Source organism: Uloborus diversus, chromosome 9, assembly GCF_026930045.1.
Source record: "Uloborus diversus isolate 005 chromosome 9, Udiv.v.3.1, whole genome shotgun sequence".
Taxonomy (NCBI): domain Eukaryota; kingdom Metazoa; phylum Arthropoda; class Arachnida; order Araneae; family Uloboridae; genus Uloborus; species Uloborus diversus.
In genome coordinates this window covers 22728378-22800466 of record NC_072739.1, presented here as the reverse complement: position 1 = coordinate 22800466, position 72089 = coordinate 22728378, and the positions used below count along the sequence as shown (strand labels likewise).

Genomic DNA, 72089 nt, shown 5'->3' with positions numbered 1-72089 from the left:
GTAACTGGTTCTGAAAAGACTTAAAAGCAAATTATTTTTAGCACGAGTCAATGAGAAAAAACAGGTGTTTGACTTTCTGCACAAAACAAAGTCTTTGAGACTGAAATGGAAAAAAATGTAAACTTTTTTTTTCTTCCATTTCCTACTATACAAAAGTCACCCTCAAAACTTCTACACTTTAACATAATTGTCAGTGTCCGCTTTAGAGAGATTTTACTGAATACGTTCTGATGATTTGTTTCGCTTTATTTCTCAGTTACAGCCCTACCTGTTTCTTTACAAATGTCTTATTTTACGCCTTGCGTCCCATGATCTCTCCGAGAGATCATGGGACGTCACTGTGACCTTTCACAAATTTCCTTTTCAGCAAATATTGTCTGACGGTTCGGCAAAATTATCATCTTTCGTCGAAATTTGGAGTTCCATTCGAGGATTTTTAAGGATTTTCGCCCTCCAAAAATCTTGAGTTCGGGGAGCGCATCAAGTACAGGATCGTTTCACGGAAAAACAGCCATCTTGATCCGCACGTGACACATCTCATAAATTTCCTTAAAAATAATAATTTAAAAGGGTAATGAACAAAATTTGTGCCTAGAAATCCCAAACTTACGTGGAGTTTCATAAGCGAATATATATATATATATATATATATATATATATATATATATATATATATATATATATATATATATATATATATATATATATATATACAGTAAAACCTGTAAAGTTGACCATCCTTGTAAGTTGACCACCTGCATATGTTGACCACTTTTGTCGGGAACAGAATTAGTCCTATCTTATATAATAAAGGCAAACCTCTGTAACCTGACCACCTCTCTATCTTGACCACCTGTCTATCTTGTACTGTAAAAAAACCTATGTTAGTTGACCATTTGGTTAATTTTTTAAACTTAATTAAACAAATTATTATTATTATTATTATAGTTTTCCAAGGATAATTTTAAGGCTTTGATGCCAGACCAGCATTTTACCAACTAAATAAAACAGCAGCATAAAGCTTATGCTGTTTATTCTCTAAACTTGGTTTTCTTTTGATGTTCTATTTGAGGTAGCCTTTTGTACTCTCTGTTCAATGAAAACAGGTGTCAGTAGAAGAGTACAAAGCCTTTTCTTCCAGTTGCAATATTTTGTGGCAGCACTGGAATTGTGCTAAAAAGTAAACTTGCTTATTTCTGGTGCAAGGGATTAAGAGATAGGACATTTTCATTTTCAGCTACCTTTATGAACTAGGAGAGTCCAGGTTGTTGCTCTTTGAGTTATAAGTTTTACTTAAAATGGCTTCAAAAAGAAAGTTAGTTGAATTTGAGATTAATATAAAGTATGAAATATTGAAATTAATTAAAAAGGGCGAAAGCCAGAAAATATTAGCTGACACATATCGTCACCTCGGAGCAACAGTAAGACATCTAATTCCAGTTATGACACTAAGATAGCCTACTGTTGCTCTGAGGCGACGATGTGGAATTTCTAAAACTAGTGTCTAAAATATTAAAAAACAAGGGGAAAAAAAACAAAAATATTTGAATAACATTTTTAATTATTGTTTCAAAGTAATATTAAGCAATAAAAGTGAGTTAAACAGAAAGAGTAAGTGTTAATTAGTCATAAAATGAAAACACGATGCAAGAAATAACAAAAAACAAAAAAAAAATCATTAGCACCCTTTATAAGTTGACCACCTGTGTAAGCTGACCAGTTGACCACCACAGTACTGCACCGCAAGTGGTCAACTTACACAGGTTTCACTGTGTGTATATATATTAGGGCTCGACCGATATCATTTTTTGGCCGATGAGCCGATGCCGATTGTTGGCCGATTGTTCAAGGATGGCCGATGGCCGATGGCCGATAGTTTTCCTCCAAATGGCCGATTGCCGATGGCCGATGGCCGATGCCGTTGGCCGATGGCAAAAAAAAAAAAAAAAAAACAGAAATAAATTTATAAAATTATTAGGGATTTAAAGGATTATTGATTCATTTCACTTTACTTCCTTTCTACAAATAAGGAATTGTAATCACAAAAAAAAAAAAAAAAATCAGATTTTGACCTAGATTTCTATTTTACGATCACCCAATTTAAACTTCACAAGATTTTTCAACACATCTGTACATGCATATGTACCTAAGAACATATAGATGACCGAAATATCCATTTTGAATGTCTCCTCAGTTAATTATAGCAAATTCTCTTGTGACCTCTTCATGCGCGTAAACTTGCGTCACTCAAAAACGTTATGAAATAGTAAGTTGAAAACTCATACGTAAGTAGTATGAGCTAAAAGTTCGAGGGCAAGTTGTATAAAACCTTACCCTGAATAGTTCACATTACCGAAGCACATCTATCTACAAAATAGTCACCTTGAACGATTATCCACTTCTGCCAACGTTCGTATAGCTTTTAACACACACACACACACACGCACGCACGCACGTTAATTTTTTTATTTCTTTTTTGCGCAAATATATATATATATAAAAAAAAAACTCCTGAAAGACAGTTTTCGCAACCTCCTGAAAGGCCTCTTGCGCTGCTGCTTTAACTTCATCGTCAGGAAGAAGGCGACTTTCATGTTGAGGATGCACGGTTCGATTGGTCAATACTCTAATATGACAAACAAATAACGTAACGTTTCATCGGACTTAGCTCCGTGTGACTTTTACCTGTTCCCAGCAAAAAAAAAAAACATTTCCATGGACGCCGCTTTCTTCCGTCAGGAGAAGATAAAGCTGCATCATAGAAGGATCACCGAAAAATGGCTTCCAGGAGTATTTCCAAAAGCTATATGAACACTGGCAGAAGTACATAGTCCCTCAAGGTAACCGTTTGAAGGTGGATTTGCTTCGGTAATGTGAACTATTCTGAGTAAGGTTTTATACAGCTTGTCCCCGAACTTTTGGATCGTACTACGTACATCTTTATAGGGTGTAGCTATGCTTCTCCTTTTTTGACTGCTGTATGATGAAAGAAAAAGAACAACAGCGGGGAAAAAAAAAGAAAGAAAGAAAGAAAATAAAGGAAGAAAAACAAAGAGATTGTTTAGTAACCAATTGATTTGTTTTTGTTTTTTTAATTGAACATTTACTAAGATTTCAGTAATATTGTACTAATGTGAGGATTTAGGTACATTAAACATAGTTAAAAAATATTAAATTTTGTTGATTAATCATTGAAAAAATAAGCGTAAAACTATGAAACCGTCAACAAACTACGCAATTAAAGTGGAAAGATTGCACGTAGACATTTTTTACTCATCATAACTAAAATCATTACTAAATCATAATACTTATTTACATTATACTTATTACATTATACTTATTTAAAATTTATGAATAGAAAAGTTTGCATTTTTCATAAAAGCTATATCAGTGACATAAATTTTGCTGAAAAAAAAAATAGTCATGAAAAGAGCGATGTTTTTGAAACGCAGCTATAATAAACAAACTCAATATTTACACCAAGTTAATAACTGAATACATATACTACTTGATCTGATGTTTGCACACATAATTTTGAACAATTTGATTTTTTAATCTTTTATGAAACTTTACTAAAAAGTTCAAATTAAAATTCTTCAATTTAACAATAATTTTCTGAAATTTGAAAAATTGCATAATAGAAAATCCTTGAAACTTTTCTATAAAAAACGAAAATAACTTATTCATTGATTTTATATAAATACATAAAAATAGTTACTTACAACAAAAAAAAATCGATCGCCATTAATGATGCAAAAAAGATGGCGCATTACGAAATATAGATCAAACAAGTATGAGAAATATGCAAAATGACATTTCTTGACCAAAATAAATAATTGCTAAATATTTAAGAAATGCTTGAAACCTCGAGAGAGGGTTAGGGGGGGGGATACTCTCTGATTTTGGAGAAATTCAAACTTCGGCCACAACCTCTGCCTAAATTTTTTAGTAAAAAACCGCTAAAACCAACGCCTCGGAAGGGTTTCTGAATCTATTTCAGCACTTCCGAAGAAAAAATTAAAAAGTCCTTTCGATTTCCAAATTATGTCACCATTCTAAACGTCTTTAATCAATTTCTTACATTAATGCTCTAAATTCTTTCTAAACAATAGATAAAGTTTGAAAAAAAAAACTCTAATTTTATGAATGGTGTTAGTTTTAAACAACTCAAAAGTAAAACTAGAGTTAAGTTTTAGAAATTGAGGGAGTAGGAGGAGGAGCACGCAAGTGTTCTCGGAAATTCAAAAAATAGTCGTAAAAAGTTCAAAACAATCATAAACATTGAGCGGGAAAACCCTTTCAAAACTTGCACCCGAGTTTGTTTTGACGTGCAGTGGCGGATTTAAAATATAGCAAATGTTGCAATTGTGCGAGAGGTCCCATAACCATAGGGGCACCATAGGAGTTACAAAAATGCGAATGATAAATGTTTTACAACTTGTGATAGAGAAATAGGGCCCCATAATGTATTTCGACAGGCCTCAAACTTGTAACTCCGCCGAAATGATACAGAAAAGACTGCATTACTGTGATTTATATTACAAATTTCGAAAAATTAAAAATTACCGTCGGCTCAACGGGAATCTAAAAAAATGACACAAAAACCGGTTTTGCCATCTCATATTTGTTTCCATAGTCTCCAAATCGGCAATATATCACCAAATGATCGTCAATCTGAGACTCTATGTTAGTTTTGCATTGAAATAAGTAATTAATAGCCACAAAAACTGAGTAAAGAGGCTTTTCAGAATACCCGATCGAAAACAAAAAGGGAAGTGCACAACTGGAACGTACGCACAACCCACATGCGAAAATGTATCCTTCTACAGCTTAGTATTTTTGAGTTATGACTAATGAGAGATACATACGTACATCCAGCTGCAAGAAACAAAGCAATAATTAACTTGTTTGGTACCTGAATGCAGTATTAAAAACTCTTTTAAAGGGGACTAAAATAGAAATTCATACTGAAATTTAAGCAAACAATTTTATATGAAAAAAATAACTCCCTTTACTTTGTATTAAAAATTAAAACATCAAAGGTTCTTTTTTTTCGAAAACATCGGCCGATTCCATCGGCTTTTCGATGTTTTTTAAGGCCGATGGGCCGATGTTTCCTGCAAGTTAGCATCGGCCGCCGATGCCGATGCCGATGGCTAAATTGTTGAACCATCGGCGTCGATGCATCGGTCGAGTCCTAATATATATATATATATATATATACAGTGGCTCCCAAAAGTCTTCGTACACCTACGACTTTCAACGAAATAGGCCCCAAATCATTGGTTAGAATTAATATTTCGGAATAGGTATTTAATTATAAGATCTATGATCAATTTTTAACTAAACTACATGAAAAGTTTTTAAAAAATATTGAAACTTAATTTTTTAAAAATCAAAAATCAAAAAGTGCCGGAAATTTTATCTCACAAAAGTCTTCGTACACTTTATAAAATGTCTATGTATTATTGAATAATCTAACTTTTGATTAAGTTATTAATTAGTAGAATATCATACAGTATTCATAACACCTTTTAAACATCTGGGAATAGATTTCATTCTTTTTCTTTCTTTTTTTTTTGCGTAATTTCTGAATAAGTGTTCTACCACACTTCGAGTCTTACGGTTTCTAGCTCTATTTTCGTTTTAAAGCCCTATTTTCCTAATCTAGCCTCCAGACATCTCTAAATACGTTACATTAAGTTAAAATCTGGAGATTTAGGGGGTATTTTCTAAACTTTAGGACAATTTTCGTGGCACTAGATGCAAATGTTGAAAACCGTGTGCTTCTTATCGTTGTCTTGATAAAAAACAAAGTTGTTTCCAATAACCAAATTTTTGGCTAAGAGTTCAAAATTGGTTTTTAAAATATTTAAAGGAACAGCATGATTCATTATTTCATCAAAAAATTACAAACTACCAAGTCCTGATGCTGATATGCACCCTCACACTAGAGCACCTCCACCGTCCTGATTAGCTGATCCAAATAAATTCTTAAGATTAAGTGCCTAATTTTTTCTTCTACTTACAGTTACACAACAATTTAACCAAAAATGTTGAATTAATTTTTATCTGTAAGTAAGACGTGATTCTAAAACGTTTTTAGCTTATTTATAATTGATTTGACGAAAAGCGTAAGCTTTCTGTTTTTCGCACGACCAAGAAAATTTCTGCGGGAAGAGGTCCCATTTAATCCAGCTAATCAAAGAACTTGGCGAACAATTTTAGGTGAAAATTAAATGTAAAATGTTTCATTTAACTCTGCAGAAACTTTTACAGTACTCAAATATGTATTTTTCATAATTTTTTTAACTTTAAATCTACGATCACGTTTTGTCAACTTTGCCGGTTGACCTTTTCTTACCTTGTTTTCGGTCCGATTCCTTTCTTTAAAGCATTTTATCAAGCACTTTACTATACAAACAAATAAATTAACTACTTTAGAGACATTTCAAACCAATTTACCACTACTGTGGGAAAAAAAATTCAAATTTGAATGGAGTTTGCAGTTTTTTACGAATACCAGCCATTTTGTAGTAATAAGCAATATGTTATGGAATAAATAAACAAAAAAATTAAAGCCAAATGACTTATAAGGGTCAACACAATGCAAAAATACTAATAAAACGGCATATGATAATTTTAATCATGAATTTATTCGAAAATATTTGAGTGTACGATGACTTTTGTGGCGTGTTATTTCTCTGTCTCTTCGTTTTCTGACCCATTTCAAAAAGAAGATTCGTCAATATTTTGAAAAAAAAAAACCAATGGGTTATATTTAGAATGACATAGGAATGATGTGAAAAAATATTGGACTTTATATTCGAATTCAGTTTCGCGTTATTTTGGTTTTACTAAAAAATTTCAAAGTGTACGAACACTTTTGGGAGCCACTGTATATTACAGGGGCGGACTGGCTGACTTTGGCCCAGTCGGCAAAAGAATATTTTGGTCCAGTTCTGTAAATTAGTCGAGCAAAGACTACTAATTCCTATATTTCTTTAAGTTCCTAAATCAAGATTTAAAGTTTTAAAATAGAAAATTGCGAAACGTAAAATGTAGCTAACGCTGACACATTTTTTATGTGCCTTGAAAGGATACTTATGGTTACAAGTCTGAAAAGGCACATCTTTAGGCTTCTATACTGACAACATAGGAAGGATACGAGGAAAGAGATGAAGAGAACCAGGTAAATTCCCCCCGGAAATTTTTTGAAATTGGTTGATCTATATAGGCCTAAGAAAAGAATTGGGACACTGGGTTCTAATTTTCCAATAATCCAAGCGATATTTTCAAAGTTGATGTCTAAAAAGGCAATTTTACAATTTTCGGTAGCGTTAAAGGAAAATGAAAACAAGGGGTTCCCGCACAATTTTGTTTTCTTAATTTTTTTTTTTTTTTTTTTCAACATTGAAATCCATTTTAGTCTACCCTTAGTAAAATTAATGGAACAGCATAGGGTGCTACAAAAACGTTTAGAGTTTGAACTATCAAAAAACGCAAAACTAACTTTGGTCACGTTTGAGAGAATATGAGAGAATACTATAGGGAATCTGGCGACTTTCCTTCGAAATTTTCCGACAGTGAAGTTTTTAAAAACATAATCTCATAATATGTTTGGAAACATTGAAAGGAAAAGAGAAAGGTTTCCTCCAAGATTTTTTAGAAGAGCACCGTGCCCCCCCTCCGCTTTTAAGCTAACCTTCGACCCCTGTCCTTGAAACGTCATTCTTTCGTTTCAATCATCTATCCACAAGAATCTGATTAGAATATATCTGAATGTTTTTTGGCTTACCTTTAAAACTAAACATCAAAAAACTTTTTAATATTTTAAAAATAATTACTATCGAAAACACTTGAACTCTGTATGTACCTAGTATACCAAAAAGTAAAAGAAGCAACTTTTTCATTCAACAAAACTTCTCTATCCTTTTATACCTTTTATCTGAAAGCGCACTGCCCCTTTTTTGGTCTGGAGAAAACACTAGTTCTCTCTGGGCATTTTTTTTGAAACTGAAATCAATTTTTGGCTATAGTGCAAATAAAAGGGTTACGAAGTTCTCCCATGAAAATTTCTATAAGTGAAATTCTAAGCTATCTTTAGTGACTTTAAGAGAATGCCTAAGGTTCGAAGACTTTGTCTGGCAATTTTTCGATATTTAAAGGGGTCCGGGAAACAAAATGTGTCAAATTTTGCTTTTTCTTTTCCAATCATTTAAAAATTTTCACCGTCTTTTCCTGCTTAAAAGGGCGTTTGAATCTTGTTTTTATCTTAATTAGAACGAAAGATATAATATTTTTTGTTGCATTCTTTTAACTAATATTATATTTAACTTTAAAACTTCAAACGCGTTTCTCTCGAAGATGCAATTTTTCACGATTTTTCGCATCCAAACTCTTGTAAGTCAAGAACTGATAAAGATAAAGTAATGAAATTCGGAGCATATCTTTTTCAAACAGTTTACTTTCATTTTTATACGGTAAATTTGAAAAAAAAAAAAAGAACCATCACTTCAAAAAATATGATTTAAAAAAAAATATCTTTGAATTTTTCGAAATTTTTCTTCAAATATTTTCTATTTTTATTGAATTAATATTTTTTAAATTGTCCAATAAAAATTAAAACTTACCTATTTGTGGATAGTTTTTTGAAAAAAAATTGAAAATTGACCAAGAATATTTTGAGTTTTAGCAATTTAAAGCAACCCCATTTTTTTTAGAAAACAATAACTAAATTTAAATATTTTTTAAAAATATTTATGTTATGATTTTGCGAATCAAATTTGATGGTGAATCAGTGCAAAAAATTTCAAAACTCTAAATTGTTTAATACCATTTTTTTTTCTTTTTCAAAATGTGTCCCTGACCATTTTAAACCTGTATTACACAATTTCCTTTTTGGGACTTGATGCAAAAACCAAGAACCAGGTAAGTCCAGACTCACTCATTTTTGGTTAGACCAATAACATTAGTGTCCGATCGAAAGGCTATTATCTTTCCCACATTATTTACTGCGAAGCAAACGTCTAATCTTACATTTGTGACCCGTTGTTGCACCAATCGGAACAACCAATTCTCCGCACGCAAAAATGAATTTTTAAAAAGGGAAAAGTTTGGATATCAAATTCCTCAATTGTAGACTTAATACTATCGTGACTTTAGGACTACAAAGGGACCTCATACCTGAAATACCATAGGGACCCAGGGTTACCAACTGCTCCGCATTTTGCCGAGTTGCTGCTCAAAAAGGGCGAAACTCCGCGGCTCCGCAAAGAAGTTCTGCTCCGCATTTCCCTGCCGAAGTTTTCCAGCTTAAATTTTGCTATTTCATCATAACAAAGATGTAAATATGAGAAATTAAAGATGCTTATACTCAAAGATTGAAATTGTGTATAAAGCTATTTTATTAGTTTAGAAATAATTATTTTTATACTAGTGCTTAGAATAATTATTAAAGCTCTAAAAAAATCAGATAAGTGGTTTTAGGTAATTTTATTGATTTTTATACAAATTTCCGAACTGCTCCGCAAAATTTTAAATTGCTCTTCAAAATCAGCACAGATGCTCCTCAAATTGTTTCTCTAAGGTTGGTAACCCTGGGACCCCTTTAAGTCTAAGTCTGGCCCTGATTACAACTAATGTTGCTCAAATAAATAAATAAATAAATAAAGAGAAAAAAAATCTTACCCCTCCCCCTTGCCTTCCCTGGAACTCAGGTCTAAATCCGCCTATATTCAGGAACTCGCCCTTCTAAGTTGAAATTTTGTCCTGTTTCAGATTCAGTTTATCGTAGTCCAGCCTTGCTTTCCCGATGCGATTCTGAGATGAAAATACTCGTATAGCGGTAATTTACATTAGACTAATGAAATCGATTGCCAACTGACTACATTTAGTTGAATCTGCCGCAACCAGTGAATATCAGGTCAAGGGCATGTACAGAAATTTTTGAGGCCCGTCATAAATGACTTTTACGGGCCCCCCCTCCATTTTGTTTACCACTACGTCCCTACTGTATATTTCACCCCTCATTTAAAAAATCTCGGGCCCCCTTCAGGCTCGGAACCGGGTCAACTGATGTTCCTTCTCCCCCCCCCCCCCCCCAACCTTGTGCATGCCGCTGCTCAAGTATTAAGACCCCAAAGCATGGCCCACACATTTATAGTCGGGCCGGGGCCGCTTTGTCTAGTGGTGCAGGCCAATTGTTGTTAATAGACGTACTAATATAAGATTTTTGAAAGATCTTTTTTCGTCCCGGGTCCTTTTTCAGGCCACATCGGACCCCAATTTCTCTGGCCCCCTCCCGTTTCCACAATGTGGGAGCCATGGACCCTAGAGCTCTAAAAACTAGAGAGAAAGTTGACAAAGAGAGGAAAAAGCATTCGCACCTGTGGACTTCGGCTGTTTACTTTCGCCCCTGGGCTAAGGATGGGAGAAAAATCAACCTGCTTCCAAACACTTTTTTACCCATAGAGTGAACAAATTTCTTTTTTTTTTCCTACTATTACGCTTTAAAAAATGTTAAATCTGAATTAAATGTATTAATTTCAATATAAAATTGCTTAAAGTGGCGCACTCGGCCGTTGGTCCAATCGGGGATCCCCGACTAGCCGACCTGGCCAGTTCGTCCCCCCCCCCATATATATATATATATATATATATATATATATATATATATGTGTGTGTGTGTGTGTGTGTGTGTGTGTGTGTGTGTGTGTGTGTAACTTTTTAAGTGAGGAAGCATTTTTAGGCGGGTCGAAAAATCCACTTTTGTTACGTGATAAAATGTTAGTAAAACTACTCAAGAAGACGTTGCCAAAATTGCAGTGAAAAATTCCGATCAGTTCTGATGCTATAAGCACTTAATGTGACTGTGAACGCGTTTTTCTCGAGCAATTTTTTTTCAACTGGTGGCCATTCTAGCTCAAAGAGTTGCTGAACAATCGTTCTAAAAATTCGTGTGAATGTTCTTTACTCAATGAGGAACCTGCATGGGTCGGGTAATCGCGGAACGTTGATCGATTTGAATAGTCTACTACTTAAAACTCCCAAAAATCAACTCAGTTTTTGAAAAGCTGACCTGATGACAGGGGTGCCCTCTAGAGATGAGACGGGCTCAGCCCGGGCCCAACAGCCCGAGCCCGACCCCGGGCTCGAAGTGGGCTCGATCTCCATACAAATTCAAAGCAAATAAACATTTTCCTACTGTGAGAAAATGGAAGGAACATTTAAATCAGTTCAATCAATGTCAAATTTACTCCCCCCTTTCAAAAAATAATAATTAATTAATTAACGCTTATTATAGTTTTTTTTTTTGCGATTACTATTGCAATATGTCATACAGTAATGCATTTGAAGTGGAGCATTTTAAGAAAATTTAGAAACTTCTGTTAATGAAGAACATTTGACGTAACATTTTTCATTAACAGAGAGATCATGTCAGACTGTAGAAGGATCAGTTTTTGATACAAGAAAGTTTCCTTCGGGCTTGGGCTGGCTCGGATTTTGGTCCGAGACAATATCACTCGGACTCGGACGGGCTCGGTTACAAATTTTCGGGCTCGGGCTCTCAAAAATGAGCCCGAACTCATCTCTAGTGCCCTCCACCCTAAGGGCGAGGGTGCACCCCTATCCCCAAATTTCGCGAAGACCCCCCAAAGTGTAAAATACCCCTCAAAACACCCTCCCCCTAAAAATTTCAATGGCGCAGTCTGCGTCATATCCCCCCCCCCCTAGGTGGGCACCCCTGCTGATGATTTGTCACGTGCGAATGGCTGCTTGTTCGTGGAATGGCTCACCAAGGACGGATCTAGAAAATGTTCAAGGAGAGGGCGATTGACTTACTATTTTATAAATTCCATACCCCCCCCCCTTTTTTTTTTTTTTTTTTTGAACTTCCATTTTTAAAAACTTCCGAAGGAGCGTACTGAAATCTATCCATTAACTTACCGTCATCAAAAGTGCCCTACAATTTGCTTCAACTAAAAACCTTTCCAGGCGAAAGCCCCCGAACTTCACCTAATATAATCTAAGATTGTCTAAAATTGAGTTTGTGAAACTTCAAAGAATTACTTAAACAAAGTTTCAATCCCTATCACCAAAATGTTTAGGTAGGTGCTACAACTGCGTTTAAGACTATAATTTTGAAATATTTTCGAGAGAGAGCCCTCATCTTCGCAAGATTATTAAAGATCGTTTAAAATTGCGATTTTGGAACGTCTGTAGCGGAAATATGCCGAAGGTGAGTTTCTACATCTTGGCTCAGGGAGCCCCTCCCTTGTATTCGACCTTGTGGCTCACATATCCGTTGTATCTCGAAGACATCTTCAGTTCCATCCAATCGATTAAATCAATGAAAGTACAAAAAGCGATTCTAAAACGTATCCCTATGGAACACCACTGACAGCCCCTCTCCACCGTGAATGATGGCCCTTTGTTTCTCCCCATTCATCTAATTACCAATCCATTTCGGCTCTCCTCTGAGTACATTGCATCTGATCCGATTAGAAGTTCATAATGATCTATCAAAAGCTTCTCTGCAACCTACATCTACATCGTTTCCATCACATTAAAGCTTGGGAGTGGTAAACTCATCACAGAAACGCAATAACACTGCACAACATGAAAAACATCCTTTAAACAAAAAATACCGATGACATCTAACTCCACATATTTCGAAAATATTTTTTCCTCTTTATTTGTTTACCATTCCGTCTCGAATCCTCAGGTCAGACCTTAGATCATTAACACAGATCATAGATCATTAGATCATTAACATGATCCTTAGATCATTAACTCGTCACTCAATGGTCTAAGGCAGCGTTTCTTAAATTGTGTTCCGCGGAACCCCAGGGTTCCATGGAGATCACTCAAGGAGATCACTCATATGTTTTTTTTTTCTACACAACTGTCAAACTAGTCACTCAAAAATTAAGTTTGAGTTCAGTGTCTAATGAGTCAATCGTGGATTAAAAGCCATTTTATTGTCAACGTATGACCTTCAATGATGTCAGCTCTATAAAACGACTCTTTTATTGACATGGCAAATGATCCTTCCTTGCACCAGAAATTAAAAATAATACCATCCAGTGAAATTCTGGTGCAATTTTAAAAATGAATGTCCTCAATTGTCACGAAATTTCTTGTTGGCATTTTTACTACTTGCAACGAAATTTATGTTTTCAACTTATCTGTCAACAAAAATTAAATATCACCACAGACATAGCGCTGAACCTGATCTGAGAATGAACTTTTTCCAGACAGCCAGGTTTTAAGGATGTATCTGTCAAAGTAAAAATAGGAACTATATAATTTAAATAAAAACTTTAAAATTTTCTTTGTAATGAGTTGTAGATGGTATTCAGAGAAATTCGAATAAATTTTTAAATTAGTGTTTTAAGTCGAAAAAAAATTTTTTTGAACAAAAAAAGCTTTTATTGAAAATAAAATGTTGCATGCAAACTATACTATTATGGATAACACAGGGGTTCCACGAAGAAAGTGGACATTCAAAAGGGTTCCACTTATCAAACAAATTAAGAAACGCTGGTCCAAGGGTCAGATTGTGGGGGGCAAGCCAGGCGAGGGGTGCAGTGTTCTGCTTCAGTACAGATATTGGGGGATAAGGGGGATCCCGCTGCAGTGAAATATTGTTACAAATTCTGTAAATAGTAATTATTGTAGTAACGTAACCTGTAAATAGTTTCCCGTAATGACTATACAGCCCCTGTACATTCGGCTGAAGTATACGAATCACCTTTTTTTTTTTCATTGATAAAATTTGTGAATGAAATCAGATAACGGTCTACGAATTTCGAGATGGATTTCGAATGTTGTGGAAACTTTTCGATGTTTATAAAAGCGTCCCGCGTAATAAAAAGTTGAGTTTCGATTGAGAATTCGAACTGAGAGCGTATTTGCTCTGTTTATTGCGAGGCATTTCGCTGTGTTGTTTTTCGTATTTGGAAGTAAATACGTGTGTAAGCGTTGAGTTTACGGTGTGGTGTGATATTTGCTTAATTGCTGATGATTAATTTAGCAGTTGTTGACGATCTTTCCTGTACATAGTGTAAATAAATTCTCTGTGTTTTTAATCAAGAACTGTGTCTTCCTTTCAAGAAAGTTGGAAGTCGCATCGGATCCGTTACAATATGTTCCAATTACACTAATAATTCATAAATGAAAGGAATGACCATTTTTGTATCGAAAACCTAAAAAATCCGCTTATTACACTAAATCTACGCCCTATTCAGAGTTTCCCAAACTGTGGTCCGCGGACCCCCGGGGGTCTGCGGTGCTATCCAGCTAAAAAGTTAAATGTAATTAAGATTAAAACGATATTTTAATTCAAAAAGAAAGCACATTTATGAGGAATAAAAAAGTTCTTGCTTAAGTTTATGCAATACGCAGCAAACCCGCCCCCAGTTGGAAACACATACACATTAATTAATTTTGTGTACATGATGAACTTCATACTGTTACAAAGCTATATTAAGCAAAATGCAAACATTGAGGCACATATTCTACCGCCCATAGCCTGGGCTAAGGCCAGAAATACATTAAATATACCGCCAGTTCAGTCAATTCCAGCCGAGGACTGCAGTTTCGTGCTTATTAGCACTCATCAGCCCGGCATAGGAAAGTGACTGAGCTGGAGGTGGAAAACCTCAAAAGGAAGCCATACCAGTTTGTTTGGCCCTCCTGGCTTCCTTATGAGGTTTTCCACCTCCAGCTCAGTCACTTTCCTATGCCGGGCTGATGAGTGCTAATATGCACGGAACTGCAGTCCTCGGTTGGAATTGACTGACCTGGCGGTGTATTTCATTGAGGAATATTTTTACTTATGGGATATTATACTTCAAATGCAACATCTGCTCCAAAATTTTCAAATCCGTTTACGTTCGAAAAAAAAAAATAATAATAAAAATAACAAAAAAAAAAAAATAATTTGCATTTTGACATTTTGAATTCAAATTATGTTTTTCGCAATCACGAGTGTGTGTATGTAGGCGTGTGTGTTTGTGTGTGGGGGTATGTGTGTTTGTGTGTAGGGGGTATGTATTTGTGTGTGGGGGGTATGTGTGTTTGTGTGCAGGAGGTATGTCTATGTGTGTGTGGGGGTATGTATGTGTGTGTGGGGGGGGATGTGTATGTGTGTGTAGGCATATGTGTTTGTGTCTGTGTGCAGGCATGAATGTGTGGGTAGTTGTGTGTATGTGTGTGTATCTTTTTGTGTGTGTGTGTATGTGTAGATGTCTGTATGTATGCTTGTGTGTAGGTGTAGGTGTCTTTATGTATGCGTGTGTGTATGTGTGCGCATGTGTGTGTAGTTGTGTTTGTATGCGCGTGTGTGTAGGACATGGATGCAACCTGGTGACGGCTTTCGCTATAGGAGCAGCATCGTGAGGAGCCGGTCGACGGTGATGGTGCGGCGGGAAAATAAAATGATACGATGCCAAAAACAGTGAAATGAGAAGAATAAGCAATCGTGATTGCTCAAAAAAAAAAATGCTGAAATATATTAAGAATTACTAAAGATGATGTTGATGAAAGGAAGGTGGGGGAAGCAGCGACATGAATAAATGAATTTAATGGAATAAAGCGTAAAAATGTATTAGAAAAATATAGATTTAACTATCAAATCATTTTTTTTGTGCTCGCCGGGGTGGGGGGGATCCGCAACGTTCGTAATTGTTCCAGAGGGGGTCCGCGGAGGTCTGAAGTTTGGGATTCTTTGCCCTATTCGAAGCATCAAAGGATGCATTATTTCTCCTAAATTACCCAACTGACCTTTTGAGGTTTTAACGTCAAATTTCAGCACGGTTGACAACTCTTAGCGAAAAATATGATGTTTTTGTAGTATTTCAAATTGTGGAACATCGAATTGTTTTCGTTCAAAATTTTGAAAGCCATATTTCTCACAGAAGGAAAAATTTGATCCAAAAAAGTTTTTTGTATCTACAATGTCCATGAGGATTGCCCACTTATGGCAGCAGGTATATTACATTTCGCTCCGGGAAAAAAAGTGCAAAACGAGGCACCTATCCGAGCGGTTTAATTAATCAGTCATTCATTTAAATCGAAACTTACAGATGGCAGTATAAATCAAGAACTTAAACAGATCGGAAGTTGTTTGTGCCATCTATGAACCATTTAACTAACTAACTTTTATTTTGGCTTGTATTAATTTCATTACTGTCATATTTTTTGCTGTAAAATTACTGTTTGCGTTGAAATTAATTGATTCTGTTCATGTAATAAATATTAATTGTGAAAAATTTGATAGGCAGAGATAAATATGTTAAAATTAATAGTGATTAATTTAATTGATCTTGCCTTTTTTGCCTGCCAGTTGCAGTTATTGTGTATGGTTCATATAATAAAATAAGTTTCTTAAAAAATGGCTTTCTAAAGGATGTCTCCAAGTTATTATAGGCCGTCTCTTTCGCAAATTGCTAGAAGGGGATGAAATGAAAAACAAACTTGTAACTACAGTGAGCTCTCTCTAACTGAGCACCCACGAATGTGAACATGAATAGGAATTTAAAAAAAAAAAGTTAAATTTATTTGAATTTTGACGTCTTGAATTCAAATTATGTTTTTCGTAATCACGTGTGTGTGTGTGTGTGTGTGTATGTAGGCGTGTGTGTGGGGGGGGTATGCTTGTTTGTGTGGGGAGGGGTATGTGCATGTGTGTTTGTGTGTGTGAGGGGTAGTTGTGTGTTTGTGTGGGGGTATGTGTATGTGTGGGTAGTTGTGTGTTTGTGTGGGGGTATGTGTATGTGTGGGTAGTTGTGTGTATGTGTAGGGGCCTGTATGTATGCGTGTGTGTGTGTATTGTGTATGTATACGTGTGTGTATGTGTGTGTAGGTGTATGTATGTGTGTGTAGGTGTATGTTTAATTGTAGGTAAGTAAGTGACGCAACCTGGAGACGGTTTTCGGTAGAGGACCAGCATCGTGAGGCGGCCGGTCGACGGTGGTGCTGCAGAGGGAGGTGGGGAGAATATAAAATCACAGAAACATCAAAACCGTCAAGTGAGAACAATAATCAATCGTGATTGCTCAAAAAACTAATTTGAATTCTGAAATTTTGAATTCAAATTATGTTTTTCACAACAACGAGTTTCGGCAGGACCCTACTCACTGGAGAGAAACGGCTTCTGTCCCTTCAAGCCTGCCCTTCCACCTGGGCGGTTACGTATGTATAGTTGTGTGTGTGTGTGTGTGTGTGTGTGTGTGCGTGTGTGTGTAGGCGTGTATGTGTAGGCTAGGCTTGTGTGTGTCTGTAGGCGTGAGTGCGTGCATGTGTAGGCCAGGCTTGTGCGTAGATCTGCGTAAATGCCCAAAGGCGTGAATGTATGTGTGTAAAAGCGGGTGTGGGTGTATCACCGTGTATGTGTGTCAGTGTGTGTAAAGGCGCGCGCGTGTGTGTAGGACATGTTCGCTACCGGATTCCGGGGGACAGTTGTCAGGACCAGAGGCCGATGGGCGGTGGTGCTGCAGAGGCCTCTGGTCCAAGCTGAAAAAGGAACCACTACATCAAGGACGGTCAAGTAAAAATAATTAGCAATCGTGATTGCTCAAAAAATAATTTGAATTTTTACATTTTGAATTCAAATTATGTTTTTCGCAATCACGAGTGTGTATATGTAGGCGCGTGTGTTTGTGTGGATATGAGTGTGTAGGCGTGTGTGTTTGAGTCTTTGTACAGGCATGAGTGTGTGGATGTGCATATATGTAGGCGTGTGTGTTTGCATGCGTGTGTGTAGGTGTGTGTTTGCATGCGTGTGTATGTAAGATATAGACGCAACCTGGAGACGGTTTTCGCCAGAGGAATAGTATCGGGAGGGGCCGGGACGGTGGTGGTACAGAGGGAGGCGGGGGGATTATAAAATTAGCGTAACGCCAAGGACAGTCAAGTGAGAACAATAATCAATGTAATTGCTCAAAAAAAAAAAAAAACTTTCGAATTTTCAAAATTAATTTGAATTCTGAAATTTTGAATTCAAATTATGTTTTTCGCAATCACGAGTTGCGACAGGACCCTATTCACTGGTAACTACTACATTCGTTTGTTTCTAGAAACGATTCCTGTCCCTGCTCTTGGGCGGTTACGTATGTATAGTTGTGTATGTGTAGGCTTGTGTGTGTGCGTAGACCAGTGTGTAAAGGCGCGTGTGTATATGTGTGTAAAGGCGTGTGTGTGTGTGTGTATGAGCGTGCGTGTGTTTAAGACATTGACGCCACCGACCAGGAGCGGCGGCTACCGGGAGGAGTCGCGCCTGCAGAGGACGTTGGGGTTGAAAAAATCAAGGACGATCAAATGAAAACAATTAGCAATCATGAGTGCTCAAGAAAAAATAATGTTATATCGAGTTTGAATTCCGACACTTTGAATGCGAATTACGTTTTTCGCAATCACGAGTTTCGGCAGGACCCTACTCATTGGAGGCTATTTTTTTCTAGGAACGGCTCCTGTCCTCCCAAGCCTGTCTCCTCCTGGGCGGTTACGTCTGTGTATGTGTGTAAGGACTTGTGTGCGTGTAGACGTGTCTGTATGTAGGAGTGTTTGTATGCAGGACATGGACGCCACCGCCTGGGAAGAGGGGATTCCGGTGGACAGTGCTTCTACTGGAGGCTAGGACCAGAGAAGCTACTCCGTCCTCCGGTGGACGGCGGTGCTGCAGAGGCCCCTGGTCCATTCTGAAAAAGGAACCGGACATCAAGGACGATCAAATGAAAGCAATAATCAATCGTAATTGCAAAAAAAAATTATTAATTTTAATTTTTGGCTTCTTGAATTCAAATTATGTTTTTCGCAATCACAAGCGTGTGTGTGTATGTATGCGCGTGTGTGTTTGTGTAGTCGCATATGTGTGTGTTTGTGTAGGCGCATATGTGTGGGTGCGTGTGTGTGTGAGTGTATGCATGCATGTGTGTAAGTGTTGTGTATGCAGCGCTGTGCGTGTACGCGCGTGTGCGTGTAGGCGTTCGTGAGTGTGTTTGTAGGCGTTCGTGTGTGTGTGTATGTAGGCGTTCGTGTGTGTGTGTATGTAGGCGTTCGTGTGTGTGTGTATGTAGGCGTTCGTGTGTGTGTATGTAGGCGTTCGTGTGTGTGTGTATGTAGGCATGTGTGTTTGAGTCTGTTTGCAGACATGAGTGTGTATGTGTGTGTAGGAGTGAGTGTATGTGTAGGTGTGTGTATGTATGCGTGTGTGTGTAGGATATGGACGCAACCTGGACACGGTTTTCTCAAGAGGAGCAGCATCGTGAGGCGGCCGGTCGACGGTGATGCTGCAGAGGGTGCTGTCAGGGGAAATAAAATCAGCGTAACGCCAAAAAACAGTCATGTGAGAACAATAAGCAATCGTGATTGCTCAAAAGAAAAAAAAAAACGAAACTGTGAAAAATGTAACGCCTACATGTTGGAAAGTAAGTACTTAGCCAAATTTTTCATCAAACTGGCGAAAGTGGAATGAAAAATACAATTATTCCTCAATTGAAACTACGAATGGATGAAATTAAACTGTAGAGAAATAAATACTTAACGTATGATCGTAATTGAATGACCTAGGTAATATCGAATTGGCCTTCAAATGTGCCTTAAGCGCGTACATCACACATTCTCTGCCAATCTCTGACTTGCCCTTTCATTGCGTCCACTGTTATCCAGGAGTGGACTGGGTCCCCCAAGAGGGCATCAACCCTGACTCTCAAAGGGTGCAAAAAGAAAAAAAAAGGGGGGCACAGGCTTGAGCAGGGACGTAACTAGAGGGGGGCAAACGGAGCTTGTGCCCCGGGCGCCAGATTTTAGGGGCGCTAAACTGACAAAGTAAATGCTCAAATTAATTTTTGTAAAAAAAAAAGAAAAAGAAAGAAATTATTAGAAGTCCAAAAGAAAAAAAAAAAAAAACTCAGTGCGAGCGCAGGCAGAAAGCTTGCATGGTTTAATGTGGATAAAGAGTGGTAAAGATAGACCGAAAGAGAGCGAGGAGGGCGCAGTAAACAGCATGAAAGTATTTTCTTAGAATGACTAGTACTTGTTATAACTTATTTAAATAACCTGCCTCTCGGAGAAGGAATATAGAAACAAAGCTATGGGAAGTACAAAACAGCGGAAATGCTCATATGTCATTTTTCTACAATTAAACGTCATAAAACTGCCAACATGATGACTTCCTCTCATTTACAGTGACGAGAGCTTGTCTACCCCACTGGCCTAAGGGAAAATCGTTACACTGTTCCATTGGTCTAGTTTAGTTTACAATTTTTCTCATTCTTGGTGAAAAATCTCGCACTATAATAATACAGATTCGATTTAAAGTGCGAGAGGCTGCCCATTTTTCTTTAGAAAATACTACGGTATTTAGAGATAAATTCAGCTAAAATGAGAAATTTTAGACTTAGTTTCGACATATTTTTGCCACCTACACAATATTTTAAATATGCTTAAATCATCTATTTCAATTAATGTGTTAGAAATCAACTATTTTTTACACCTCTCTTAATTTTGCTTTGGTACTTTTGATGCATATTTATATTTACAGTAGAAACTCATTTATCTGGCCCCCGTTTATCCAGACCTCCGGCTTATCCGGATCAAATTTGTAGAGTTAAAAAATATATTCACTGAAAAGATAATTCTAAATTATTTGAAGTAAGAACGAAACTAAAAATGTGCCAACTATTCGCTTATTTTGATTAAATACACAACTGCTATATATAAGTCGTGCAATAAATTATAGTCATCTTATAAACAACGTGACGTATTTGGAGTGTCAGTCTGACACCACTGCATCTGAACTATTAATGACCAAGTATTTGCGAGTAACAATTCTATGTAATTTTGCTGAAAAGATTTTTTCGCTGCTAATAAAAGATAAGTCTTATTATTCGAATTATGTAATTACTGCTTATTATCCGTACTATCCGGATTTCTGTTTATTCAAATTGCCTTCGGTTCAAGTTAGTATAGATAAATAAGGTTGTACTGTAAATGGAAATAACCTGAAAAGAAACTCACTATCAAGCACATTAGGTATCTGTTTTTCTAAAAAATGTTTTTCAGATGTATACTACATGCCAGAGGTGGGGAACGTGCGTCCTTAATAAAAAAAAATAGCTCTTATAATAATTAATATTTAACTATACAGATTACGACAATTTAAAATGTGTTGAATATAAAATTTTCAAGATAATGTTAAAATAAGACAGTCTGTTCGATTCGAGCTATTGAAGTTGTCGGATTAAAGTCTATATACTAAGTATTAGCAATATTCAATTAATTTCACGTGAGAAACAAAAACAAATAGCCCACTAAATTTTTCATCGGAGTTGAAATTATTTCACACGTTATTCGGACATATTGCTGAATACTGTTATTTTTCTTACAAATTTCTTCATAGTAGTATAATATAAATACTTAAAAATAAATAATTGAAAAAATTTATGTTTTGTTGTTTTCATTTGAAGTGGTAATTTTAAATTCGCATCTCCATACATTTAAAAAAAAATAACGTCAAAGAAATTGTGAAAAGATGCCTGTGGCGGGCCTGCGTCTAGAAGACCTCAGAGCACCTACAGCATTAAAATTTTGTACAAAATTACTTCGAGCCCCAAGGATTTAAACTTGGGGTTGTTTACTTGAAATTTCTAATTAGTTTTTTTTTTTTTTTTTTGTAGTTTGCACATACCTTAATATTTCATGTTGTTCCAAAAAGACTTTTTCTGCATCGAATAAAGCTTGTAACAATTTTGTCAATAAATTAGAACAGCAGATATAAGGGTTTCTATTTAAGCAAAAAGACCTATGCTCAGTCCGGAGCTAAACAGCAAAATGTATTACAACAGACCACGAACTTAAAAGCAGTTTTTCAAACGTACAAAACTGCCGTTTGGCAATGCTCAGGAGCCCCTCTAGCACCAGCACCTATAGCTGTGCAAGTTGGTTCAAGTTAGTTTGGAACGAGGGAAAATGTTCTTCCAAGCGATTTTTTTTCTTCTTCAAATATCATCTCATTTATGCATATTTCTATCAAATTATTTCTATATTTTCGGGTAGGAGTGGGATTGTGTTCAAAAAATTAGCTCTTCACTTAAACTCTATTTTCTATGGGAAGGAAAGGAGAATTTTCACTTTGTTCGAAACGGAACTCGTAACGTGTTTTTCAATCTGATTCTTTCTGACAGACGATTTAAATCTTCGCGAATCAAATAAGGTTGCGAAGTAATCTTCGGGGGTTGGTATGCGTCAGCGAGCAGAGGGCAGAGCCACCTGATAAAAAAAATAATGCAACAAGTTGTTAATTACTCCTTTGTGGAAATACAAAAAAGTTTTCCTTGAAAAACTTCGTATGTAAAATAATAAATAAAATATTTAATGATTTTTACCCACTATCGGAATTTTAAAAAAAAGGCAATCCAGTGATAAACCTGCATAAAAACTTATAACTACGTAAAAGTCGCATTTATAGGCTTATCAACACATGCGGCCTCCTTATCACTGCCCAATTTAAATTTATGTTTTTAAAATAATTTTTTTTGATATTTATTTTTTATGGGGGGTGGGGGGCGCCGAAGCGAGGTCTTGCCCCTGCTCGAAAAAGACCTAGTTACGTCCCTGGGCTTGAGGGCGCAAATGAAAAAAGAAAGAAAGAAAGAAAAAACCCTTCCGGCGCATATGTTTGAGGACGCAAATATAGCAAAATAAAGCAATTACAAAAGAGGTTCGAGGGCACCAAAAAAAAAAAAAAAAAAAACGAGCTGATGTGTGCATCACATGACTTCCTTTTACTCTAATTTAATGTCATTTTCTCATTATTGGCAGTTTTAATATGATTCAATAGTTTACTCTCTAAATATCACCAACAGTGGGCAAATTAAAACCAGATTTTTAAAAAAAAAAATTTTTTAAATCTCCAATTTTGTCGCCAAGTTGGGGACAAAACTTGGCGACCAAAAGACGGGCGATATATCGCCAAGTGTCCGCCAAATTATAACACCACGTGAGTTTACATCGAAATTAACAATGATTTCCCCCCAAAAAGGGGCAAAAGACCCTTTTGAAGCATACGAATGCAACCAAAAAGGAAGGTGCACAACTAGACGCCACTAGGAGTCTATGTACCAAATTTCAACTTTCTAGGACATTCCGTTCTTGAGTTATGCGACATACATGCACACATACACACATACGCACATACATACGTACATACAGACGTCACGAGAAAACTCGTTGTAATTAACTCGGGGATCGTCAAAATGGATATTTCGGGTGTCTGTACGTTCCTAGGCACATATCCACGTGTGGTCAGGTTGAAAAAAAAAAAACTCAACATTCATTTGGGGGTGAGCGAAATGGAAATTAAGGCCGATTTTTGGGTGAAAATTTTTTCGCGAATACAATACTTCCTTTTTTTGTAAAAGGAAGTAAAAAAAAAAGACGAAAGATCCACTTTTCAATCTTCTTCCTTCAAATGTTGAACGCTCTGTTATTCCATCTATTAATTTCAGTCCGATTGTTTCCAATATTGATGATCGCCTTCTTATAAACTTTAATACGCAAAATATTTAGTCTCTGTGTTTTCTCCTCTTAGGAGCCATAACTTATTTGCTATTAAGATTTCTGCAGAATATGTAAAAGAAATTTAATTTCGTTACAAATAATTCTTTTATGACTTCTTTTGATGTTAACTCTTTATTTACGAACGTTCCCGTCTAGGGTTCATTGTTATACCTTCAAAGAAGACTTTCTGAACTTTATTTCATATTGTAACGGATTCGGTGCGACTTCCACTTTCTTGAAATGAAAACACAGTTCTTGATAAAAACACAGGAAATTTATTTACACTATGTACAGGAAAGATCGTCAACAACTGCTAAATTATTCATCAGCAATTAAGCAATTATCACACAACACCGTAAACTCAACGTTTACACACGTATTTACTTCCAAATACGAAAACAACACAGCGAAATGCCTCGCTATAAACAGAGCTAATACACACTCTCAGTTCGAAACCTCAATCGAAACTAAACTGTTTATCACGTGGGACGCCTTTATAAACATCGAAAGAAATCTCTCAAATATTCCACAACATTCTTTCGGCTTCCCGAAATGCGTAGACCGTTATCAAACTTTATCAATGAAAAGAAAAGGAAATAGGGGGTCGTATACTTTAGCGGAATGAAAAGGGGTTGTATATTCATTACGGGAAACTATTTACAGGTTACGTTACTACAATAATTACTATTTACAGGATTTGTAACAATATGTACGGAAATTGAGGATTTTATTTTCCTTACTCGTACCTGTCTTAAGCAATGTTCTTTTGTTTAATTGGGAAATTTTATACTATTTTTGATAATCTGGCTATGGGAAACCCACTTAGCCCCATGCTTGGTGACATTTACATGCAGTGGTGTTCCCATAGGGTTATATTCCTTACACGCCGTATACAATCGGACCTCGATATAAGGTCACCTCTCGGGACTTCACGAAACTGACCTTATAAGCGGTTTGACCTTATATCCGATTCATATATATTCATTGATAAATAAACATTTAATTCATTAAATCACTTCAAAATTTAATACATTCGAAACTATCAGTTAATTAGGTTATTATAGTTAAATTGATTTGAATCAATTTAAATTTTTGGAATCAATAAGAAATTTTGAAATGATTTTTTAAAACTTTCATTTAGAGTAAAGCTGCATTCAAATATCCCCAAGCAAACAACTGATGTGCAACTTGCCTTACTTAAGATTGTCTTAATACAGGACTTTTTTTTTTCTTTAATTTAAGCACAATGGTTTCTAATTATTTTCTGAAAATTTCTTCAGCTTCTCATGACTAAAAATGAAATTGCACAAAAACGTGAGGAATTGAGGAAAACTAACGCGACTGAACGTAGCAATTAAGAAATTCAAATTGATAATTTGGAGAAAGAAAAATAACTAAATGACAGGATAAATATGTTGTCATAAATAAAAACAACAACTATGATTAAATTTGTAATGCCCAAAACATTCAAGACCGCTAGGGAACAAAAAATCCAGCTTTATGGGTGTTAAAATGATAAATACGAAACTAAAGATTCGATTTGTGACACCACAAATTACCGCCCCGGGTGACACCCGCGGTAGGAATGCCACTGAGGCGCCCATATAGGGGGGCAAGTGCCCCCTTTAGAAATTGGAACTTCCTTGCTCTTAGTACTTTTTTCTTTGGAAAAACGTAAAGACATTTCATCTCCAGACATTTCTGAGTAAGTTATTGAAAATGTCAAACTTTAATAACTCGAATCTGTAGTGAAATCGGTTTCTACGGGGAAAATATCCTGCTAAACCATGGGGAAAATATCTGAGCCTTACCCCCCTTAATATTTTGCATATGGACGCCCACGCCACTGATCGTATATATTATTTAAAATGGTCATAATTAAATCTTTTAATGACTTACCCTAGACCATAGCAATCAGGCCTGATCATTTTTTCATAAGCTTAACTTTTTTAATTTTGGGACCACTATTTCAATTTTCAGAAAAAAAAATTCAAACTTGTTATGCAGTCAGGGTCTGATTACTGATAAATAAGCCAAGTAGGCCGTTGCTTAGGCGCCCCTGCTTTTTAGGGGCACCCAAATGGCTAAAACTATCTTAGACAGTGGTTGAAATTTCAAGATTTGATTACATAAGGGCTACAAAAAAGCATTCGACCTTTAGAGCAGGAATTAAAATGGAGAGAGCAAGTCCAATCATTGGCTCAGCAAAAGCTGACCCAAAGACCCCAAGTCACGTGACTCAACAACGACGAATGGTTGGCACGTTTTGCGGGAAACAAGCGGAAGAAACCTGATTTCTCCCAATGCTTAGCTTTAAAAGCTGTCACGTGACTTGGGGGTCTTGGTTTCATGAATGAAAGTCTTCACTCCCTCCATTTTATCCATTCTCAATGGCTCAGCCCATGGCCCCCTGATATCTTAATCGGACCCTGTGTTCAGTGTAATAACAATGGTTCTTAATGGCGTGGATGGTACCCTATATTTGCATCTAAGCAACATGTTTACATAAGTTTTTTTGAGCAATCACGATTGCTTATTGTTCTCACTTGACTGTTTTGATGTCCTTTGATTTTATTTTCCCACCGCCATCCTCTGCAGCATCACCGTCGACCGCGTCCTCACGATGCTGCTCCTATAGCGAAAGCCGTCTCCAGGTTGCATCCATATCCTACCCACACGCGCATACATACACACACCTACACTTACACTCACATACACATGCACACACAAACACATACACACAACTACCCACACATTCATGCCAGCACACACACACAAACACATATGCCTACACACACACATATACCCCACCCCCCCGCCACACACACATTCATATATACAACTACCCACACATTTATGCCAGCACACAGACACAAACACACATGCCTACACACACACACATACCCCCTACACACAAACACACATACCCCCACACACAAACACAGACGCCTACATACACACACTCGTGATTGCGAAAAACATAATTTGAATTCAATATGTCAAAATTCAAATTAATTTTTCTTTTTTTATAACTTTTTTTTTTCCTTTCAGAAAATGGAACTAACACTACTTCAATTCGTCGCATTTGAAACAACCACTGAAAGAAGGAAGAAGTCACAGCTTGACATATAAATGTCACAAGTTCGAATCATGCCATTTTCATTTCCGAAGCAAGCCACTGGTTTCTTGCAAGACATCAGTACCATAATCTTGCAGCATAGTACCTCACGAACTCACTGGATGTCAAAAGTGCATCTGTTGCCAAAACTTCATCACATTGCAGCGGCAAAAATACTGAAGGTTCGTTTTTAATTCACCACAGTCAAACAATTCTAGTCATTTTACAAAAACTATACTTTACAAAATTTGCTTCTCAAAGTCATATCTGAACATAGTGATCAGCCCAATTTGTGATAAGAACTCCAAGCACTGAGATTCGTAGAGTTTGTATTTTGTGTTTCGTTTTAGAATACCAAAGATATATTTATAAAATATTTATATATTTGTTACAGAACACAAATACTTCTCAATATTACTTTTGAAACATTGTTTTTACAAAGTAGTTTTTTGAAACATAAACTCCATTTATATATTTTTGCTCCTTAGAAATCACAATTATTTCTCAAAAAACATTTTAAAATTATTTACATGAATCTTTATTACAAAACTCCTGTTTAAAGATTTGTTATCAAATTCGTACTGTTGAAATTTATAAAATAATAATCCTAAGGATAAAAAAAACCTTCAAAGAAGAATTTGAATTTCATATCTTTAGATTTTCTTTAAAAATGTTTGTAATATTAAATAGAAGCCCAAATTTCTTAGCGTAGAAAAATCTTTTTAAAAATTTTTCATTTTTACATGCAGAAAAGAATAGTTAACACAATATTATTTTTGAAAGCATAAAGAAGTACCACATTAGAATTTCTAAGAAAAGATTTTTATTTCTAAGTTTATGACGCATAAGAATTTTTTAAAGAGAATTAATAGTAAATTAGAAGAGACATTTTGTCGATTTTTTATATTTATAGTGTTTTGAGTCTAAATTCGATTGCTCCAAAGCAGAAATTTTTTGAGCTACGTTTATTAGCTTGTTTTTCTAAAATATTTTTTTAAAATAATGGAATACAAACAGAAGAAGAAAGAAAAATTCCAGTTTTCCAATTTTTATAAATCACTTTCTATATTCTTTATATTCTTCAGAAACAACAACGATAATTTTTAATAATTATACCGCAAAATTTTATTTCTGTGGTCAACAGTGAAATTACGATAATTCCCTAAATAGAAACGTCGAGAGCTTTTTTTGAGTTTTCATCTTGAAAAAAAAAAAAAAACCTTTCTTGTAAAAACTTATCACGGTTTTTTTTTTTTTTTTGAAAAAGTGCCGGAAAAATATGCAGAAATTAAAAGTTTAAACTGAATTTTATGCTTACGTTGAACGTGTTATATTAGCAATCTTTGACTTTCTGAATAGTAATAAAAAAAAGCAATCTTTTTGTTCTTATTTTATCTCCCCCTCCCTATTCTACCATTTAATCATAATATGAAATGCAAGGTATTTCTTTCTTCAAAAGAAGTAATCTCGATTCATATGCATATTAATCACAAGAAAAAATATTGACAAAAGACACTAATTTCCTATATACCCTTCAATTTTGTTTTTCCTTTGAAAGAGAAAGATTTATTAATGAAGCAATTGTTCAAAAATACTGTCTAATTAGACGCATAACACTCGGAGACATTCAGAAAACGTACATTCTGAAATATATCTACAGGACAATGGTAGACATTTGAAAACTACAGTCTCCGAAGAATTAAGAGAAAGCAAAAAGAAGTTGGTAATTAGTAACATTTTCTTTGAAAATGAATCGGAATTTCTGATCAGGAAGTTGCGCACAAAGGAGAAAAAATACATCTTTAATATTTATTGCCATAACATATTTTTTAAGTGAACCACTGGAAATAACAAGCTTCAAGAATGCGAAGAGCAGCTTTTATATTTTAACTTGTGTAAGAGAAGTCAGAAATTGTAGCAGACGAATCATTTGAACATAATACTGTAACAGATGACATTGGTTCGAAACTGACTCAGAGCAAAAATCTACAAGAGTTTTTTTCCTATGCAATTTTAAGCAAAAATTGTCCGAAAATGAATTAGTGAAAAAGCATAATTGGGTTTCTGTTTGTGCAATACGAACATTATAAAACTGATTAGAAAAAAAATCAAGCCACTTAAACGCTTTAAATATTTGAAGTATTTAAATACAGATTCAAACGTATTGACAAAAGCTTGTATTTCCAAAACTTGATTTTCATTTTGTTCTTTAACAATTATTAAGCAACAGAACTCCAAGGTTATAACTTGTTCTTCATACCGTGATCTCAATAACAAGTAATCAGTAGATTACAAATATGAGCTGAACTTTATATACGCATATACCCTCTTAGTTCCATACAGAGTACAAGACCTCTGATCCTCAAGGGCTAAATAGAAGGCTTATGTAGAATTCAAAGTAAACTATAACGGAACGAAATTCCGGTTATATACTAACTGTATTTGTGTATGAGAACTGTGTATAAGCTATCTAGTCATCCTAGTCAAAGATTTAAAAAAACAACATATATTGTGATATTTAGATAAATTAAGTATTAGTCTTAAAGAAGAAGAAAGAAAAAACAAAATGGTAGCTCTGATTTTGTTTATGATAGCGACCGTCGTGGCGCTAGTGTTGTTCGACAGATACGTCGAGGAACATACCAATCAGCAGCAGAACTCGCAGTCATCTTACGTGGACGAACCGCGGGCTGAGCGGGCTTACAGCAGCTGCAGCCTGTTCACGGTGCTGGGATTCACGCGTGAGGAGGTCCGGTCCTTCACGGCGTTCCGTGACCACTTCCGGAGCTATGCGGAAGTGACGGCAGCCATGCGGAGGGCGGGGCTGGAACGTGTGCGCCTCATAGTGGGGATAGACTTCAGTGCCAGCAACGAATGGCAAGGACGAAGGACGTTCAAAGGTAAGTGTTACGTACCGTACCGACTTTTTTTAGAACCCTTGGACATTAATTAAAGCTTGACCACGGAGAGATGGCGTGTGAACTGGAAGCGAAAACGGACCACTTCGTTTTGTAATAGATAGAATCAGTGAGAACGCGCAAGCAGTAAAGTCTCGCGTTCTCGTTGATCCTACCTATTACAAAATGACTGATATTTTTATTTTAGTAATTAAAAAAAAGACTTTGTTGTATTATCAAAAGCGAGACCACTCAAAAACCAATATAATATTACATTTTACGCTTTTGCTGGATTAATCGAATGCCGTTTCAATACTCGTCTCTTAAAAACTTGGTTTGTTTTCTTTTTTTAAAAAAAACTTTGTTTAGGTACTGATTCAAATCCTAAAATGCCTTCGCAAATACTTACTCCACAGTACGTTACCGCCCCTTAACCAAGCCTAAGACACAAGTACATGTACGATAACAGACTGCAGTTTCGTTCTGATTAAAACTAATCAGTTTAGAACAGTGGTAGGAAAAACTACTTTTTTTTTGTCTACAACTAATTTATTACAAATGTAGTTAACTACAAACTACTTTTAAAATGCAGTTGCTACTTCGCTACTTTTTAAGAAATGTATAAATATATGGAATATAATACACACCGTTTGAGGATTGAACGAAAAAAATTAAAATAATAGTTCAGATTAATAAATTGGCTCATTTGCACATGGACTATTACTAAGAATTATTTATTCTTTCTTCCTTCACTGAGCCAATTTGTCATTCCAAACATTTTTTTATACTTTTACAAATTTCGCTTCAAGAAAGGATTTAAAAGTTGCAGTAATTCAACCTTCAAATTTTCAATCCTTTCCTGACAATGAATATTTAATTTAAGAAGTACAACTCGAGCTACTTGAAAATGTAAATAGATGCAATCATAACTTGATGTAAATGTTTACTACATAAAATTGATTTAGATGGATGATGAAAAACATCGTTTAAACAAAAGAGATAAACTTTAATTTTCACCATAGGAGTTAATTTTATAGCAACTTATACCAGTGGCGTACATAACACGGGTGACCCTCGGGCGGTAATTTGTGGTGTCACTCCCCCCCCCCCCCCACAGACGAAAAAAAAAGGATTTCAATGTTCTGTGACTACATGAAATTTATAAAATTTTAGCCGTTACAATGTCTAAAATGAAAGGGGGTATATGAAATTCATGGCCCCTTAATTGTTACAAACGTATCTTAAACACAATGAAAGATAATAGGGTTTAGTTTTTTGGTTTAAGAGGTTTTCACTACTGGATCTAAGTTTTGACAATATGAACCTAATCCTGAGTATAATATTCACTTTGCGTTGTGGAATGGGGGTATGCATTTGAGCTTTATATTTTTCATAAACTTGCAATTCCACTTTGAGTGTCACCCCCCAGTGGGCGGACCGTCCCCCGTAGTGACGCCACTGCTTACATTTTGCAGGAACTAATTAATTGATTTTGATTTTCAAATTTGGGTTCCGGACCTGGGCATCATCTAACTTCTTACGCCACTGATAAAATTAAATGAAAGTATTTTTCAGTTTTACCGAACAACCTCAAAAGCTTACAATACTTATTAATCGACTTTTATTATGTCAATTACTGGGTGTCCTGAAAAAGACTGACTGTTTTCAAAAATTTATAACAGGAGAACGGTTAATGATGAAATACAAATTCTTGCAGAGTATTCATGTGGTGGACGCTAATTTTATTTCCCCACAGAGCTCGAAATTTTAGTTCAGAAATGCTTCAATAGATGGCGCTGCACGTAGTAAGTCTATAAGTCAAAAAAAGACGAATTGCAATTCACCGATTTTTCCTCCGTTTGCGACATGGGATTACAGCCGACGAGTGTTTGAAATTTTTGTTTTGTTCTTTTGTTCATTATTTTCGAAATATTTTGATGTATTTTTCTATCTTTTTTTTTGTTTACGAGCGCCATCTATTGGAAAATTTTTCAACTAAAATTTGGAACTCGGGGAGAAAAAATTTACGGCTCACCACATGAATTTTCTACAAGAATTATTATTTTTTTTTATCATTTACCGTTTTCCTGTTATAAATTTTTGAGAACAGTCAGTCTTTTTCAGGACACCCTGTATCAACACTCAATCAGTAAAAAGGAAAAAATAATAAAGAAATAGGAAAAAATATCCCAAACGGTACTAGTATTTACAATCAAATATTAATAAATATCCGAAATATGAAACATAACTAAAAATGCTTGCTTTACTTTAATGTGCAATTTTAAACTACAGCGAACTCGCGCTACAACGTGATTCGATTTCCGCAAAATGGCTGTATAGTTTTTCTCGAGTATAGAATTTTGGAGCTGGCGGGAATTCTTCACCCGCAACACGAAAAATTTCGGAACGGAATCGCGAGGCTGAAGTATCACCTTCTTTATTGGGTACTAAATATTAGTTTCTTAACTGGACTTTAGCATCACTGAAAGTGGAAGTTCCCCCACACCGTACTAGTCGAAATGTCGAATTGTTAAGGTGCAAATCGCCCCTCCACATCTTTTTCATTCTGAATGTAAAGTTGATGAAACATAATTTCACATAAGCAAGCTGTTTATCTAAGGTTTGAAAATGGGAGGTAAAAGAGAAAGTTTCTGACGGATAAAGAAATGTAGAGATTTTCGATGTGTTTGACCAACTAAAAGGGGCGTCGAATATAATTACTGTATCTACTGTGTACAGTACCATTGTAGTGGTGCATTTATTATTATTGCGTACTATAAGTACCGTACTGTTTCTTTTTATGTCATTCTCTCCCATTGATTTTGTGCATCCTAGCAGTATTACCTTTTTCAACAACACAGCTTTTTTTTTAAAAAAATACAGTAAAATTTCAGTTTTCTGTGTTTAAATTCGGAACTGTGAAGTTAAGAAATTGGTTAAAACAGTTTGAAGGGTGTTTTCAATTGTCTAAAATAATTGCTTTGTTCATAAAAAAAATGATATAGATACAATTTCCCACAACCCAAAATTTCAACGTACGCGAGGAGTTTTGGAACGCATCAATCGCGTAAAGCTGAGATTCGACAGTGTATGCGGACCGAAAATTTTTCGCTTAACGGACAAAGTTAGCATGAAACGGAAAAATTTCCGTCATCATACATTTCTATAACACTGTAATATTTATTGTTAGCCTGCCAGGGCCGTTCAATATCATCCTCTTCTATAACATTTACAGTAACTTTCATATTAGGTGGATATTTTGGCACAATAATCTCATTCACATCTAAAATATTCATCCACTAGACATTCTCTGCTGCCAGAAGACACAAACGGGGTACTAAAGTGGCAGTGATCGCTTATTCTTTTCTTTCTAAGCCATGCTCTATTCAAGGCGAATATTGGGGAAATGTGGAAGTTTCGATCCCAAATAAACTAATGGCGTCAAACAGATAGAACGTATGGCGTTAAAATAATATGTCTGAGGTCAGCTCGTGTTTTGCAGAGTCTTATGAATCTGATTAGTACAAGTTTTACTCTCGCAAGACTTGAACCAGTCAGATTCGTTTGAAACCTCGTTTCTTTTTTTTTTTTTTTTTTTTTGAAACTTTATTTGAAAGCGGTTTCCAGAAATCGTTCAAATTACCCTTTTTTTTTTTTTTGGCATCCAACAACTCGCTACTGTTTGATCACGGATTGTATGGAAAGACAAACATCCGTTTTACAACCGGAAATGGACGAATCTATTATTATTTAGGGATGCCAGCTTTTGCAGAAGCAGAGTCTCATTCAAATGAGCGGAATGCCAGCATCAAATTTGTACTTCCCGCCCCCTCATTCAGATAGATTCGTCTTATCTGGACGTTTCAAAATTCCATACAATCCGTGGTCGGACAGTACTCTGCTTCTTTTTAAAGGGTAGTGCACTCTAAGACAAACTCCAAATAAAATGTAGATACGACAGAGGCGTTGCTACTTAATGAGCGCTATTTTTATCCAGTGATCTGGCTAAAGAGGCAGATGTCACGTGATTGAAGCTAACAGCAACAAAAAACTGGTAGATACAGTAAATTTATCTCACCGGTGAGTGTCCGCAGCATAGTGCGATTCGACTTGTCAATTGGAGGCAAAGTTTAAGTATATAACAGTAAGTTGCCCTACTAGGTGGGGGGGGGGAGGGATCATGGCGCAGACTACGCTATCGAAATTTTAGGGGAAGGAGGTATAAGGGGTATTTTCTCACTAAGGGGACTACCGAATTGAGGGGGTCCTTGTGGTAATGGGAGACCCCATTACCTTTAGGGGGTGGGAATCTCAGAGTTACCACCTAGAAGGCAGGGCTAAGGTAAAGCGGCATGAAACTACTTTTCACTCCTGAGTCCCCCGTACCCTACCACTATTTATGTTCCAAACAGTTGAATGGGATCCTGAAAGTAGCTCTGATTTTTTGATCCAAACCAGAAACCAAGCAATCCTTAGTCCATCACCCCCATTAGTATTGTTTAACTTGGAGGACTTTGTGACTACGAGCATATTTAACGTCCTTCAGTCACCATTAATGAAGACGGTGGATCTTCGACCGGCTAATATCGAACCCGGGACCCTCCGGTCACAAGTCCGATGCTTTACCGGATCAGGCCACCATGGCAACTTGCAACTACTGAGTGTTTGGTTGAAATACTTCTTTTCATGTCTTTGTTTTTTTTTTTTTTTTAATTTTAGTTTTGTTTGAAATAATTTGAATTTTAACAATGAAGAGCGATCATTACTGAAAAGGGTACTCATATTCACTAACGAATTAATTGTTTTGTTAATCAGTTTCTAGTTGCTGAAATGAAAACAATTTGACTTTAGTTATTTCTTCGCTACGCCATCTAGAAACAAACTGGCTAACTACATCGGAAACATCGCACAATCCTAAAGCACTCAAAATATATTTTACAGTACAGGGTTTGCATAAAAGAATATCCTAGTTTTGAAAATTTAAATCACATAAACTATTACCTTAACACTATAAATGATACATAAAAATAAAAATAAACTGTAAAAGTTTTATGAACGTACGTTACTACTTAAACGTACATGTTCTGAACCAGTACTGCCAGAAATTCCTTCTGGGGGGGGGGGGGGGAGTCACAACAATCCTTACACGTGTATTAATTAACTACTGTATTAGTATTTGCAACAATGTTAAAGCCAAGATCTTTTGGGGGTGTTTTTACTTTTAAGTAGTTAATTACGTTCAAAAAAGCTTTCACAGTTTATCTTTATTTTTATGTTTCATTTAGAGTGGTAAGTAGTTGTTTATGAGACATAAATTTATAGATTTTTAAAACCGGGATATTCTTTAATGCTTGCCCTGTATTTTAAGTGACCGAAAATGTTTACAGCTACCGAACCTATATTTTACAACTACCAGTTTTTTAGTTACTAATCACAATTATATATTAAGAAAACATACTTCATTGGTTTACATCAGGGTTCATGTTTCTTTATAACTCAAAATAGCGGCTGTGAACGAGTTTCATGCCCGCAAGTTTAGATCAAAGTGTTGATCTTCGCCCAGTGTCTAAGAAACGCCCAACTATTTCTTGAACATTAAAAGTCGCCTCGTTTGTGGAGCTGATGCAACCTGTTCCTGTTCCACCTACAGAAACGGTTGCCGATACTTGTTCCATTGCCCCTGTAAAAAATTAAAAATAAACCTTTTATTTTCCCAGATGAAAAAAGAAAAAAACTATTTTTTTTTCTGAAGAGGAGAAAAACAGTTGACACTAGCATACTAAACCGACCTGTTCCGCGAACTGCGTCATTATTAATATTTATACCTGGTAAGGATACATGAAATACACCGCCAGCTCAGTATATTCAGGATGTTAACCAACAGTGAGGATGTTAACCAATATCCTTCTGGATGCACCCATCTCATCTAATGATGTTCAATTCACTCCCCGTACTTTAATTATAATTGAAGAACAAGGATAACAATCACAATGTATTGCTATCAGTTCTTCGAAAGACTTTTATGTAATTAGTTATTTGTATCTAGCCTTCCATGGTTGATAGCTACCAGTTTTTAAAATCTCTCTTGTGTATTCATATCGCTAGACGTAAATTGTGTTACCTACTGGTCATCGTAGATATGCTGCTGGCTGCTGCATTTGCGCCCTGACATCGCTCACTGGGCTATTCTATTTAACGACGTCATGTTATTAGTTAATATTTTACCGGAAACCAACAATTGCGATATTAGAGTATTTTCACAGTGATTGCGTGATACATTGAATGAAACTGCGATAAAAATATGATTAAATTGCATAGAAATGTCCAGGGTGCTTCTTGGGCAAAACATTAAGGGGTGACAGTGCATGCAAGAAAAACAATATGAAGTAAAACAGTAAAACCTAAGGGCGCAAACGTCTTCCGAAGGAGATAGGCGTCATTAAAGTTTGGAGTCCAAAATTTCAAATGATCATAAAACACGGAAAAATTAGTCGATTTCGTTTGCGGTTTTTTGCTAAAATTATTCTTTTTGTCAGTATTTTCTTAATTTTTTTTTTTTTTTTTTTTTTTTTTTGAAGATGTAGTGATATAGTGTAGTGAGATTGATCAAAGCTGATAGAAGGCGCTTTAGGCTTATGATTAACGATCAACTATTATTTACTGTTATTTTTGACTCTCTTTAAATGTTTTTTAATGCTTAGACTTAAATTTTGAGACAAAATCTAAATCATTGGGAGTGGTTAAATTGCGCAAAATTCAATGTGTTCAGAAATTGAAATACTCTCTGTCACAAAAAAATATATATATATATATACATTCAACCAGAAGGAAACGAGCTACCCCCTGTGAAGCCTGCGCAAAACAATACTGTCCATTACAATAAACTTGTCTATAGCGTAATTTTCTTTGGTCTCGGGCAAAATTATCATTTATTCAATGTATTAACAAGCTACCTAAAGCGATAATCAGGTTTCAGATGCAACTGTCTATAACGATAATTTATACCTTTTTCTTTTTTTTTCAAAAAAGAAAAAAAAAAAAAAACACAATCAAATTTCTTTAATTATTACTGCTTAGTCTATCTTAAACGCCACATCCCAAACACCCAAACAAGGACGTAGCCAAGAGGGGGGGGCATGGGGTCCGGACCCCCCCCCCCCCCTTCCCGGAAGACAATTGTCTGCGTTTTGTCAGTTGTTGGTTGCACCTCACGTCAACAAAAATTTTTCAAAAGAGAAAAACTTTATGAAACCCGGTATCTTCCCCTTAAATATTCCCATTTATCGGCAATTTTCCCGCGTCCGAGTCAGTTCAGGGCGGTCATTCCAAGCTCGTCAGCTTGCGAGATCGAGATTTTCGCTCACGTGATCGGTTGTGATGTAGAAATGTCGCAAAGTAGTATTTTAATCTACTCGAACGTAGCTTGCGGCTAGGTTCGAGTAGATTAGAATACTACTTTGCGACATTTCTACGTCACAACCGATCACGTGAGCGAGAATCTCGGTCTCGCAAGCTGACGAGCTTGGAATGACCGCCCAGAATACGAGAACCTCGTGCAACTGCCTCCTGTCTTTTGCTGTGTCGCGCGTTCCGTCCGAAAATGACGAATTTCTGTTTCTTCTTTCAACTCAACTGGGTTGTAACCTTGAAATTCGGCCCCTTTCCCTTGGTCCGCCAGATTGCCATTGGCGTGGTTTTCTTTCTTTCTTTTTGTTTTGACTATTTTCCCGTTTTTTGGACTTGTGTGTGATTTCCTAGACACATGCTGCACGAAGGGCAGCCAGAGTGGGGTGCATACCTGGTGAATCAGTAATTGAAATTCCTATTATTTTCTGTTTTAACACACAGTATTTTTCTACCACACACTTATAAGAAACATATCTAGAACAAATTTGTAATCAGAAGAAAATTAAGTTTACACAAACTAGGTAAATTGTACTTCCCTTTTAAAGTTTTCTTAAAAATGCGAGCAATTTTATGTGTTAATGTGTTTTCCTATTTAAAAATTAAGCTCAGACAGCAACGAAAAAGAAATTCTGCACACTTCGTAAGTTTGAGGATGAGAAAAAATGAACATTAATTATTAATTAATTTATTTTTGCTCTTTATATTTTTGGGATGATTCATTTCAGATTTATTTTATATTTTGATTAATAATCTTATTTAAACTTTTAGTTTATTTTTAACAATAATAGATTACTTATGTCCCCAGAAGCTTACAACTTTTGAACTGTAATCCAGAAAAAAGGTCTTTTTTTTTTTTTTTAACATTTGTGTCTTATTTTTAGCTCAAGATAACATTGAGAAACTTCTCTCTACTTTCTGAGAAACAAACTAGATTTTTTGCGTATGTTTTCCCACCCAATATTTAAACATGACCATGAAACATATTTAATGCCCAAAAAGGATTTGTGTTTGGAGGTAAACTAAGTGAATAAATAAAATTTGACGTTGATGCAACGAAATTACTTTTCGCTGTATCAAAATTTTATAAAGCGAAGAATGAAATTGAAAATTACTCGAATATTTTACTGTGATCAGTTTATGAAATTGCAAGTTTGGCCATATTAATACATGTAATTTAAAAGTAATTATTTGAAATTCGTACTTTTAAATCTTACTGAATTGTGAGTCTATGGTCCCAAGAGAAGAGCCGTTAGTCATTTTTAACTGAAGAAAGAAATCTTTCTTCGATGTTGTTCCGTTTTTCAAGTAAAGCATATTTGTATTTGCTTCATTGGAATAAATTTTCTTATTGTTATTTACCGCCTTTGTACTGAGGAATTATTTAGTAAGCTTCTATGCATCCGTGTTTTTCACTTCTATATTACTTTTTTTTTAACTCTTAATTTCTTCAAGTGAAAATTATTTGCTATTTCTTGCAGTAGAATATATTTTACTAACATCACATATAAAACGAAAAAAAAAAAAAAAAAAAAAATCAATACCTACGTTAGAAAATATGATATGCTTTCGAGAATACTGGATGATTACAAAATTGCTCCTAGAATGGAAGTTATACCAAGTTGAAAATGAAAGAACCAGAAGTGTTATTATTGTTATATTAATTTTGGAAGATTGATTTAAATCATTACTGAATTTTTAACCACAATTACTTTAAGAGCTTTTACAAAAGATTGTCTTTAGACTTAGGAACATCAGATGACTGAGGAGAAAAAATTTGCAAACTGAGGCTATAAGAAACCTAAAAGTTTTGTTTCAAAAAATTAGCTAGCTTACATATTGTTGAAAATGTATCTAATTTGATGCTGCTTTATTATCGCAAACGGGACGAAGACTATACTTTAATCATCAAAATTTGACGTTTGACTCCAAATTATAAAATTTTCGAGTCTAACACTTGCTTACTGCTAATAAAGACAGTAAAGTAACCAGGTTATAATCAAATATTGTTACGATAATTCGTAACAGAGCATATTGCCGCTGTCCCTGTAGGACAGGGAATAAACGGAACCCTTGTTTGGTGGTGAGATAGGTGGGTGCAATGCCTCCTCTTGATCTTTTAAATGAAGCATCAAATTGAAAACATCAGAGGAAAATTGCCAATAAAATAAAATTGTTAAAATAAAAATACATAGATGCTTAATTTCATTCATTGTACGTTCCATTACTCGCCAGGTAAATGATCTCTCATGTATTTGTTTTACTTTATAAAATTAAACCTCTAGTGCAGTTTCGCATCGCAGAGAGCTCAAGTGTCTCCATCTGGTGGAAATTCGGCGTCAAAATTTCCTGTGCAAGTCACATCCGCGCCTTAATGGTAGCATATGAAAGACTAGACGCCATATAGGTGGTTCGCACTAGGTCCGAAAAGGCTAAAGCCTCTAACGAAGCTCCATTAGAAAGAAAAAAAATACCATAACGGATCCTAAGACAGCTTATTTTACCAATTCGTTGCAAAAAAAAAAAAAAAAACCCGGCAGTACGCCTTAAAAAAAAAAAAAAAAAAGATTTCAGCAAAGAAAGTCTCCGTCCCTCAAAGAGTTAATAGCTTGTTCAAGCTTTTAAATGATGGTTAGAAATGATAATTAGAAAACGGATAAGATTAGAAATTTCATTCTATTTCGTATTACCAAGAGAATGTTATAAACGTAAATAAATAAAGAACTAGTTCAAGTTTTTAAAATGAAACCTTGCTAATATTTTCGTCGAGAGGGTGGTTGAATTTTGCCAGAAATGTTGTTCAAATCGAACACGGTGGCGGAATTACGTTATATAGCATTCATACAGTTATACATTCGACTCGATAGATATCGATTTCTTTATTTTTTCAAATAAAATGACTTGTACATATTTTGTTGAAATATATTGCAAAGCTTTAATATTTTATTAAATTATCACCTGCATTTTCCAAGTAATCCCTAGAACAGTTTTCGTTTTCCGATTTTCTTTTATTGTGAACTTTTTATTAATAGGAATTATATCACTCTTTTTCAAAGCATCAGAACCAGGGTTGCCAGACGTCCCGGATTTCAAGGGACAGTCCCATATTTTGAAAAATTGTCCCGCGTCCCGGGGAACTTCCATACGGGACGACTAGAGTCCCGTATTCTAGCTGATAACAATATTTTACAAAACGAGGCATTATTTTAAGGGGAAAAAAAGTAAAACAAAAAATGTGAAATGAAGAACAATAAGAAAATCAAATAGCAAAAAGTTCCAAGACGGCTGACTCTATAGTAAACTGCTTGACTAACTCATTGATTGAGTCAGACTTGGATTTACTGTTAGTTTCAACACTTTCAATCGACAATACCAACGCTAATTTTGAAACAAAGCGGTCGGCATATATCCTACTTTGAGAGCAAAAAAATTTGCTGAAGTCAGGGTGTTTAGCTCATATAGTTAACACTGCATTTCGCCATGCTTTATAAATTGATGTCAAAACTATTGTTTTAAAAATTTATTCACATTTTTCTAGATCTGCAGTTAAGCGGAATGAGCTGAAAGAGATTTTTGAGTTTGCTAACCCAGAGTTGAGTTTAACGAGCAACTAAAGTTTATCCTGACACGATGGCTAAGTTTAGCTCCTGCTGTAGATCGAATCATTAAATCTTGGCCTGCTCTCATGAATTATTTTATAATCCATCCCTAAGCCTCTGCTGCAGAAAATTATTGCTTTTAAGTAAAGAAAGTACAGCTGAAACATGATGTGAAACCAATGAGATTGCATTAGTTTTTCATTTTCTCAGTAGGGTGACGGCACCAGTAATAGACATGCTTAAGACATCTCTCTCGGGTTAACACAATTTTTTGAGCCTTTTATTTATTTAGACCTTTTAAACTGTTTTTCTCTCATGCAACAACACCTCATCTAACGTTTGGCTGCTTCTGGGAATTAGTTGGGAATTAACTAATTCCTCTGAATTAGTTAATTCTATTTTTATTTGCTCAATTTCGAAAAAAGGTCCGACCCCCAGTAACAGACTCCAAAAAATCTGATGATACCCAGTAACAGATGTGTTGAGGAAAAGATGAGTAATGGTCAACATTCCCCCTTTCTCTGCAAAATGTGCAAAAGTTCTTCATTTTTAGACGCCTTAATAAATTCAAATGAACATGAAACCGCTGTTGACCTCGTGGCGGTCGTTCATAAACCTTCCACCACTGCCTTGTAAATACCGACTCAGAATTCACTTTGATACCACTAGATCGCAGCAACATCAGTTTTACCCGCCTAAAATTCTTATTATTTAAATCCAAACTTACGACTTTCTGTTACTGGACCATTGTCTGTTACTGGTGCCGTTAGCCTAATGTGCTCCCCGTTTTTGAAGTTGTCCGTAAAAAACTTATGCTTGCTAGCAGCTATCTTCAGCTGATAACTTTATGATATTATGACACATTTGGTAAAACAGCTTGAGATCAGATTTGAAGATAAGTTTTATGAATCGTTCTTCACTAAAACCTCAAAACATCTAGACGGTAGAAAAATACAATGTCTGACTGAAGGATACCAGACATTTTTCGAAACACCCGTGAAAATTTGCTCGAGAAAAGTGATTTGATTTAACAGATAAAAATCTCCTTTTGTTTTAAGACCGATTGCACCGTCTAACTTATAGCAAACGCAAGTAAAAAACTAATTAGCACCCGTTTCTATCAACTTCGATCTGTTTACTGAACTTCGTTTTATTGCTTACTTTATTGTTTGAGTTAGAGTTCCTCTAAAAATGTACTCATCCATAACATAAGTTACTGAGAGAAATCTTCCGAAAGTTATTAAAACATAGTTGTTTATCACCCTTTAAAAATGCATAACTAGCAATTGCATTCAACCTCAAAAATACCCCCCCCTCCCCCTCCTCGAAACCTGTCCCGTATTTACTGTTCTTAAATCTGGCAACCCTGATCAGAACAGAGGAAGCTTATGTGACGGAATTTTTCTATCCATGTTTGAAAACTTAGTGTGATAAAACTTTTAGTTTAATGTTAATTTTATAAACTGACAATAATTTCTTTGCCACTTAATATAAAATTTCTGTTAGCTAAAACTAATTGCTCTATCAATTTCAATTATTTAATTAATTTTAGTTAATTATCATATTTTCATAATTAGTTTTAATCGGATTTATTTTTTAACGTAAAAAAAGCTACTAATTTTGCTTTAGCATGCCTCCTCTTTTGAAGTTCGTGCAACCTTGAACCCCCCCTTAACAAAATTCTAGCTACGTGCCTGTCCCAAATATGAGGTAAGAAAAGCTGGAAGCATATAGCTAAGAAATTATTTAAGGACAAACAGGGGAAATGCTAAACTGCACTGCGCCCAATTGATCAACTTTGAAAATGTAGGTTGCAAAAGTAAAGGGAACAATCAAATTAAAAAAAGAAAAAAAAAAAAAAAAAAACGTAAAAAATGACGATTTGACAAAACGTTTACTGCGGAAAGATAATCCTATGCTGGTAGTAACGTAAACGTTCTGTCGCTGTGTGAATACATGTTTTCAATATTTATTTTAATTTATTATCAAAAAGGTAAAATTATTAAATGATTAAATTGCCCATTATTAAATTGTTATTATGCTTTTATATTTTGTATAAATTTTTAATAAGATCGAGAAAGTTTAGTTTTAGGAAGAAAAAAAAAGGATTACGTAGATACGATACGTATAGGGAGGAATAGACTGCATAAGTGTTTAACGGTAATCTGTCTATAACAATATTTTTTTAGGTCCCCACAGTATTGTCGTAGACAGGTTTCACTGTATCTTCATGAAATTTTACATGCATGTGGCCTATGAGAAGTTAAGAAAATGATTACAAATTCAGAAAAAAAATTGTTTTATTAAGAAGTTGTGACATAACAAAGGTTACAAAACCGTAAGTAGTACAGCCTCCTATAGCAGCTATACAAGACAAAACAAGGCGTGGTATGGAATGAAGTAGGTCACCTATGACACCTCTAGAGGATCATGCCGTAACCTAAAAAGAAGACTGTCTCGCTCAAAACGTTTGGTCACCTCAAGCCTTGGTTTCCTAGAAGCGAACTAGCCAATCGTCGGCGTCGTTCCTCGCTGAGGGGAAAACTTGATTCTTCTGCGCATGCGCGCCCGAGCAAAATCGACGTCGTGAATGGCCACGCCGGAATCCACTTGACTTTGCTTTCAGCGTCACGGCGAGGAGCGACGTCGAAGATCGTCGATTCGCTCCTAGGAAACCAGGGCTTTATGCACAGGGCCGCGCCGTCCCTATGTGCGAGATCGTGCGACGCACGACGGCGCAGAGTCAAGAAGGCGCCGAGCTCTACCAATCAAAAATGCTCCAAATGGGGACAATCTCTCTTACCAAAAAAATAAAAACGAACTTTTCATTAAATCCAGAGCCTGATCAAGCAAAAGTGATGCCCAGACACTGCCAAAATTTGGAGCTCCTCTTGCAAGAAAATCTCTCCATTTTTCAAGTGGAAGTTTCCAAAAGAAGAAAGAAGAAATTTACCCTATTTTGGTATCCCTTAAAATTGTGGTGCCCAGGTCTATGGAACTGCCGGACCGTGCGTTTACCAGGCCCCGATTATATCCAATTATGGCGGTAAAATTACACTGCTCATTAAAACAAGCATGCCTATCCAAAAAGAAAAATTAGAAACCTTGTTGTATATATCCTATTCAAAAGCGTATTTTTTTACAGTGAAAACACACATGATGCTAATTATTGAATACATTAGCAATTTTCTTCCTAATGTGGAGCCGTGAATGCTATTTCGGTATGTCTATAGTACACAAGTCTGAGTGAACATATGAGGCGCAAGAAATTCATTCCCCATTCTGGTTTTTGAGGTTATTATGTTGCATTGTAATTTGTGAAATATATGCTTTTTGATTTCAAACTATTGTTCGGGGTAATTTGAACAATGTTATTGTACATGGAAAAATACTGTAAGCTCATTTGCATATACTTTACTTGTGCGTAATGTTTGTATATTGTAGGCATCAATTTTGGTTAACTTTTTAGTTCCAAAAAGTAGCGACTTAACCATAATTACTCGATTCCCTCCCCACCCCTTCTCTTTTTTCTTCAATTATTTGCATATTGAAAGAGCTATGGACAATGAATTTGGTTTAGATATCATATTCAGTGCCTTCTTAATGATTCTGTATTTTAGAAATATTGGTTTTACGGGAAAGAATTTCAGTTTCAGATTTTAAAGTGGAATACCCTCAATACTTCAATTTAGAAATATAATGAGTTGAGTATTCTGTTGTCATGTTTTAACAGGCATAAAAGTGTTTAATTATTCATCAATTAGAGATTAGAGAGATATTTATAGCGGCGTTAACTTTGATATTCAAAATATTTTCTTTAACCAAAACGCTTTAGCATATCGGAGGAGCTACTGAACTCGAAATAACTTCGAGATATGAAGTAAACACATACACTGTAATTCAAAATTTAATACGCATCTTTACACATAGTTTTTTTTTTTTCTTAATAAATTACATGCTAAACTTTTTTTTTTTCCCCCACATCATATTTGTTTGAAAAACCTCATTCCGGGTGTTAACTATATTTTCGCCGGACGCCACTGCATAAAGGCGCTCAAAAGACATTTGCACGACGGCGCCGATCTGGCTTGCACGGGCCTGCTTATGCAAGTATGAAACTCAGAAATTGGCTCGGAATTTTAATCCGAAATTGAAAACCTAAACATATAATGCGTGTAAATGAACATATTCATTTTGAAAATACAACAAGTTTTTGGTATTCAGCTTTTTCGAGTATTCCCTAACCAAACAATATGGAGAAGATACGTTTTTGTGTCTATCAGGGCATCAGAGCACCAGTGACGTAGCGAGAATTTTTCCATGGGCGGGCGGAATATGAATTTTTTTTTAATTTTTGGCTGAAAAGCGCAATTTCTGGCCCTTGCATGTGTATTCATAAATATAATTTTGTCGCTTTATATGAAGGGAGGGGGGTATGACCCCCTATCCTCCCTTTGCTACGCCACTGCAAGGCACTGACAAATAAAAAATATGAAAATATAATTTTGTAACAGTTTTTGAAGCGTAAATAAACGCTGTAGAATGGGACATGAAAATGAAAATTTTCATGCTTTTTTGTTTAAAAAAAATTTTTAAGAAAGAAAAAAATCTAGAGCAACTCATTGACTGTGACTGAAGAAAGTAAACGTAAATATCATAAATACCCAGTAACAAAAATGAGCTGGAGCATTTAAAACTCGAACCACGCAGAAGACCCGACTTTGGTAAGAAGAGGCCTTACTTTAGCAGAAGTCATTTCCTATTTGCTTGGAGTTGAGTTGCATTCCCATTGCATATTTCCTCCTTGTACTCACGTCTCCAAGAGAAAATGAACCCTCTCAAGATCAGGTCTCTCCTTACAAGAACCGAAACAACAGCAATATTTCAGACAACCTCTTAATCAGTCTTTGTTGATTTGTTCTATGAAAGCCATTGATTGTTCTTTTTCTATCATTTCAACTAGGAGAGCTTCTCCACGCCTTAAAAGGCACTGCTGTCTTCAATCCTTACCAGAAAGTGTTGCACACACTAGCTCCAGCTTTCACGCCTTTCCTACATGGCCAACCAATCCACGCCTACGGTTTTGGTGACGTCAGGACTAAAGACTATGACGTATTTCCATTGAGGCCATCTGGATCAACATGCCCCGACATGAATGATGTATTGGATGCTTATAATCACAGTGCACGCAGGGTGAGACGATAATCTTTATTTTCGTTTCCACGGGATTTTTTTTTTTTTTTTCTACCACCATTTTTCCAGCTTTTGGTTAAATCTTGACTCATAGCAAAATTTAACTTATTACAGAGCATGAATATATTTTATAGGAGCATACTCAAGGGCAGGGGCACCCCAATAGAAGGTCACCTTGACCTTCCAAAAAAAAAAATCCCTACTAAGCAACTTTTGTTTGATGATTCCGCAAAATTATCATCATTTGACAAAAATTTGGAACTCTATTCAGAAAAATAATCATTATTTGGCAAAATTTGGTGTTCTGACCGGCGACATATTCATGATTCGGCAAAATTTGGAGTTCCATTCGGCAAAACTTTGAGTTCGGTTCAGCAAAATTTTGGGGTTTCATTCAGCTACATATTCATCATTCGGCGAAATTTGGAATTCCATTCGGCAAATTGAGAATTACTGTCCTCCCAAAAATTTCATGTATTGTATTGAAGTTTTTGAGTTGGCATTTCAAAAGAATGCAAGTGCTACTAATCAACTAAAGATGCAATGTAATAAGGGTTGAAAATAATTAATGTCAATGCCAGTGTTTCTTAAATTGTGATCCGTAGATAACCCGCTGCTTCCAGCTCGGTTATTCACTTCTCCAGACTGATGAGTTCTAACAATAATGAAAGTGCAGTCTCTAGATGTAGTAACTAGGCTGTCTGGTACATTGCACGTAGTTCTGCCTTAGCCCTGGCTTAGGGGCAATAACTTACTGCTAAATACCCAAGCTTTGCCTTCAGTTCATGAGTTGAACCGCACCATGTTGCTGACACTCACTGGTGATATAAATTTATTTTATCTACCAGTTTGTTGGCGCTCTCAGCTTCAATCAGAAGATATCTTCCTCCAGCTCGGTTATTCACTTTCCCAGACTGATGAGTTCTAACAAGAACGAAATTGAAGTCTTTGGATGTGATAACCAGGCTACCTGGTCATGGACGCCGATATGCAAAATTTTAAGGAGGGGGGGGGGGCAGATATTGTCTCCATAGTATGGCAGGATATTTCCTCCATGGAAACCGATTTCAGTACATATTAGAGTTATTAAAATTTAACATTTTTAATAACTTCTTCATTAATGGTTGGAGAAGAAATGTTTTTACATTTTTGTAAAGAAAAAGTACTAAAAGCAAGAAAATTTTAATTTTTTTTGGGGGGGGGGGGTGAGGCCCCCCTTGTCATCTTATATGGGCTCCCATGTGCCTAGTGTGTTTTATGAAATATATATTGTTTGAAAACAAGCGGAACTGGGGGGAAAATCCCGTCAGTCAAACATTCAAATAAGCCGTTTTTCTCATAGTTAACTTAAACTGACGGGGTTTCATTTGTATAAACAAACTTTTGCTATGCTGATTGCTCATTTCTTCACCACACCCGTCGAATTCATGTGCTTTAACATCCTTTTTCTCTTTTCCAGGTACAGCGAAGCGGCCCTTCTAGTCTAGCGCCTCTGATTCGCCGCGCCACGGACCTAGTCCAGCGCACTCAGTGCTTCCACATTCTGCTCGTGCTGACCGACGGACAGATGCGGCCCGAGGACGCGCATTCCCGCCACGCCCTGGTGCAGGCCTCCCGCTGCGCCCTCAGCATCGTCACCGTGGGGGTGGGGGACGGGCCCTTCTCCGCCCTCGAAGAGTGGGACGAGGGCGTCACGGACAGGGTGTTCGACAACTTCCACTTCGTCGATTACCACAAGGTGGCGCGGTCGGCGCGGAACGCTGAAGCCGCCCTCTCTCTACACGCGCTCATGGAAATACCGGATCAGTACCAGACCATCATCCGACTGGGGTATTTGGAGAAGTTTTGAATGAGACATTAAATCGTGGGGTTACAAGTGAAACACACTAAATCAAAAAATATGGTTTTGAGTAAACGCTGATTAAAGATTTTTTTTTGCTTTGTCTACTTTGGTAGTACCAAATTGGTACTGCTATTATTTTATCAAAAAAGTTAAACCACTGGCATTTTGTTCAAAATCATGGAACTGTCTTGGTTCTCATTAGTTTATTTTTTATATTACACTAACGATAGCGACAATTAGGACTAATTATCACCAATTGTATGACTATGTGATTACAAAACTTTTAAATATAAAAGAAAAAATAAGATATGACTTAATACATTTCACCAGTCAAAGAACTGATTTCTCTGACCAAGAAAGCTAAAAGTCCGAAAATCAGTTATAATTGACTTGTAACCCCACGATATCAGGGCCTGATTACTGAATAGACCCTGGCCTAAGGATACAACTATCCCAAAGAGCCAAATTGTTTTAGACAATGGCTAAAATTGTAAAGTTTGAGTACGGCGAGGACCCAAATTATTTGGCATTGGGCCCCCTGGTATCTTAATCGGGCCCTGGACATTAGGGGGGTGCCGACGCATCCGACATTTTGGTGGCAATAGAGGAGAGAGTGCATGCTACCACTAGTATTGTCCGTTTTCCACGAGAATACATTTCGCTCCGCCACACAGTGGGGCGAAAACGCCAAAAAGCGCTTATAAATGGGGGTTTTTTTTTTCTTCCTATATTAAACCAACTGAGGATTAATAAATTTGCACAGGCCTACCTTTTAGGCAATCAGAAGTCGAATTTTAGAGCCCTTAGTGCACTACAAAGCTGAAGGGAGCCTTTAGAAAGTTGAAGAACCATGAATGCGGGAATTTACAAAAATTGCTTTTAAGGAGTCTATAATTTTTTTTCTTATTAAAGGCGGGTATATTTAATTTCTCTCGTGTCCAACGATAGTAATAGGAACGGGGAAAAAATAAGTAATCGAATTCTCAAATCAAAAATCGGTTTTGATCAGCACCAAAAACATGGGAATTCAAGGTTATTTTTACTTCCTTTTACAAAAAAGGAAGTATTGTATTCGCGAAAAAATTTTCACTCAAAAATCGCCCTTAATTTCCATTTTGCTCACCCCCAAATGAATGTTGAGTTTTTTTTTCGATTCGACCACATGCGGAAAAGTGCCTAAGAATGTATAGACACGCGAAATATCCATTTTGACCATCACCGAGGTAATTACAACGACTTTTCTCGTGACGTCTGTATGTATGTGCGTATGTGTGTATGTGCGTATGTGCGTATGTATCTCGCATAACTCAAAAATGGTATGTCCTAGAAAGTTGAAATTTGGTACATAGACTCGTAGTGGGGTCTAGTTGTGCACCTCCCCTTTTGGTTGCTTTCGGATGTTCCTAAGGGGGTCTTTTGCACCTTTTTGGGGGGAAATCATTGTTAATTTCGATGTAAACTCAAGTGGCGTTATAATTTGTCGGACACGGCGATATATCGCCAGTCTTTAGGTCGCCAAGTTTTGTCGCCAACTTGGCGACAAATTTGGCGGAGTTTTTTTTTTTTTTTGGTTCCATTGTTGGTGATATTTAGAGAATAAATATTGAATCACATTAAAATAGCGAATAATGGGGAAATGACATTAAATTGGAGTAAAAGGAAGTCATGTGATGCACACATCAGCTCGTTTTCAAAACACTCTACAAAAAAAATGTTCTCTTAGAAGTTAATATTAATTAGTCATAAAGGGTCTGTAGAAAGATCCTGAAAAAGAATTAGCTGCGTAAACCTGCGAACTTTGGACCATGGGCCCAAACAAATCGAAAAAGACTCCAAAATAACCTGTCTGTGTAAACAAACAATAGAGAGAAGTTTTAAAACATTTTTAAGCGCTTTTTCGCATTTTCGCCCCACTGTGCGCCATTTCGAACGCAGAGTTCAATTTTACGGGGGGAGGGGTGATTGGTTAACATATCCCCTTGCTTGTAAATGAGAGTGTCCTTTACATCACATGCTTCACTTGTCTGTTACTACTTTCGTTATTCTTACATTTTAAAAACTGCTGCTTTTACGACAAAATGCTATGATTGGAATATGCTGTCCGCTGAAAGCAGCGAAATAAAATCATCGGATACCACGTGTGACGAAGGCGGAGTCAAGTGCCTTCTCGTGGAAAACGGACAATAAACAGCTGTCCCAAACCCGCATTGATGAAAACTGCGGTAACTAAGTTTCAGATGTGTTGCTCTACTGATGTTTTAAAGAGAAGATTTCATTCATTCCCAGTAGCAGGATTTTTTTTCAACAATCTACTATGCAGATTAAAAATCAGAAAATAGTCTGCAAGATAAACCGACATTACATTAATCATAAAAGCTATATCAGCAACGAGAAATTCTTAATAAGATGCTAATAGAAGCACATGCTACCAGTAGATTATATCCCAGAAAGTAATTGGGATAATTCGTTACTTCCTCATAATTAAAGGGCTTTAGACGTTTAAAATTTATTCATTTTTTTTGTTCTCCAACAAAAAATTAGTCTGTAGGGACTGAAAATGGAATGGAAGGGAAATGGAGAAGAAACTTCTCCATTTCCCTTCCATTCCATTTCATTGCAACTGTGTCATGTTATAGAAATTTGCAATTGTCATGTTATGACTGATGATTTTCTAGATTAGATGGTACGAGGCTGATCCATAAAAAAAGAAATGATGATTAGAATGTGACAATGAAGATACTAAAAAAGCACTTTAAAAAGTATAATAAGCAGTAATATGCATTTTTTTTAACCCTGCTTTTTTGTATTAATATCCATTAATGTCAACAGAGGAAGAATAGACAATTGCCTACATACATATGCATATACTCCAAGCTCCATTGATGAATTATTATTAAATTCAAGAAATCAGTACTATCTACTAGATTTGCTCAAAGTGGCGGTTTAGCCAACGGGGGTCATCAATTATCTTTACAACGTAGCATCTAGCGATAAAATGATGTGTTTTGAAAAAAGCCCATGATGTAAAATCAAGTGCTTTTGAAATTTAAAAAAAAAAGTGTTTTGAAATGCGTGAGCGGCATGGGAAACCAAGGTTGGATCCTAAGATATCCGAGAACCAAAATGTCGGACTTGTTGGCCTTTCCTCTAAAGGGGTTCTAGTTCTGAATAAATCTCGGAATATGCGAGTGTTCACAGTGTGTCAATGAGGCAGTGAGAAGCAAAGGGACGTAAGTGGCAAAATTTAAAATTTGGAGATAACCAGTACACATAGTAGAGAACCTCTCCTCTGTCTTGGGGCAAGAGATGGTACTGGTAGCCCTGGTAATTGCTGCTATATAACATGATTTAGAAAAAAAATTCAATGAAAGCCAACCTAGGATGTTATCTTTAAACACGTTTTGCTCAAAACTTGAAAATGTCCACTTACATCCCTTTGCTTCTCACTGCCTCAAATGATGATTGCTATAGTGCAAGTTGAGAAGCATGGTATGGAAAAATGTCAAGTTTTGACCACCTTGGAGCTCAATCATCAACATGAAGAGGACTTTCAAACTGTTCGTATTTTAGATGAACTTAATATCAAGTTAAAAAAATAAAAATATTATTTGCAATGCTTGGTGCAAATTATTATTTTTTTCCATATCTAGCAGTCCTGTTGGGTCATCAGTGGTAAAAATTTAAAAGAAGTCATCTGCAGTGAGCGACCAGTAGGTTGCCTATAGCCTGTATCAAGCATTTTCCCGCATCGGCTGGCATGTCAGCAAAATAGAAAAATGAGTTTTGATTCTTGCTGCTTTTTTTTGTAGTTTCTCAGTATGAAATGTGTAAGAATTTGTTAAATTGGAACATAAGACATTAAAAAAAAAAAAAAATCCTACATTAAAATACAATTGACTTTTTTTTTTTGCCCAGGAAAATTAAATAAAATGCACACCATGAATGTTAATTCTATTCACTAATACTGTAAGTTTGCGTAATAAAAATATAAATTTAATGTCAACGCTTTTTTTTACATGGATTAAATAAATGAAAATTAGAAATGTTATTTGAGCAGGAAAAAAAGAAATTCTAATAATTTGAGCAAAAAACTACATTTAAAGAAATTATTAAATTAAGACTCATCATATAAAAAGTAGGACAAAAGTAGAATTTACATTATACATTTTGATTTTCGTTTCATTTTATAGTAGCAATAACAAATCATTTGACAACTTTACAAAAAAAAAATCTTGTTAAGTTGTAAGATGACAGGCAAGCAATACTACTCCCTCTGATATACCAGGCTTTACACATTCAAATTCAGGAGAAGCATTAAGTTATGTTTCCGAAACTAGCAGCTAATGCGGCCTTTTATGTACAAAAACATTATGAATGCTTTCAGCTCTTGCATTGATATGTTTCAAGAAGCATTTTGAGTTTTTGCTATGTTTCAGCATCAGTATATGCATTTGCATTTCTATTTTTTCAAAGGGGTCAAAATAACACCTGCTTACACTTCTAGATTTAAACCGTTAGTTTGAGTTTTAAAAAAAAAACTATTCTCTTGAAAACTTTATATTACTACACAGCACAAAGATTTAGAAAGAGTGAAGGCAGGAATAAGCTTTTTTGGAAAATATAGAAAAGCAAAAAGCAGTTGGCAAAAAAAAAAAAAAACAAAAAAAAAAAAAAAATTGCTTGGGGTCAAAATGATTTTCTGTAAAATAAAGTTACAGACTGAAACTATGTTACTTTGGCAATTCTGAGAAACTATAAACTAGTTAAGAATAGCATTCAGTAAGACCAAAAAATTACAACAAACAAGAGAGAATATTTATTTTTTAAATATTTGTACATCCATCAATAACATACAAAGTTATAATGTTTACAACACTGTAAAAAAATCAACAACCTTTTTAAAAGAAAAAAGGGAAGGATGGGGAGAGAGTAAAAGCAAAATTATTTACACTCCATGGTCTCCGTTATATTAAGCAATTCTTTTAAAACTTTAAAATCTTGAGGATATTCAATCATCTTTTGCTTATTCGCCAGATAGTGGTTCCCATGGTATGATTCAAAAAACCTCCCAACTTCAATATGTTGAACTGGCAACTCACTGTCATCGATTTTCAAATTTTCTAAAAGCAAAAGTTTAAAAAAGCAATTATTGCATTTGAAACTTAGTTCTGAAAATTTATTTTATCATAGTTTCCTTATTATTATTGTTTTTTCTTGAACTTCATCATACATACATCAGAATAGATACGAAAAATTCCTTCATTAACAAAAAGTATCTAATTCAATCAAGGGTTTGTTTAGGACTTTTGGAGAGTTCCAAATCAGACTATTTAAAAACTTGCAATTGCAAAAAGACACAAATTTCATTGCCATTCCCTGTGCAAAATTTTTAGAAGGTTAAATTATGCTCTTATAATAATCATCAGCATACTGCACCAATATTTCGTCTGTACCCGAGTTTATGTAATTAATGAATAATTTTTCAAAAAAAAAAAAAAAAAAAGAAAGAAAGAAATGTTAAAATGAGTGAGGGGTGCAATTGAGAGATATGCAGGAAAAGCACTCAAGAAGTTTATCCGTTTCCAAAATCGATGCACAGATTCATTCAATTCTGAAGTCTTTTAACAAATGAATATAAATTCACTTGAGAGAATCATTCAATTGCTGAACATTCAATGAACAGAATCACTTAATTATGGCCATCGTGATGTGAAATATATAAAAGGGTGTGGGGGAGGGAGAATGCTGGAAAAAGTTTAGGTATAGGTAGTGATGTAAAATACCCGGGTATTTATTTTTAGGGGTAAATACCCAGGGTATATACCCGGGTAAATACCCAAAATGGGTAAATACCCGGGTATTTATTTCAAAAATTTATATTCAACTAAAATACTTTTCTGTATGTATTCCATTATGTATATATACAATGAACCATATACAAAACAATAAAGCTTTGCCCAAAAATTGTATTTTGATCACATATTTAAAGAATTATTGTGCGAAACAGCTTAGCAATCTAATATGATATTCACATTAAATGTGTTGGATATGTCTAATCAATGTTGATCGACAAATTTCAGATATAAAAAGTCATTCTACAAGAAGAAAAAAGCTTAACTGGTTACAAAAAAAAAGCAAACATCATTTTTTAAGGTCCTAGTCTTTTATAACCCAGTAATATGTCCCTGCATGACATCAAAATGTAACGAAGTGTCGCTCAATTTATTATTACTATTTATTTACCTATATCTTATGCAGAAATTTCCTCCAAACTTAGTTCAATTCTTCAGGTGTATTCTGTATCACACACATATATATACACACACACACATAATATACATAAACATTTAAAATTCATTCAAAATTTTTAATCTTTTATTTTAGGGTTTATGTTTAAAAAAGAAAATATTCACCTTTTAATACTACCTAAAAATTTTTTGCAAAATGCGCAATTACTAGGGGATTTACCCTGTCTTCGGATAAATACCCAAGAAAATATTTACCTTCCCACCCTACAGGGGAGCAAATGCAAATGAGCAAGGCAACAGAAAAGAAAATTTCCCTTTTTTTTGCTTATTAATGTGAAAACTTTTTCTATATTTTCCATGTTATAACTTAAATATCAGTGAAATAAATAACACCATAGTGTCTTAATAACTTCTCAATTTATTCTTCCAAACATCCCTCATGCTTCCTTTTTTTTCATTTTGGATATGACTAAAATAGATTGTGATTTTGAAATCCTGAAGTTCATAATGAATTGCTTATACTTCTCCAATTATGACATTGAAAAGAAAGATTCTTTGGTTCACGATATGTTTCTTTCATGAATTCATCAAGTCTTTCAATAAAAAATATTATAAACTGTGTAATACATATGTATATATCAGTTTTACCAATTTTTTCATATTTAGATTTTTAAAAAAAAATTTCATTTACTTTTTCGCATTTTTTATAAAATACCCGGGTAAATACCCAAAAAATATTTACCTACCCGCTGGGTATTTACCCGATCCACATCACTAGGTATAGGTATTCGAACACATAAACTAAATTCAACATCGTAAGGCATGAAATTTGAAATGAAAATTGCATACATATTAGATATAAAATTATTTTGTGCAGGAAACAAACAAATAAGAAAAAAGCTATGAGTTGTTAAAGCAGAAAAATAACCAAGAGCAGTACAGTTATTTTTAATTTTTCTAGATTAGGGGTGGGGGGGGGGGGGGACATTCAGTGCAAATTATACTGAAAAATAGCAAGAGCCACGACCATGTACATATCACATTAACTTCTGACAAGCAAGGGAGTTAATTGCCCACTTCTTAACTCCCTAGATAACAGGTCTCAGCAAGATATTGCACACACCTGTTTCAGCAGAACAAAGGATTGTTTAATCAAAGCAGAAATTTTTTTTTACTTTTGTAACTTAACTACAGTCGAGTCCCGACTTACGCAAGGGATAAGTTCCAAGACCCCTCGCGTAAGTCGAAATTTCGCGTTATGGAAAAGGGTATGTGTAAAAACTTTTATCAACATACCCATAAATTAAAGACACTTGTAAACACCACCTCAAACAGTTAAAAACCATTTCTTAACTATACTTTACTGTTTCTTTCATGAAAAAAAATTGAATTTTTATTTGTATTTTTTTAAAAAAAATTGTTTTATTTAACAAAAAAAAAAAAAACTGCTACAATGCACAAAATTAATGCTCAATTGGAAAGAAAGACTTAAAATAAACCACTATGGTACATACATTGTGTAGTAAGAAAAACAAATGCACTATAGTTGTACCGAAGACCATATACTGCACAATAGATGATATTTGTAACTTAATAAAGCGCAGATGATGATTTATGCTGCATGATCTAACCGTTATTCTTATATAATTTTGAATACACAATACAGTCGCTTAACTAGTTCTTTTATAACGTTTCCATCAATGGCAACACCCCTCTTCCTGGTTTCTTAAATTCACAATACAAGAGCAGCTTCCATTTTCAATTTTTGCATTTCGCTTAGAAACTACTCAGTGAGCTTTTACGGAATTCGTTTTTTTGCTTTTTAATTGTAGATATGGAAAATGCACTCATACCTTATTGTCGTGCTACCTTAGACGCATTTTATAGTTGTTCCAAGCACATAATCTTTAGCTTTTCTTTGATTGTAGAAACTTTCTCTTTTTCCTTCCATTTTCAAACTTTAAATGAAACAGCGCTCTTAGGTGTCATTATATTTCATCAACTTTCCCATATAGAATGAAAAAAATAAATGGCAAATGAGGAGGAGTTATTTGTATAAGCGATGTTCACACTCATACGGTGTGGGAACTTCCGCTCTCAGTGATGCCAAAGGAATGAAGGTCAATTCACGAAAAAAAAAAAAAAAATTGTAGCCAATAACTAAGCTGATACTTACACACCACGATTCCCTTTGGAAAATTTTTGTGTTGTGGGCGAAGAATTCGCATTAGGAATAAAATTCTTTATCGGGGAAAAAATCATGTTATAGCCATTTCGCATAAGTCGGATCTCGTTGTAGCGGGAGTCGACTGTATTTGTAGTTATAAATATACAATGACTATATGATATTAGTACAAAAAATAAAATTCATAAATGTATTTCATTTTTCAAACATCAGAGATATTTAGATTTCATGCCTAAAATTTTAAATTTTTCTGTAAGACGCTTAATGTTTACTTCATAAACTAAGTGACTGAGTGCAGAGAGTGTTTGCATTTTGGAAAATGCGGGGTATCTACAAAATTTCGAGTTTTCAAGTCCGTGCTTCTGCCTGTAACTTTCCACGACTAACAGAAGGTAATGTTTTCAGGAAAAAAACGTTGATTTTTTACAAGAATTGCTTAAATTAGTGCTTTTGAAAATAAAATTGTTACCACTTGAGATATACTTTTCACATATGCTACTAAAAATTCAAATTGAATTAAAATGTAACAACTTTATTAATAAAAAACAATTAATGCAACATAATGATTTTCATATTCTATTACCGTCCTAAATGTCCTTAATTAACTTTTTAGATGAATTTTATTTTCTAAACTCTTCACAAACTTAAGCTAAATACTGGTGAAAATCAATGATAATTTTTAAGAGTGGATATAGCTGGAACTGATTTGAATTCAAAATTTTTGAGTAAGCTGTGTCAAAATGGCAAGTGTGCCAACTTACACTATACAATGCAAGATACAAGAAGGGTTTAAAATAGTCGTAATGACAAAATTATATATGTGTAGTATGACAAGGTAAAATCACAGAAGTAAACACAAATGAGGGGTTTATTAGAAGTAGATGAAATCAGATTTTAAATTCTGTAAAAAGCGAAACTTAAACATAAAAAGTTTAAAAAACAGCAAAAATGCTTACATTCTATGTCTAATTGGTAAAAGTTGGTATTCATGTATGTTATAAAACTCAAAACCCATGACCAATAGGGTGGATCGAAAAAAACGAAATTTTGAATCTTAATTTGGAATACCCACCAAAAGCTGTGCATATGTAAGAACAATACACACGTAAAATATTATCAAGTTTGAACAACTCCTTGAGGGTCCTACCAAGGCTTGAATTTCTCCAAAAATATGGGAAAAATTTCCAAAATTTTTATGAAAATAATAAGTTTCAAAATTTTTATTCTAATACCATTAAAATGTTTCCTTTTAACACGCTTTTCACGTATCTTCAAAATTATTTACATTCTTTGCAGTATTAGGTACACACACAAGTTCGTAAAATTTCGTGAAATTAAAAAACATACTTTTTTTAAGCCTTTTTTCAAATTGTAATATTTTTTTCTTTTAACAGGGTGGTGACAGATCAGGGAGATCAGGGAAAAGTCAGGGAACTTTAATCATCAGAGAGAAATCAGGGAAATATCAGGGAATTTTGAAAAAATATCAAAAAATCAGGAAAAATTGATTTTATGAATTTTTTTTTTTTGCATTACAAAATTACGTATTCTAATTCCCTACGCATTTTCTGCCAATTATCTGTTCAAAAAAAAGTAAAATTAATGAGGTGTGATTATACACTGCTGCATATTGGTTCATCTTTTTTTTCTCAACGTCAAAGTATTGAATCTTACTTATTAACCACAGGATGAACTTCCTAAGATTGCATTAGTGTCTGTTAGGTTGTTTATTTTACCTAGCTTGAAGTTTCCTTTCACGCTTTCAAGGCTACGTAAAATAAACAACCATACAGGCAAAGAGGAAACCTTCGTTAATGCCTTAGCTCCTTTGCCTTTATTCCATTGTCTTGAAGTAATTATCCTACTGTAATTACGATTTCAAGAAGAAATCTTTGGTTTTTGAATGATTACTGATAAAAGCTTAAAAGTTATTACTTCTTCGCAATTTAATTTAATTGCTAAAATTGAACTTTCAGTAAAAAAAAAACTGTTTTTTGCCATTATACTATTTGTTGCCGCCGCAGATTATAAAGGTTTTCTTTTCTTCAGACTTTAATGATTCTTTTAATTTATAACCAAGTTGTAGTCTTCTTTTATATGTTTTGAAATTAACAAATTGCTTTTTTTTTTCTGTTTTCTTTTTTTTCCCTTGCATTTCAAAGTTGTTTGTTACAAAAGCAATCTAAGATTTTTTTTCGTTACATACTAAAATCATTTGAAATAGAGTTAACCTGTGTACTTAAGTAAATATTTTTATTTTGTATTGTTAAAATGCTGTATTCATTCATTAAAACCTATGTTCTTGATTAGAGAAAAGCTCCCTTTGAATGGATGTCGAATGGTTTCATTTGTTTTGCATAAATATGTCAATTAGTTATATAAGAATAACTACATTACTTCTATGCTTTCACTATTACTTTTTATTCTTGCAACAATTATTATACTGTTTGAAAATTTAGTTCAAAATAAATTCAATTACATTTTAGTTCTATCAGAAATACACACATGTTTTTAAGAGTGATTTTAATAGTTTCTTAAAATTCTTATGCTAAGTGGTTCCTGGAAGTAAAATATTTTTTAAAAAAATTTCTATAATCTTTCCATGTAGAAAAATTTAATATACTGTTTTGTAGGTTTTTTTTTCTCCAAAAAACTTAACTTGATATGTTTTTTTAACCATTTTATTAAAAAAGTAGCATCTTTTTAAAAGATATCTATAGTTCAACAACTTTACACAACTTAAAACGTTTAAAATACTGCATTTTATACAAACATACAATGGATTTCAAGTAAAACAAAGAAAGAAAACCATTATCACTGGTAACGTAAATCAGGGAAATTTGGTGAACTTAATCAGGGAAATCAGGGAAAAGTCAGGGAACTTTTTTTCACAATTCCTGTCGCCACTCTGTTTAAAGTCCAATTTTTTTTTGCAATGACTGTGAAGAATGCAGTTTTAAATGGAAATGTAATTATATTTTATTATATTAACAGCTCAGCACTTACAAGGAGCGTAGTTGCTTTAAACTGGACCAGTGGTAAATTGTCGCACCTGCCTAGCAATTTATCTATTGGTCCTGCGGATAGTCTTTTCGGCTATCGAAAAATATAATTTTCAAACCCTTTCAGAAGCACGTACTTCGTCTGTGACACTTGTGTCTCTGTCTTCGAATTTTATTCCGATCACCGACTTTAGGGCGATAATTATTTGACACAGTATCAAAATCCTGCAATGTTTCTGAAGCAATTGCTGCAGCATATCGCACATCTGTCAGATATGCTGTACTGGTAGATCTGCCACTGTTGATAGCGTTGGCAGAGAAAGTCTCATTTGTTCCACTTTTGAAGTGACATAAACACCAAAAGATGTTGATGGCTCTGTTGGCGAGAGTATAGCCGTTGCAAATTTTTCTTCTTCTGGAATTGAAACAAAACATTGCTGTTCCTCATCAGTGTTATTACAGCATCTCGTTACGTAAGTGAAAATCTGAAAAAAATTATTGATCCTGTCATTCAACGAAATGCCTATTTTTGCCACCCGGAAAATATTCTCTTAACAGTGATCACTGATGAACGAAGTACATCAGAGAACTGGCTTTGCGAAGATTTTGAAGGTCAGACAAGTGACTTCTGCCCATGTAGAAATGAGAGAATTCTATAATTCAAGGATTAACTTTAATGCATCAGACTACTCTGATGTTATCAACCGGCAAGAATGTGCAATAACTGACACCCCTTTCCTATTTTAGCTGGCATATCTAATGAAAGTCTTCAACAATAGATTGAAAACACCAACGCCAATTTTGTGTTTGTTTAGTTCTCCTGTCACACTCAAGTGGTGGAACGCTGTGCTAATATTGTGACAGAAGCTTCTTTGTGATTAGTCAATCGGCAAGAAATGGCTTCATAAAAGCAAAAATCAAATCTCGAAGTATCATGTCATCGTTTGAAACAAAAAATGATTTCAAAGAGGTTTCATGAATAGATGTGAAGAATTGACTATTTTCTGTTGCTTTAACTAACTGATATTTTTTAAGTCCCTCATTTTGTGAAATGTTGATGCTTATATGTCAGAGCGACTGTGTGTGAGTAAATATACAGTCGAGCCTCCATATATCGAACTTCCACATATCGAAATTTTCTATATATCGAAATCCCAGCAAATTTCAATGCTCATAACATAGAAAAATTGTTTCTATATATCGAAAAAATCTCTGTTTATCGAAATTTTTTTCGAGACATTCATACATTTTTTTTCCCACTTTAGACTGTTTGTCTCATGAAAAATGAAAGTTAGGGGAGAATATTATGTTTACTAAAGGTTGCTGAGAAATTCATAAGAAATCTGGGTTTGAGGGGTGTGTAGATAGGTTGTCATAGCTGCCAACCTCAAGATAAAAAAAATAGGAGCACTTAAGGGAAAAAATAGGAGCAATGAGGGTTAAAATAGGAGCACCAAATCGTGGCCTGTGCTAAACCTTCCTTCTGTACCGTAAGCTTCTATAAGTTCTAAGCACCATTACAAAGCGTTTCTGAATTTTCATGTTAGATTTTCAACAAAACTACAACCAAGTATAAGATAAAAATATTTTACATTAAAAAAGCATCATTACGTAAGTACATATTGAAAATTAAAAAAAAAAAAAAAACATGATTACTGTTTGATTTAATAAAAATGCAACCCTTTTTAAAAATATTCCTTTATACATATCCTACATGTATTGAAAATGCATTGCATAAGAACATATATTGAAGATTTAAAAAAAAAAAAAAAAAACACGATTACTTCTTATACTTGAAAGTAAAGCAGCTTCATAGTAAAGGTCAAGACTTGGAAATCTTCTAAGTGGCCAGTGGCCACTAGACTCCAAAAACTTAGTGGCTACCACTGTCACCAAGTTTTGAAACACAAACTGGAGGGGAGATGGGGCAGTTTTTACAACTTTCATGAAAAAAATAGATGAATAGGACCTCACACATTTTAAAATAGAGTCATTCAATACTTTTTTTGTACATGGAAAATTCAAGTTAAAATAGATTTCTGATTTATTAAAAAAAATAAATAAATAAATGAGAAGTCAGCAGGAACCTTCATTTTAGATGAAATGGTTTCAGCTTATAACAAAGCCTCCTAGGCAATAAGGATCAAATACAAATAAAATTTCTCTTTCAAAAAAATAATTTAAAAAAAAACCATAACTTTTTGATTTTTGTTATTTTTAATAGTTTGCATTGAGACAAACAACCAATTCTGTTTTCGGAAACTTAGGCAATTAATAGTCTTGTCTACTTCCATGTTGCAAATGACCAAACATGGCAACAATGCAAAAAATTTAAGATGATAGATTTTTGAATTTGTTGCATTAAAAGTAATTATAAATAATTAATAATCCTTAAAAAAACTAAAATTTTGATGAAATAGACAGTTTTTAGTACATTAGGATCCAAACCAATCAGGATAACATAATATTCTGAAGAAAAATTTTTTTCATTTTTCAAGAAAAAAATTAAGAATTTTCCGGAAAAAAAAAGCCCATTTCGCATTATTTTCAATAGTTTGCATTGCAATAAACATCTAATTCCGATTTTGAAAACTTGGCCACTTGAAGAGTTTTGTGTACTTAAATCTCGCAAATGACCAAATATGGCGACTAAGTCAGTCTATTCAGATATAAAATTTTGAATTTGTTGCATGAAAAAGATTTGAAAATAAAAAATCCCCATAAAACTACAATTTAATTGAGAATCTTTAGCACATTCGTGTCCAAAGCAATAGGGATAAAATGAAATTTTAAATAGTATACTTGTTTTCATTTCTCAATAAAATTATTTAAAAAAAAAAAAACATTTTGCAGCACATTTTGCTGATTTTCATTAGTTTGCAGTTAAAAGAAACCCCCAATTCTGCTTTGTCTTTGAAAACGAAAGCACTTAAGCATCGTCTACTTCCATCTTCTGAATAACCAAATATGGCGGCTACGTTTTGCACGTAGCTGAAATGCTCGATGAAAAAACGATGTTCTCCGATCGATTAGCGCTCCCACTCAGTGTTTATCTTGACACTAATGCTTCCAGGGCATAAAATCGCCTCCTCTTTTGTTGAGTTTGTGCACACTTCCTACCTTCTAGGATAGGGAAATTTCTTCTTTTTCCTCAGAAATCGAAAAGTGTACAAGCAAAGTCAAAAAACGGAGTTTTTTGGAATAAATCGGATTTTCGGAGTACGCAATAAAAATCGGAGAAACTCCGGGAAAAACGGAGCACTTGGCAGCTATGGGTTGTTGTTCCGTTCTGGAGTTCTTAAATTCCCTCAAGTTTATTTCAAATCTTAGTTGCAGCCAGTAACACTGTAAAATCAGTTTCAAGTTATCCTTTTTGTCTGTTGATTATAATTCCTAGTCTTTTTAGCTTCAGCAAAAATCATTCAAGTTAAGTAGATTGGTTTTTTACTTTTCTCTCGATTACATTGCCCAACGAAAATCCCCTCATATTGCGAATCAAGTTGAACTTCCGACGAATGAAGATGTATGAAGGCACAAAAATGTAATTTCTGTTAATTTTTCAGTTATTAACTTTTGTTTAATCCGATGCTCGTATAAATTAGAAATTGGGTTTCATGCACGAAAATTAGCTTTAATTTTAATGTGTTAGGAGATTTTTATGATAAAATAAGATTGTTTCTATATATTGAAATTTCTATATATCGAATTTTTTTCCGTCAATTTGCTACTTCGATATATGGAGGTCCGACTGTACATTCTTTGTAACCAATGCACTTCTCTCTATGTTTTTTTTAGTTAGTACAACTAAATCATTTTGATAGTTCACTTCTAATGTAAAATGAGTAATAAATTTTTACTTAATACATGTGACTCGGCAGATGGAAAAGGTAAAATGGAACTGGAAATGCAGCCACCTGTTTTTAGTGGATGCTGGGCTGTTAATGTAATAAAGTTTAACTTCACTTCCGTTTAAAAGTGCATTTTGTACAGGCGTTGTAAAAAAGAAAACTGGACTTTAAAAGAAGAAATATTGCAATGTTCAAAAAAGCTTTAAAAAAGTCAACTTTTGGTTAATTTCGCGAAACTTAACGGCTTATGTGCAAACTTAATGGTGGAAAAACTGTAAATAATTGTGAAGATACATGAAAAGAGTGTTCAAAGGAAGCATTTTAACCATATTATAACAAAAATTTTAAACACTAGTATTTTCATAAAAATTTTGGAAAATTGACCTTTTTTTCTATTTTTGGAGAAATTCAAGCCTTGGTAGGACCCTCAAAGAGTTGTTCAGTCTTGATAATATTTTACATGTGTGTTGTACTTACACATGCACAGCTTTTGGCAGGTATTCCAAATTAAGATTCAAAATTTCGTTTTTTTCGATCCACCGTAATGACCAATAGTCAGTTTCCATGCAAGTTTTTGCTTAGTAATGTTGAATTTGTTGAAAAGTAAAAATTAAATCTAAACACAAAGAAGAAAATTGATAGACAGTGGTGACTTTTTTTTTTGAGGATGAACGGTTTGGCTATTTAAAAAAAAAAAAAACTAGTAAAAATATATATATAAAAAAAAAAAAAACAAGTGAGGTTAACTTTGGTTTTAGACTGGGTTAGAAAGACTGGGTTTAAGTGTGCTGCTGAGCAATTTATCTAGTTTCCCTGACTTTTTCCATTTGTTGGCTTTAATTATAGTTCTCGGCTATTTATTTTTGCTAGCTTTGAAGGAATCTAGGAAATAAGATCTATCACAAAATAAAAAGCATGAACTTGTAAAATTTATGCAAATATAAAAACCTACTGTAGTGGGGGCAAACCTAACTTAGCAGCATTGTGAAGGTTACACAGAACCTAATCACAGCATTATGGCGCTGCCAGGTTATGTTTGCCCCAACTATAGGTTTATTAGGATGACAGCAGGAAATGCATGTGAAATTTCTCTTCATGCACAATTTTATCCCAGTAGGAGTGTCCTGGGAAGATAAAGCTCAACATCTGCAGGAATGAGTTTCTCAGATATTTGAAGAAATACGTTTTGGATTACATACTAATTATAGAGAAATGTTAGAACTGGTGTTTTTTCTCTTTTTTTTTTTTTTGTCATTCTTTATCTTCAGTGCAGGGTTGGCCAGATTGGACCCAATTGGGTTGGACCCAATGGGTTTTTTTGAAAAAACCCATTTAAAAAAACCCATTATTTAGCCCACTTTTGGGTTTTTTAAAATTTTTTGAGAACTTTTTTTTAAAAAATAATTTAAATACTTTTACAATTTAAACTTCTTTTTTATTTCTTCTTCACAATAGGCAATGGACATAAAAAATGAATTTTGAACTTTAATAGTATTTCTTAACTCTTAAGGGCATTAAAAAATGCTTCAAAGATTTTAAATAAATATATTTAACTTTTTCCTTTAACTGGTCAATAAGGAACTCAAATTATCTGGACTAAGTCCTGTCACGTCAGATTTTCTCGGTATTTGCAGATTGTACAAAGGATACTACTTTAGCTAAAAGGCTCTCATGTGAATTATTTTCTGCAAACCAACACGTCACAAAACTCGAATAAACAAGGTATATTTTTTAGAAATTAAACAGGTTTTACAAACGGTCGGACAGAAAACGGAATAGGATGTACAGTATTTTCATTATCTTACGAAAAAGTTTAATATTTCTTACTCTGTACACAGAAATAGAAAAACAGGCAACATAAAATTCAAAGAAATGTCTTAATTAGGCTGGAGTTCAGTAAAAAGGGATTTAAACTACTTGAGGTTCTACAGTAGTTTTGCATAACAAAATGAAATACAATAAAGTAAAATACAAAAAAAAAATGTCGCAATAAAAAACGAACAAATAAATAATAGATTTTATCACTCAAGAAGTAACTTTGCCTTAATTGTTGGTAATCATGGAAACTAAAAAAATCTGAAACTTCACCATTCTTGAATTTTGTCGTCTTTTATACTCTTCTTCTGAAAACGCTGAATTTTCCAGCTTTTTTTATCAAGACAATTTTTGTGCTTTGTCCATATACTTATGCTACAATATGCTACGAGTACCCCACCTTTCCCCTAAAAAAAGACAAAAAAACCCACATTTCTTTTAAAAAACCCAGCTTTAAGTTGGGTTTTTTTTTTTGGGTTTTATTTAAAAAAACCCAAAAAACCCTGGGTCCATGGGCTTTTTTAAAAAAACCCGGGTTTTTGCCAACCATGCTTCAGTGTAAACCAAATGCGCAAGCTTGTACAAAAAAGCTAAACATAGATAAAAATTACAAAAGAAAGAAAAATTTGCAGATACTGCAGAGAACCAAGGCAAGCCTTTCCTGCCCCCCCCCCCCCCGCCCCCCCCAAAAAAAAGAAGAAAAGAAAAAAAATCAAAATTGTTAACTACAAAACAATTAACTCTATTTTAAGTTCCACAACTGTAAAGACCAAAAGACTAAATTTTACCTAATCTTTAGGATTTTTCTTATTTGGAGCTCCCCCCCCCCCTCTTTTCTTTTTTTTTTTTTTTTTTGTGTCAGTGTCCCCAAGGCCCAGACCCTTAGTTTTCGACTAGGCTGACATGGTCTCTCGTCGGGTCTGATACTGCACTTTAACCTTCCCATGGCAGTTTATGCAATATTTATATAACATTAAGATAATAGTACACTTTTAAAATGATAAATAACAATAGAAAAAAAAATTCTTCCTCTGCAATGTTAAACTTGAGCTTAGTAATTTTGGAATAAATCATTACCCTGTGCTGCATATCTGTTTGTTCCATCATTCACCAAAACATGATAAAATGGTTGCTTCTCTTTGTTGGACAGATTGCTCACACCCATTTGTCTGATCCAGTCTTTGCTTGCAGTACACACATTATCCCAGCCATATATCACACATCGGTAGCCATACCTACGAAAAGTGAAGTGTAAATAATTTCAAACAGTTGTAAACAGATTGTTATGAACAATTTTTTACTCCAGATTCCATGAGAACTTAAAACATAGCTACAGAACAACTCTGAAACGTCTATGATTAAATATTCTGAATAAAAAGACAATTCGAAAACAGTGTTTCAATGACTTTTAAAATTATCTATTAGCTTGTAAAGCAAATTTTCTTACTTTTTATGCTTCATTATCATTCCAACAGCATATTTAACTTCTTTATTATATCCACCTCTATACTGTACCTTTATCTATTAAAAATATTAAAACAAAAATTAAATTTTAAAATCAAATTATTGAATTTGATACAAATTCTGATATGAAGCCAAGACTAGGGACAGATTTATACTTAAACAGACTACGCAACCAGACAACTAAAGTGGCAAAATTTGAGTTAAGAACACTTTTAATGGAAACACATTAAAGAGTACTAAAGCTAGTTCAATCAAGCATAATACCATAAAATATATCCACTTGTGAGTTGTTTATATAATCTTTTTTTTTACACATGAAATATAATTTACCAGAGAGTCAAAAATATAATTTACTTTTATTACTTAAAATTAAGTTACACTTTTCCACTTACTTTTCAAATATTTACAAGCTTAATATTTACTATTAACATGAAATATAATTGACAAAAATAGCCAAAAATATAAAAAATGTCTCCATATTTTAAAAATTTTTATGATTTTTTTTTATTTGGTTTTACATGAAATCTAATTGTTCGGACTGTCAAAGACGCCTTCAATTTTTTTTAACTTTTATATGATTAACATTAATTTTTAATAAAGTATAATTTACTTGACAGACAAAGGTCAAATTAGAGTGAGGGGAGCAAAAGAAAATGCAAAAGGAAGAAAAATGGTGAAAGGAAGTAAGAAGGGTAGCAGTATGTGCCATGCCAGGGGGTGGCATTACAATTACAGCAAATTTAAACTTGTTGAAGACTAAAAATAGTTTGAGCTCTCTCAGTCTTTAAAACGGGGCTGTCCATAACTGACGTCACTTTTTTCAACAATTTGACCCCCCTCACCTGTGTCACACTTTACCTTACCCCTTCCCTCCCAAGATTGTCACATGTCACGCTGCTTTTCATAAGCATAGTTATAATAAAACTGCATAATGTCAAACTTCCTGCTACCTCCTCCCTCCCTTTTGTCACACACTCACAACTTCATGACCCTCCCACTCTCCCCGAAGTGTGACATCATTTATAGACAACCCCAATGAAAAAAACACATAAAATGTTGTATTCATAAAATGTAATAGAATGTTAAGTACTGTTCATGTATTTTTTGAAAAGATAAGAACTTTATTTTTACAAAAAAAATTATGATGATATTATGAGCAATTCGGCTAGGAAATATCAAAATGGAGAAGTGATTCTGATGAAAGTAAGAAGGATGGGGTTAAAAATGATTTCCTTTTTACATAATTTTACTTAAATGTGTTATCTAATTAGAAAAGGTTCTTAGAAGAAGTGCCAGAATTCATAGAGGTACAGTAGAGTCTCGAAAACTCAAGTCTCAAAAGTCCAAGGTTCTGCTTAATCCGAGGTGCTTTGTTAATATTTTTAAGGTATACTTTTTATAGACAAAAAAATGTTCTAATCTGAAAATTTAAATATTTTGCTATGTAGAACTTCCCTAACAATATACAATAAGGTAATAGAAATACATTGAAAGGTTTATGTCAATAACATTGCCAAGTCACATGAAATAATCATTGACTATAAGAGATGGATTAAGAGATGCTTTGGAGAAAGTAGGAAGAAGGTTGATGCAAAAATAACGTGAAATTAAAAAATTTTTGTCCCAAAGAACGAACAAACAGCTCTTTTGGAACATCCGATTGCAATTTAAAAGGGAAGTGCAAAACTTGACACTGTATGAAGAGTATATATGAAATTTTATCCTTCTATGACTAATGTTTTTGTATCATGTGAGGTTTATTCACGCTCATACATAAACACAAATGTCACGAGAAAACTGATCAAAACTTATACAAGGACAATCAAAGGGCAGTTTTTGGTTGCCTGCAAGTTTACACATAAGTAAGTGCAGACATCAAGAAAAAAAAACGATCAAAACTTGTTAAGGGTAAAAAAACATAAGTTTAATGTTGATATTTGAATGATAAATTTTTAGAGGAGACAGTATTTCTTTTTTATAGGGTAAGAAAGTGAACAGTGCATGTCCTTCAGTAGTCCAAAGAATTTTTTTGGATAATCAGTTTTCAGTAATCCGAGGCGGCGCAAGCCCCAACTACCTGGATTTTCGAGACTCTACTGTAGTTTAATACTCTACACTCAAAAGGTTCAGTACGTCAATCAAGGGCGGATCCAGAAACTTCTCAAGGGGGGGGGGGGCGATAGATTTTTATTATTTACCCCATATATATATATATATATATATATATATATATATATATATATATATATATATATATATATATATATATATAAACAAATACAAATGTGATAAAAATTGATTGAGTTGTTTTAATTCGTTGATAATATTGGAACAAGCTGAATCTGATTCAGAAAAAAAAATGTCTTTCCAACGACATCAAATGCTAGGGGGTATGGGAAATCTTTCATCCCGGTAATAGGCAATTAATGTGAAATTTCTGCCTTAAAATTACAAAAAATCTAATTCGAAGTTTAAAACATAATACCCCAGGTGCAAACAATGGGGGGAGGGGGCTCGAAGTAATTTTGTACAAAATTTCAAGGTTGTAGGTGCTATGGGGTCTCCAGGACGTAAGCCCACCACAGACTTCCTTTCATTATTTCTTTGACCTTACTTTTTTTTAATACATAGAGAAAATATAAAACTGACCCAAGCTAGAGTGGCCCTAGTCAATATTTTCAATTTTGTTTTTTCTAATTTAATAAATTTTTGATAAATATTATCATCCCGGAACTTAGGTTTTGTGTTTTCAAAGGCTACAACAAGGTTTTCAAAGGCTTAAAACACAAACCGTCAATTACAGTTCACAATATTTTTTGAGCCGTCTTTTCGATTTTTAATGAATGTGTTAATGAGGCGTTAAAAATATCTATGCATTCACACTCACATACAGACCAAAAACTTGTCGAATCAGAAAAAGAAAAAACAAAAAGAAAATACAAAATACATAAATGTACCTTGTCTAACAACATCTGGTAGCTCACCAATTTCATGGGTTTTATCTTCGTCTTCTTTCTTGAAAAATCCTAATAAACTGATTTGTTTTCTTTTGGACTTATAGTCAACTTTTGGAAGTTAGATGTAACCAGTATTCAAGAGAGACAATGACTGAACATTTCCCCGTTTCCTAGAGTGAGGCTCTACAGACAGAATGACTGGCATCATCAAAAAATCGGCGGCTCTGAATGTCTGATTGCGAAGGTTATGTTTCCCCCTTTCCCCTTTATGATTTGCATTTTAGCCCGTTAGACTTTTTCGTTCTCGGTGAAGATCTTGAGGTTTCTGTTTCATCATATTTTCAAGCCAAAATTCAATCCCAACAAAGAACAAAATGTTATAAATTCTTATTCCTATAAAGGCAAGAAATAATGTTCTTTTGCCTCTGAAGAATATTTTGTTTTGCAGATATTTTTTAGTTTTTTTTTTTTTGGTTAATTTCGGTAGGTGCCCGGTTATTTATCTCTTGGCTCAAGGGGGGGGGGGCGATCGCCCCCCCCCCTTGTATCCGCCCTTGACGTCAATGAGATACAAAGGGATAAAAATTTCAAAATTGAAAATTTGGAGATAAGCAGTACAAATAATATGACAACCTCTCTTCTGTTTTGGGGGAAGAGATTGTACTAGTAGCCCTGGTAGGTGCTGCTACAAAGCATGACTAAGAAAAAATTTTCAAAAAAAGTCTACACCCCCCCCCCCCCCCCCCCCCCCCAACCCTAGGGTTTGAACTTTGCACTTGTTTCACTCAAAACATAAAAAAAATCTAGTTTTTTTCTCTCAATAGCCTCAAGTAAAAGATAAGAGTCAGAGAGAATAAGATTCAGTTGTTTTATTGCATTAGAATGCTAGATGCTGATGAACAAAATTTTTGCTCAAAAGACAAAATCAGTTATTGCTTTTAGTCAAATTCAAGGTTAAACTTGATTTTAACAAAAATAACTGCTTCAAAAATATTCAATGTATTAGTTACAATTGGTCTAAAGCAGTTTGTTATGCAAAAGTACAGAGTTCCAAAAATAGCGATCCATTTTAATGAAAACACCAATGTATTGATTTTTTTCACTGGTATTTGAGGAACATATGAAGACTTGGGTAACCTGTAACAGCAATAAAACAGAAAATTGCCACCAACAAGAGCAAATATTAGGCAACTTGTGAACAAATTCAGAAATAACTGATGGTTGTCCAGGACGTTTTTCATCTACAACACAACTAGTTCATCTGCATTTTTTCACAAGTGGCATTGTTGGTGGCTGTTTTAAGTATTTTGCTGGAACAGGTGACGATACTCTTCATATGCTTTAACCATCCAGTTTCCATGAAACAATGGGGATAGATTCTTTCTTCCAAGGAGGGCATTTCTACAAATATCTGTAAAATAAATCAACTCATTAGTGCTTTCATGGAAATATATTGTTATTTTTGGAACACCCTGCACTTTTAATGAGATCACTGATTTTAAGGGAGTATTGGATTTTCATTGAAATTGATATACTGACTAAGATCATCTCATTGGTGGATCATCGTCATACATTTTTATTTACATTTAAATACCTAAACAGAAAGAGGATGAAGTTCATAGCAGTTTCTGAATAAAAGAAATAAATGTCTTACTTTAACGCTTTGTTTTGTTTTCTGATTCTCCAGTGAGCAAAGGGCAGATTGATACATATAACCAACGATTCCTACAGCCATAGGATCTTGAGCTGATATTTCTTGCAGCAATGATATCACCTACAAGGAAAGCAAACAATTTTTATTATACTTACTCTTGTTAGCGGGTGGGACAAAATATTTAATTGTTAGCAAAAACCAGGGGTGCAAGTGGACTCAAAGTTGAATTTTCTGAAGACAGTGTGAAATTTTTGGAAGCTCGACCCCCTAACATTCTTTGAACATGCATACAAAAATTATTGAAAAAAAACATTTAAAAAGATTTCTTCAGTTTTAAAATGTTGCCAGTCAGAAATTTTTGGAAACAGCAACCCAAAATTTTCGGAAATGTCGGAAATTTCAGATCACTAACACCCCTGGCAAAAACAAAAATGAATGATAGTAATGATAAAATTAAGCATTAATGAAGTCAAAAAATTAATTCCAAGGCTGAACTTAAACAAGCATAAAATTTGCGGATTTTGAGCTTCACAAATAATTTATTTTTTTTTTAAAGGTTTTAAAGCTCAATTTCATCGTAAGGTAGGGTAATTGGCGATGAGTTGAGCAGCATTACTTTTGTAGTATTAGTTTTGCAAAAGTCTTTCAACTCAAATCTGTGCTAATAACGTGTCTCTTTTTCACTCAACTCTCCCAAAAGAGGTAAACATTGTGAAGGCCATAACTCAACTTAACAAAGCCGCACTATATTACTTACTATCTAGCAGCACACAAAGAAAACATTTTTTTTCTTAATTCAGTATTTTAATTTCCCTGTTTCATTTCTGTGCTGCAGACAAATTTTAAGAAAAAGAACGTCTGAAACTATGAAACACGAATGATAATGCTAAAAATATAAAAATATTTCCTCTTGCATTGTGAATGTAATAAAAAATATCTTCCCCTCTTACATCAGATGTGTTGATGCTGAGATGCATATATACTCTCGCCAAAAGCAGCTTGTGTTCCATGTCATCAGGATTTATGATTGACAAAAGCTCTAAGGCATTGCATAAACATACGACTATTGCACCAATGCCGTCCATTTGGCGACCAACTTCAACTAAATTCCAGCACATGCGGATAAAAACCTAAAAAAAAATGCACTAAAATAAATTGATGATTGCTGACAAAATATGAAAAAAAACTAACAGCATTCATAAGACTCTGTGCCGATATTTACAGGAGAATTTTCAATTATAACAATAAAGACAACACACATTTGCAGGGGTGCACTTGACCAAACCATGGAAGGGCT

General features: G+C 34.6%; 2 protein-coding genes across 3 annotated transcripts in view; one reads left to right on the top strand and one right to left on the bottom strand.

The window, feature by feature from the left end:
- Positions 1–28793: 28793 nt before the first annotated feature.
- On the top strand, positions 28794–47881 carry LOC129229683 (copine family protein 1-like). Its single transcript, XM_054864043.1, has 3 exons — positions 28794–29583; positions 45547–45776; positions 47236–47881. The coding sequence occupies exons 1-3, from the start codon at positions 29250–29252 to the stop codon at positions 47623–47625; spliced, it is 954 nt and encodes a 317-aa protein (XP_054720018.1). The 5' UTR covers positions 28794–29249; the 3' UTR covers positions 47626–47881.
- A 4540-nt stretch (positions 47882–52421) lies between these two features.
- Positions 52422–72089, bottom strand: part of LOC129230619 (F-box only protein 21-like) — an 85522-nt gene continuing 65854 nt past the window's right edge. Inside the window, exons 8-12 of one of the 2 annotated variants that reach the window (XM_054865035.1) lie at positions 71743–71922; positions 70793–70912; positions 66165–66238; positions 65795–65952; positions 52422–52739 (exon numbers count right to left, since the gene is read on the bottom strand). In XM_054865035.1, coding sequence (XP_054721010.1) covers positions 52561–52739; positions 65795–65952; positions 66165–66238; positions 70793–70912; positions 71743–71922 — 711 coding nt within the window. In that variant the 3' untranslated portion in view covers positions 52422–52560. The remainder of the gene's footprint in view (positions 52740–65794; positions 65953–66164; positions 66239–70792; positions 70913–71742; positions 71923–72089) is intronic. The other variant, XM_054865036.1, reaches the window with a different exon arrangement.

Bases quoted from the DNA above. Each gene is read 5' to 3' on its own strand.
- LOC129229683 (XM_054864043.1), top strand. From the start codon at position 29,250: ATGGTAGCTCTGATTTTGTTTATGATAGCGACCGTCGTGGCGCTAGTG. The intron at 29,584-45,546 runs GTAAGTGTTACG...CATTTCAACTAG, and splicing joins AGGACGAAGGACGTTCAAAG to GAGAGCTTCTCCACGCCTTA. The intron at 45,777-47,235 runs GTGAGACGATAA...TCTCTTTTCCAG, and splicing joins ATAATCACAGTGCACGCAGG to GTACAGCGAAGCGGCCCTTC.